This window comes from Adiantum capillus-veneris, chromosome 1, assembly GCF_014529385.1.
Source record: "Adiantum capillus-veneris isolate H3 chromosome 1, ASM1452938v2, whole genome shotgun sequence".
NCBI lineage: Eukaryota > Viridiplantae > Streptophyta > Polypodiopsida > Polypodiales > Pteridaceae > Adiantum > Adiantum capillus-veneris.
The window spans coordinates 43,101,048-43,173,136 of NC_140931.1; the positions used below are offsets into that span (position 1 = coordinate 43,101,048).

The 72,089-nt window shown below is 43.7% G+C and overlaps 5 pseudogenes; 4 read left to right on the forward strand and 1 right to left on the reverse strand.

The window, feature by feature from the left end:
* Positions 1 to 2,932: 2,932 nt before the first annotated feature.
* Positions 2,933 to 27,956, reverse strand: LOC147464612 (uncharacterized; annotated as a pseudogene).
* Positions 27,957 to 30,268: 2,312 nt separating this feature from the next.
* Positions 30,269 to 30,831, forward strand: LOC147464613 (uncharacterized; annotated as a pseudogene).
* A 1,230-nt stretch (positions 30,832 to 32,061) lies between these two features.
* LOC147464614 (uncharacterized) lies at positions 32,062 to 41,233 on the forward strand (annotated as a pseudogene).
* Positions 41,234 to 42,629: 1,396 nt separating this feature from the next.
* Positions 42,630 to 43,260, forward strand: LOC147464615 (uncharacterized; annotated as a pseudogene).
* A 4-nt stretch (positions 43,261 to 43,264) lies between these two features.
* On the forward strand, positions 43,265 to 49,339 carry LOC147464616 (uncharacterized; annotated as a pseudogene).
* Positions 49,340 to 72,089: the final 22,750 nt, after the last annotated feature.

Consider the following 72,089-nt stretch of genomic DNA (forward strand, 5'->3'; position numbering starts at 1 on the left):
GGGTGGAGACGCTCCTTAATGAGATTGGATGTCACCGGATCAAGGGTGAACATTGTAGCAGAGACTTGTAGGGAGAAGACATATGAGGTGGCACAGAAGGTTTCCATGAATGGAGCCAAGGCATGTCGATTTTTCAAGAAGATGTCAAAGTCTCTAATGCAGGTACACAAGGCAAGTGTCAATCTAGCAAGTGAGAAGCTTTGGGAGTTGTGGAAAGATTTGTGTTCATGCACGACGGACAAAGATCCCAATGTGGAGGTTGCTAACCAACACAAGCTAGTATGGTCATCCTTTCAAAAGGTTGTGCAATTGATTAATCTTTCAAGCACCATCATTGAGCAGCAAGAGGAGTTCAAGAAGGTGCTTTATGAGTTCACAAAGGCCGCTAAGGACGGATGGTCTGAAAGCAAGATTACACACTACATGGTTTGTTTTAACGGACTTAATAGATATACAATGTTTGAAAATGCAACTTTTCTATTGGCTTATGTCCTTTTTGGTTGTTTTAGCACGTTCTCTATGCGCATGGTGCATACTACATGGATCGCTATGGTTCGCTTGATATATGGAGTACACAAGGCATGGAGAAGTCCCACTATCGAGCAAAAGGAGTCTACTTCAAGAATACTCGGCATGGTGGTGGTGGGTCATACTCCAACTACCTCCAAGAGATGTTTAACTGGTCTTTTAGGCACACCTTTGGGAGAACTCTCACTATTGAGAAGGCAAGAGAGTCGATGTTAGCAAAGCAGTTACGCAAGGCCTCCCGTACTGCAGCATCCGAGAAGTGGAAACGCTCACGAGCGGCCCTGCGCCATGAGGCTTGGCGTACAACTAAGTATCGAAATGGCAGCGTTTGGGTGTCGCGTCAGCCGTCCGCATGATCCAGGTTTACTTGTTAAATTCAATTGGTTTATTTGAGTTTTTCACTTAATTGGCCGCATAGTGTGAAAGGGCCCAATCCCAAAAAACTCTATTTAAAGGTTCTCATTTTTTCATTTTCCATACTAGATGCTACCATGGCAAGAACAAAACAAACGGCAAGGATTGCATATCCAGAGGGCCCGAATGGCCAACGAATCCCACTTACAACAAAAGAAGCTGGAACTTCACAAGTTCAAGGTGAGCTCCACACAGAAGGAGCTTCAAATCAACATGGTCAGTCCTCTACAGCAGGAAAAGAGAGAAGGAAGCATCACCTTGTTGTCTATTCATCAGACTCCAACGATTCTGAGGGCCATACAACGGATGAGAGCAACCAAGGCAAAGAAAAAAATAACCAAAAATAGCGGGCGGTCAGAAGGCTCCAAAGAGACGCAAACAAATGAAGATCCCCCATGGGTTGGCATCAAAATACAAACTTATGCCGCTCACATGTCTACAGGGGGTAAGACACTCCCTAAAGTGAGTGGACCCACACCATCACATCCGCTCAATAGTGAAGAGCACGAATCAGATGAAGAGTGGGTGGAATCAAATTATGAGGTGCTGGAGTTGCCTGTGCGGTCGAAAAAGAGAAAGAGCATTGTCTACAACAAGAGGAAGCAAGCTGCCCCAACTCGTGCAACAAACGCACCTCCCTATCGACCTCAGAAGGTGCAAAAGTGCAGCCGTGCGCAGAGATTCGCCACTATCAGAAGAGCACCGAGCTCTTGATTCGGAGGGCCCCTTTTGCAAGGCTTTGCAGGGAGGTTTTGAAAATGTACAACACTGAGTTTCGGATGGACGCCGTGGCCATAGAGGCAATCCAAGAGGCAGCAGAGCAATGGCTAACTAGCATATTCAAGGATGCCAACCTATGTGCCATCCATGGAAAGCGTGTAACGATTATGCCCAAGGATATGCAGCTTGCTCGCCGTTTGCGCCATGAGCATTAGCTTGTAATTAGTCATCAAACCTTTTTTGTATTTACGGAACTTCCAAGATTGGGAAGAATTTGAATATAAGCGTATTTTGATTGTATACTCTACTCTTTGTGCATTGTATTGCTTTAATTGTGTACCATGCGATGTAGCAGTGGTCCATGTTTTGTCTACCTTGTTTTGTATGTAAGTAGCTTAAAGCTTGGCATTAGGAAAACTTGCCTACGTTAAGCACCTTGGCTAAGTCAAGCATGCAGTTCCTCATACATCCAAGCTATGTGAAGCACTGATGCAACCCAAATATCTTGAATGCATGGTAAAAGTTTCTGGAAAGTCTTGGAAAGGGCTTGGAATGCCCCCAAAATGGCTGCCACAAGGGCGCGCATTTGGTGCTTCCAAAGGCAGATGAAAGGACCAAATGTGCGCCCTTGTGGCAACCATTCTTAGGGCATTCCAAGACCTTTCCAAGGCTTTCTAGAAACTTTTACCATGCATTCAGGATATTTCCCTTGCTTCAATGCTTCACATAGCCTGGATGCATCAGGAAGTGCATGCCCCACTAAGTTAATGTAGCATAGATTTTTTGAAGCATACATGTAATTAGTTTTGGTTTTGCAACTGTAATTTATCTGGGCTTGTACAACATCTTGGTTATGAAAGGATCTATGGTTGGAGTGAATGTTGGTTAGACATTTTGTCTTAATTCATGGGGAAAGGTATTGATAAGCCTTTATAAGGGCTTGAGATGCTCCAAAATGGGCTGCCACAAGGGCGCGCATTTGCCCCTTCCATATGCTTTTGGAAGACCCAAATGTGCGCCCTTGTGGCAGCCCATTTTGGGGCCTTCCAAGCCCTTTTGTAGGCATATCAATAACTTTCCCCATGATTTAATGCAAGTTGGTTGGACAACATGCTTTCCAACCCAGCATGCATCAAAAACTGCATGATTCACTAAGCACGGGTGCTTCTCATAAACACATTGGAAGCCAAACATATAACAAATTCAAAAGCTTGCAAGTAAGAGAGAGTCATAGACACCAAAAAGTAGATTCATTAAGGAAATCAACGCTTTACATGATATCCGGCTTTTGCTTTAGGATCTTTCGAATTACAATTTTTTGGCGCTTGGCCTTTTGGGGTGGCTCCCTGTTAAGCAAAGTGGTTGTAATTTCTTGGGTGTCATTAACCCCTACAGCTTGGTTCATTCCGACATGGGCGATGAGACGCCCGCGGAAGTTGACGCCGAAAGTGGATATTGCAAAATCTTTCTTATCAAGCACTACAAGGTTGGCCGATTGGGCAAGGGTTGTTAAGCACAATGCCTTGGAGAGTGAACGGAGGGCAAAAATGTTGTGGCATTCATTGGGGGAGTAGTTGGCATGCACAAACACCACGTCACCAGTCGGAAGTGTGCTGAGGTAGTGAGAAAGTGTCGCTTGAGGTCCGAACGGCGTCCTCCCCCCTGATCGTTGCGCCCAGGCGTCAATCTCCAAAACATCCTGCAAAACATAGGATTTGTGAGAAATATGGAAAAAAATTAGTTATAACATTAACAAAATCAATTGTAACAATCAAATTTAAGTGAGCATCTATACCTCTTGTCTACGATCCTCCTCATCAGCATCCGGGTGCAAGTAAAGATCCACACTTGACTTCACCTTTGGATCAAGCAAAAAAGGTGTTGTAGCAAGTGATGGTGGATCCACTCTTGTGCGTTTAGCCAAACACATGGCTTGTACGGCCACAAAATCCTCCTCAGAGACCTTGGCCTGCTCGTCCGTTGCCACCTCGGCTTGTGCGATCGCCACTGTGTCCGCCATAGTATTCCCCATGGGCAATAGGAGATCATCGTCATGGGAGGTGGTGGTATCAATCTCAAACCTTCAATGAGCATTGAGGATGGCGAAACACTCATCCATGCGAAGCTCAAAGGATTTCTTCAGATCGTGTAAAAACACAAACTCCTCCCTACCCACCACAATGGAGGAGAAACGGGTAATCTCTATCTCAGGGATGACATCCCGAGTGCTGGTTCCTTCTCGCGGCCCCAAGGACGAACCGACCGATGGAGAGGCCTCCAAGAGGCCTTGAATCCCTACAGGGTAGGTCAAGGCAAGCGCCTTCTCCTCTGCGGATGTGTCAATGGGTGCGGGCTTGAGGTCCTTCACATCCGCCAGGACCCCGCTGATCTGCAAGTGTGGTAGCACTATGTCAAAGCCTACTGGGCACTCGTGAAGGAGAAAGATCATTATGGTCTGGACAGAGAAAAATGTGTTTCCGATCTTCCCCTTATGCATTGCTCGCACATCATCATCTTCAAGCCGCACATATTGTCCGGCGGGTTGTGCTATGGTGGCAAAGCGTGCAAGCCACCAATGAAATGGCCTGTCCCCTTTGTAGATGTGGTGCATAAGGCCCTCAGGGACCCATTGCCCTTGCCGGTTTGGTAACTCAAAAATGAATCTCCCCATGCACGTGGAAATGTATGAAGTGATGTGCTCAAGAGATTGAGAGTGGAGGGTCAAGGTGGTTTCCAAAAGGGGTTGGGTTGTGAAAAAGCATGAAGCTCAGGGCGATTTGCATGCCCAGCCTCACTAAGGAATGCATCTAAAGCACTAGTTGCAGCCATGCTTTCTCTTTGCGTAACTGGGTATGCTAGGTCTCTTTGCAATGCTGGGATGAAAATGGTAAAATGAGGAGGTGGTCCCCCTTTTATAGACATATTCCATCTCGAAAAAAATTAAAAATATGCGTTTTAAAAATAAAATTACACAACACCTTAAAACTCAAGTACAACACCCTAAAATTTTTCAAAATCTTTTATAAAATATCCAATATATAAAAGAGTAAATTTACAAGCCGATTCACTTAGACAAGATGACTTCGTCCGTAGCCCAATCTTTGTAAACAAGCATAGTGCCTCCATCCGCCTTCCAATCTACACAACCCAAAAATGGGCAATCAAGATACAAATACCCAAAAAAATTAAGAAAAGGTAGCTAATGAAGCACAAAGCAGACCTTGCGTTGTTCCAGTTTAAAACTTGCATTGCCGACATCCTCGAATCCCAGTATGACAAAATGTTCCCGAAGATTGGCAAGAGTCTAATGCGGGTTCACTGCAACCACCTCCACCTCATTATTGGGCATGCGGACATGAATTTCAAAGGATTGAACCTCTTCGGCCGTCAGCTGTAAAGGTATCCATTTGCCACGTTTGTGCATCCACCTTTTGTAGCTAAACCGTGCATATAAGGTGCACCTTGCCTTCAAATATCGAAGGCAAAGCTGTGTGGGAGACACATTGCACTTGTAACGGTCACCATCATGCAAACCGTCAACATAGCCCCAATTGACACCTAAAATAGTGTCCATTGCATCTACGCCAACTTCTTTGCAAACAAACATTGTCGGTGTTTCCACAATCGGCAAAGAGCGGAATGCATGCACAAACAAATGGATGGGACAATGCCAACTGAGACCCACCGATCCGGTTGCCTTACCAAACTTTAAGGACCCTTGGAAATCTTGCAGCACCTTGTGCTTGAAAGAAAGCAAGGCCCAATGGTCTGGAGTTGGCCATTCTGCACTCTGCAATGAGGGTGTCTCTACGGCTTGTAACCTACCATAGCCTTGGCTTGACTTCGGGACCACGTACTTGTGGGAGTACATGAATATTCGCTGCTCGATAAGTTTTTTCGACGAGACATTAGGAAACATAAGCTCCCCAATGTGAGCATGCACAACCATGAATGTGCCTGTCAGGCACTCAAGCGGCTGCTCCTCAACTAAGCTGGATGGAAAAACATCTTTACAAATGCCCTTAGTCAAACAAAACGATCACATGCATGTTAAACATGATATATGCATGGGATAGCTAAACCATGAGGACTTACAATGAGGTCCAAATTGAGTTGAAGCTCTTTGCAGGTGGATCTCAGCTGCACTGTACACGTGTTGCATGATGGCCACCATGCCGGACTTGGTTTCTTTGAATGCCAATAGTTTTCCCTTCCAATGGCGTTCCAATACGCCTCGACATCGTACGCGATGAGGTCCAGTTGGTGCAGGAGATGTCAGAATATTTTTGTCGAGTGGTGCATCATACGTGTTGCACAACGTGGTCCATGTGCCAGGTTTGACATAGAGCTTGATCTCTGTGAGTCAGTTACGAGACAATGGATGACAAGTAGTGCTGGATGAGCACAATTTCAGATTGCATCGTGGAGACAGTGATAGCCGAATTTTGAAACCAATCCCGTGAGAACCACACCCTAAGGAAGGGAGGGGTTTTGTTACCAAAGAAAGAAAAAACAAAGAAAAGGCCTTTGCCATTCACCATACCACCCCCCCCTCCCCAAGGTTAACCACCGGTGGGGCGCCGCCAGATTGGCCACACCCCTCCAATATAACCACAAGATGATCTCTCTCTCTCTCTCTCTCCCTACCCGGCCCTGCCCATATTCTCTCTCTCCTACACACCCGCTGCATCATCTGGCCGGTAGGCACCGTTGGTATCTCTGCCACACTTCAACCACGGCGGGCCGCCATAGATAATATCCTCTCTCTCTTCCAAATATTCTCTCTCTCCTCTTTGCTTGTCCATAGTCCAGCCACGGGAGGCCGTACCCCCATCTCTGCTCGTCCACACCCCCCCTTCGGCCTTAAGCACCCCCCCCCCCCCCCCCCCCCCCCCTTATCTACACCTAGCTCTCCCCCCCCCCCCCCCCCCCCCCCCCCCCCCTCTTGGAAGTAACCATGGCAGGCCTTAGGGCAAGTACCACCTCACCCTCCCAATCTCACTCACCCTCTCTTCTCTCTCTCCTCTAACCCCCATCATATCCTCCCTCTACCCTATCTCCTCCCAACCCCTCTCACTCTCTCTCCCTCTCCTCCCTTGGTGGGAACCCCCCCCCCCCCTTACCTACTCCCTCTCACTTCCTCTCGTTGACTAAAACACCCTCGCCCCCCCTCTCCTTGTCGCGCCCTCTGTCCACTACCCTCGCCCCCCGGGCCTTGCCCTCCTCCCCTCCTTCCGCGTGCGTTTCTGCCATACAACACACCCCAACCCTATCCCCTCATCCCCTCCCTCACCGTTTCCCCCCCCCACTCTCACTCTCTCTCTCGCCCTGTCTCGTCCGCTCACTGTCTGGCTTCACACCACCGCAAGCTCACACTCCCTATACATTGTCGCAACCGCACGCTATCCACACACACACACACACACACACACACACACACACACACACACACACACACACACACACACACACACACACACACACACACACACACACACACACACACACACACACACACACCTTTGTTTCACCATTCTCAGCCCCCATCTCTACGTCGTGTGCACTGCGAGAAACCAAAAAAAAAAAAGATATATATATATATATATATATATATATATATATATATTGCATACATTCCCCCGTTCCCACGCACGCTCGTGCACACACATTCGTTTACATATACACACACGCTCCCGTTCGTACGCATATGTATACACATCCATACGTACACACACACACACACATATGCACCACACACAAATACAAAAAAAAAACGAAGGAGGTTTACGATTATGACATCGACAAAAAACGAAGGAGGGCCCAAAGCACACGTCACCAACAACAAAAAGGAGAAATGCGCCGAAGGCATGCCCCGGCTGACCCCGAAACGAAGTACGCTCTACAACGACGCATCGACAACACACCATTCGCAGGCATCACGCAACCCCGATGCCATTTCCAGTAATTTATAGGTTATGTTCATCATTTCTTCAGTTTTGACCCAAGCCATTGTAAAATTCCCACTTTTGTAAATTCCCTCTCTCTAGGTGATGGTCACAAAGGCCCACCTAGAGATTCTCATCTTTTAATAACCTCCCAAAACAAAGCAAGGGTCAACCACACCGGGCCCACCACTTTCTTTGTCTCCCCGATTAGCCTACCCTAATCACGTCGGGATTACCATAATCCAAGCAGCCAACACCTATAAATTGGCACTGAGAGGTCACTATTGGGGGGGGGGGGGGGGGCAGCTCACAAGAGGTCAGCACTTGGTAGAGTGTGGTGGGAAGAGTTGACACTATTGGCATCACGGGGAAAAGGGGGGGGCTTGTGTGTTGGTTTGCCTTGGGATTTTCACCATGCGAAGGGAGCCACGTCCACCCCTCGACTCCAATGGTCGATGCACACCCGTATACACGCTCTTGGTAGCAAGCTTCAATCATTGAGTTGTCTTAGAGAACGCACCAAGTAGTTTTCACCATTCTCTCTCTCCCTACTTCTCTATCACCACGGTGTGCCGCCTCACCGGAAGGAAGGTCATTGTAAATACTGCAGAAATAATTCTCCCTCACGTCCCTGAGGGCTTTCATCATTTTCAAATCTCAATCTGTGTGTGTGTGTGTGTAAGTTTGCGGTGTTCATATCATCGTGGTCTACGTCCTATATGCTCAAAGCTAGGTGATGCCCCTTGTTCGCTTTACCGACAGGCTCGAGGCGCTCCATTCGGTCCTCGACGTTTTAGAGGCCGTAGGGGTTCGTGGTTCGCTTTGCTCCCGTCATTTGTTGCCCCCACGAAGGAGGGCTTCTAGGACCCTTCAATTTACAATGCTGAAAGTGAAGCCCTCTATCAATCATGGACGAATGGCTGAAGGAATTCTCTAATTGGAGGATGGAAGAAGAGGAGACGAAGGAGTCACTAGCCGTCTTCATTGAAGTACTACTGCCGGGCTGCAGTGTCGTCAGTATTCAAGAGGTAAATTCTCCATCTTGTGTTGCTCGTTCTAACCATAAATTGAGAGCATTAGGTAGGAGGTCGGTGAAATGCCATCACTGTTGTCAACCAAGGCACACTGTCAATGAGTGCCAGCAATGAAGGCAACGAAAGGGCTGAAATCGTCTACATCGACATTCATCGCGAAGAAGTCACTCACATCAAAGAAGGGAAGAAGACGATGAGGCCTCTTTCCCCTAAAGAAACTGCAGTCAAAGTTATAACCTTTAATCCAAAGTGGCCTAAAGGGGCTGCTCGGGCGAAAGGTAAGGAGAAGTTAAGCCACTCTGGAAACACGTGACCCCGAAGGGAGAAGCATCTGGCCAAGCAAGTGCTTCAAGCTCAGAAAGCCAGGTTGTACCCAGCTTGCCAAACAGGAAGTCATCCGAAGCTAAGCGGCGGAAGGCCGCCTACCGATTTGCACGACGCATGCGAGTGCTACCCATCCACTCCAACAATCCTGAAGAAGAAGTGGTAAGAAGATTCCCATGTCCTAGGGAAGAGTGGTTCGGCTACTGCTGTCGCTGTTTTGGAAGACGGGTAGAGGATATTCCTCCTCTCCCTGTGCAACTTATCGTGAAGAAGCTCTCTACCACGGGTAAAACCCAGTGGACTGGGGACGAATTGCAACTGAATGGAGTAGAATTCATGCAACACGCCGACTACGGAAATTATCTGCAATTGCTACTAGCTAAGAGGCTGGGAGTGGTCAGACACGTCGCCATCACCTCGTACGTGCTGAGCGACGAAGGAAACGTAGAGCCCATGAAAGGCGACGACCTCTTGTGGATGTGTCGACTCATCAACACTGGCACGGTAAGAGTATGAGTAAGTATTCCACCCTCTGTGCATGATGGAAAACGGGCCAACGGCATTCCCGTTCAGATTCTTGCAGCATATGCATGTGAATATCTATGTAGATAGGAAAGTCTTCTACCAACAGAAGATCGTATACCTATTCGGTGCGGCAGTACTAGAAGAAATCCTCAATTCCCCAAACCCTATCATTCTTCCCATATTTGATTACCATCATTCCTTTAATGTTTCTATCTTTATCCTGTTTTAATCTATCCACCCAACCCTGTAAAAAGCCATTATGAGTCGCTACTGTTGTTAATGTAATTTCATAAAAAGAAAAAAAAAAGGGTTTGTAATTTCCTGAGTCACTACCATGGCAAGTGTTTCTTTCCCCACGTTCAGTGGAAAGAAGGGAGAAGATCTCACTACCGACTTTTTGGATGATTTCGACATTGCTTGTGTCGTCTCCAACAAAGATGACGACGCTTCACGACTTATAATTTTTCCTCTATTGATGAAAGTAGAGGCCAAATCCTGGTATAATGCATTGCCCCAGGCTACCAAGAATGCATGGGATGTGTTAAGGGCTGCTTTTGTAAAGAGGTTTGGTGGAGGCACAACCTCGAAGAAGCTATGGCAGCTACTGACGGAATTAAAGCAGGGAGGTCTGCTAAAGTATGCCACCTACGAGTCCAAGTTTGTGGACTTATGGGAGAGATGGGTTGCCTCACTGGAGGAAGGCGAAGGAGCGCCTAATTTCCTAAAGAAGGACCGTTTCATTGTTGGTCTATGGGCGCCGCTTAGAGAGAAGGTGAAGGGAAGGTTTCCTGCAACATATGAGTTGGCACTTGAAGTAGCCCGCCTTAAAGACAAGAAGCTGTGCATGCAAGCAAGAGTAAACGAGTCAGAGAAAACAAGATTGGCCCGACCAACCCCAGTGACTGCAACAGCCAGTCATAGAGCCCAACCGCAAGAGGCATCAAAAGAGCAGCAAGACCTGCTGAGTCGCATCACCACCCAACTAGAGAGTTTATCTGTGCATCTGGTGCAGCAAGGACATGCACTTGTCAGGAATCCAGAACAAGGAAGAGGAAAACGAAGGCAGAACCAGGAGTACCACTGTTACAACTGCGGGGAAGACGACCATGGAATGTATTACTGCCCACACCCAATGAGACAGAATTTCAATAGAGGGGGGAGACAGAATGAGATCTCTCCGCCAAGAGCAAGACCACCACCACCTAGGCAACCAGGGCCGATCCCACCGGTCCAAATCCTTCGACCACCTATACCACAGCAACCACCACCCCAACCTCTCATTCCACCACTACCCCCACCACTTGCTGTGAACCAAGCGGTGAGTGTTATTAGCTTGGAGGCTAAAGGGAAGGCAAAGGTAGAAGAATCAGTTCGAGAGAAGCATAAGGGGAAAGCAAAGGTAGAAGAAGTGGATGCTATGGGAGTGAAGCGTGCCAGGCACGAGGAAGCCTCTCAAAGAGAAGAGAAGATGAAAGGGAAGGCCGAGTCTAGCAAGCAAGCAGCTAAACCGCGGCGAAAGATAGACATTGTGGACTTCTCACTAGGTGAGTATACAAAACCTTATGACTTAGTTCAGGATGTGTTAATGCAGGGCCCGAAGATAACTTGGCCCCAATTACTCCACCTTGCACTAAGGATGAGGAGGCAATGGACAAAAATGGTAAGTACCAAAAAATCAAGACCCAGGATAGCTGGGGCTATCTCTGGAAGGGATCTCGACGACATCCTACCAACCATGGATGCCCACATCAAGGGGCAACGAATCTCAAACGTCTACATAGATGGTGGCATGCAAATATGCGTCATGAGTGAAAAGATGATGCACTATCTAGGTCTAGAGGTAAGTAGGCCAACACCCTGCCGAGCCAAGATGGAAAAAAATGTAAGAGTAAAATGCGTGGGCATTGTAAATGCGGTCAAAGTAAAAGCATTCAATACAGAAGTGGAGGTAGACATCTTTGTCATGCCACACAAAGGGGAGGGCTACCGCATCATTCTTGGGAGGCCTTGGCTTATGGCTATGGAAGCTAAACAAGACTCAAGCACCGGAATGATTCAGATGAAGGACGCTAAAGGGAAGTCCATATTCTACGACATGAGGACTGGAAAGCAGTGCAACATGATCTTGGAGTCTTCAGAAGATGAGTCCACCAGCGACTATTCGTCTACCTCAGGAGAAGAGACAACCACCACCGACGGAAGTGACAGTAGCATCGAAGTGATGGGGGTCATTCTTAAAGACCCAAAAATATTGACACAATCTGAAACACTCTTGACAAACCAAGAGGGATCATAAGGTATGCAGTCCTTGGAGGATGCAGGTAAGTTACAAAAGATGCTCTCAAACGAGTTAACAAATGAAGAAAGGAGGGAGTATGTCTCCATGCTAGGTAACTTCACTACTTTGTTCATTGATGGCTATGATAAGATCACAGGAATTACAGTAGTGCAATACCACATAAAACTCAAGGAAGGTAGTAAACCCGTAGTACAAAAGCTCAGAGGACTTGGAGTAATCCAACAAGAGGCACTACTTAAAGAAGTGAGAAGTTTGCTACAAGCAAGTTTCATCTACCCTGTCGAAGACTCAGAATGGGTCTCCCCAGTAGTAGTCACAAAAAAAAAAGGTAAGTGGAGAGTCTGTGTGGATTATAAACCTCTCAATGCAGCCACGAAGAGGGGTCACTTTCCCCTCCCATTCTAGGATGAAATTCTCAATGAAGTGGCAGGTCACGAACGATAGACAGTGTGCGATGGCTACTCCGGATACTTCCAGATTAGCATTGCGGAGGAAGATCAGAAGAAGACATTCTTCATCACACCTTGGGGATGCTTTGCCTACAGAGTGATGCCGTTTGGCCTCACTAACGCCCCGACCACATTTCAGCACTATGTACCTTTGTTTTCCAACCCTACTTTGGAACATCAATACGGGTTTTCATAGATGATTTTTGCATCTATAGTTCACGAGCCCTTCATTTAAGCAAAGTCTATGATGGATTAACCAGGCTACAAACCTTGGGTGGCCAGCTCAATGTGGATAAGTGTCGCATTGGTGAAAGCAAGGTCACTCTCCTTGGCCATGTAATTTCAGCAAAAGGGATTGAGGCTGACCCTAGCAAGATCCAAGCCCTGGTATCTTTGTCGTCGCCCACTACCGCTGAGCAATTGGTTTCTTTCCTTCAGAAGGTAAGATACTTAAGCATGTTCATTCACTTGCTATCTCAAGTGGTCCTTCCCCTACAACAACTCACCCAGAGGGATGTCTTCTCATGGAGTGAAGAGAATGAGCAGCAGTTTATTGAGGTAAAGCAAATCCTAGCTAAGCTTCCCACTATTTCACCTCCTAAGTGGGACGAGCCATTTTAAGTGAACCCTAGTGTAGGAAGTGATACACTCGGAGCCGTGCTAATTCAAAAAGATCCCCAAACTTCTTTCATGCGTCCTATTTACTTCTCTAGTAGTGTCATGACCCCGTCAGAGAAGGGATTTACTGAGGAGAATGAGCAGCAGTTTACTGAGGTAAAGCAAATCCTAGCTAAGCTTCCCACTATTTCACCTCCTAAGTGGGACGAGCCATTTTATGTGAACCCTAGTGTAGGAAGTGATACACTCGGAGCCGTGCTAATGCAAAAAGATCCCCAAACTTCTTTCATGCGTCCTATTTACTTCTCTAGTCATGACCCCGTCAGAAAAGGGATTTACCGAAGCCTAGACCCTTTGTAATCGTGACAATGGAAGAGGTTTTCGCATATGTAATGCGACACATGGATGTCTCATCTAGGATCTCAAAGTGGTTAATTAGATTACAAGAGTTCGACTACACCATGCAAGTAGAAAACTCCACCAGAGCTAGTTTAGCGGGAATTCTCACTCATCACCATTACGAGAAGAAGCTAAAGGTCAACACGGAAGGGAAGGAAGAAACACCAATGGTAGAGAGTCCTAGGCTGGAAAGAGCTCACTCTCTTTTCTTTGACAGAGCATACAAGAGAATAATGGACCAGTCTGCAGCAAGCATAGTCATTTTCAACGAGCGACAAGAAAGAGTATTCTCCATTGGGCAGTTATTACACTCCCACTCCAACAATGAAGCAGAGTATGTAGCCCTAATTCTTGGGTTGGAACAATGTATCTCACAAGGAATTTAGCGCCTAAATGTGTTTGGCGATGCTTTGCTTTTGATAAGGCAGATAAATGGCACTTGGGTTTGTAAGAATCAGGTTTTACTTGGTCAACTACGCCAAGAAGTTTGAAGCAGTGAAACTATTTCATGTCCCCAGAGCTGAAAATCAGGAGGCAGATGCTCTAGCCAAAGAGAGAATACAAGAAGTTCCCATAGGGGCCATCAAACTGAAGCTACCCCTCTTTCAAGGTAGTGATGCTATGCCTGATGTCGTCAGTTTTTTAGATACAGGAGAATGTCCGGGAGGATACACCAAAGGCCAGAAACAGTGGCTGGTCAGGAAGGCTACTAGGTACCGCCTTGTAAACGACCACTTGTATTGTAAGGGCAAGGATCAGATTCTCAGGCGGGTGCCAACCTCTAGTGAGATCATAGAGGTAATTTCAAGTTGCCATGATGGCGTCTGCGGCGGTCATTTTGCTCTAGATATCACCAGTAGGAAGATTCTACAAGCAGGATACTGTTGGCCTAGCTTGAACAGGGATGCACACCATTTGTGTAAAACATGTAAGGCTCATCAAGTGTCTAGTGATCGCACATTAACCTACGAGCCGCAAACTCCTATCATCTCATATGGTCCATGTGAGAAATGGGGAATAGATGCAATCGGTCCCTTACCAAGGGCCCAATCAGGTAAACTTTATATCATAGTGGGTGTAGACTACATGACTCGATGGGCAGAAGCAACAGCCACCACCCGCATTACAACCCAAGAGGTAGCAAAGTTTATTTTTGAGCATATCTGTTGCCGTTTTGGCACTCCTCTTGAGATAATATCAGATAGAGGACCAGGATTCAGAGGTGATTTGGTGGGAGAATTGATGAAGAAGTTAGGCATCACACGAAGACATTCCACACCATACTATCCACAATGCAATGGTTTGGTAGAGAAGGTAAACGGAATGATTTGCAAAATCATCACAAAGCAGGTGAACAATCACACAGGGGACAACTCTTTGAGCCTAATGAACGACGTTCCGAACATCACTAGGTTTCACCCCTTTCCATCTAGTTTATGGAAAGGAGGCAATTCTACCCATTGAGGTGCAGATAGCCAGCTTACGGGTTTTGGCCAGCCAGATACATCATCCAATTGTAAATCTCAGAAACCACATCTTGGATCTGGAGAGGCTCCAACTAGATAGGGAAGAAGCAATCAATCACTATGCAGCGCAGGCAGAACAATGCCGCCTCACTTTCAATCAAAGGCTGAAAGAAAAGGGATTGGAAAAAGGTATGTTAGTGCTAAGATACGACAACAGATTCAACACCAGGAAAGACAAGAAATTTCAGCCCAGATGGGAAGGACCATTCATCATCAAGAAACTCTATGACAATGGCAGCTATAAGCTGATGGAAGCAGATGGGAGAATTCACATAACTAGGATCAATGGATGGAGACTGAAAAGGTATTTTCTTAGGTTTGATCCCGAATTCATGCTAGACATTCCAGAAGAGGGAGAACCCTCTAACTCCACAACTAAAGATGCAGAGGAAGGGCTAGAAGCATGAATGCCTCTAGCCATATGGGAGGGCTAATGATAGCCGGCTTTTGAAACCATGCCCGTCAGAACCATACCCTAAGGAAGGGAGGGGTTTTGTTACCAAAGAAAAAAAAAACAAAGAAAAGGCCTTTGTCATTCACCATACCCCCCCCTCCCCCCCCAAGGTTAACCACCGATGGGGCGCAAGATTGTTCACACCCCTCTAATATCACCACAAGACGATCTCTCTCTCTCTCTCTCTCTCTCTCTCTCTCTCTCTCCCTCTCTCTCTCTCTCTCTCTCTCTCTCTCTCTCTACCCCTCGACTCCAATGGTCGATGCACACCCGTATACACGCTCTTGGTAGCAAGCTTCACAATCATTGAGTTGTCTTAGAGAACGCAGCAAGTAATTTTCACCATTCTCTCTCTCCCTACTTCTCTATCACCACGGTGTGCCGCCCCGCCGGAAGGAAGGTCATTGTAAATACTGCAGAAATAATTCTCCCTCACACCCCTAAGGGCTTTCATCATTTGCAAATATCAATCTCTCTCTCTCTCTCTCTCTCTCTCATTCTGTGTGTGTGTGTGTGTGTGTGTGTGTGTGTGTGTGTGTGTGTAAGTTTGCGGTGTTCATATCATTGTGGTCTGCGTCCTAGCCGCTCAAAGCAAGGTGGTGCCCCCTGTTCGCTTTACCGTGAGATAGGCTCGAGGCACGCCATTTGGTCCCTGGCGTTTTAGAGACCGTCCGGGTTCCGGATTCACTTTGCTCCCGTCAGCAGCTAGTCATAGCTAGAGGTGCTAGTGTTGGCATGATTCATGCGATGCGAGTACGTCATGTGTGAGACGGCACAGTTTTCGTGAGTACGCAGCCATGCAAAGAGATGAGGCATGTCTCCTTTGTGGATAGGTTGCATAATGCTCCAGTTTGTGAGCATGTTGAGCCAGTTGTATAGACAGTTGTCTAGCAGGGCATGCCATTTGTGGATACGATGACGGATATGGATGACTTGAGTGTTGAGGATTCAGCCATGATTCAGTCATTCATGGATATGCTTAGGCCAGAGGCTGACGTGTGTGAGTTAGAGCTAGGCATTGCTCTTACCACACAGGGTTCAGGATAGATAGATGCTCTTGGTGTGCATGTGACATGCGATGGACACGAGGATGGATTCCAGGGATCGGAGTTCGGTGTCAGGGTGATTTCCATGAGTGGAGTTCTGAGACAGATTTGACTGAGATGGTCAAATTGGCAGATATTGCTAGGATTGCATCAGCATTTGGGAGTCTCATGTACGAGATACTGATCTCGAGACCCGAGATTGTATTTGCAGTGGGAGCAGTTAGTCGTGCAGTGATTGATATTGGCCTTGAGCATAGGGGTACTTTGGAGCGTATGGTGAGATACTTGCAAGATCTGTGCGGCTTTAATGAGGAGTATAGTGTCGAGCGCTCTATACTTCCTCTACAACTAGAGCTGGATGCACACAGATTGAGTGAGCCAGTGGGTGTTGGCTGAGGTCATACTTGTGATGGCCTTGTACAGGTTTTGTACAGTTTTCTTTTCTCTCTCACAGCCACATTGACCTTTACGTGGGAGGTTGTTGGGGGTAAAGCCCCATGTGGCCGGTTAGGCCAAGTGCTTAACCACTATACTTATTCATTATGTACATAATAGAATAAGGGGGCTCACATGTAGAGAGTGAGTTTTAGCCCCTGCAAACACAAGGTCTCCTCTCTTCTCCATTGTTGCATACACTCTCACACGTTCCGCTCGTGCACTTCAGAAATAACTTTTCCATCAAAGAACCAACCATTATAGTGCGATAGTTGTTCACATTGTTTACATCTCCTGCTTTGTGCAAAGGTTTGATCCAATTTGCACTCCAATCATGAGGCATGCCATGCTGAAGTGCAAGGTTAAACATATCGCGTATCCAACATCGTGTTTTCTTGCTTGTTCATTTAATCATTTCAGCCTTGACACCTTGAAGGTCCCCTGCCTTGCGAGTAGCTGTTTCTCAAGCGCACATCATACATCTTCAATGGTAAAAAAAAGAGGCATAAACAGAAGGGAGCTACAACACTCCATCTTATTAACATTGTGCTTCTCATAGAGGTTCTTGCAATGCGTATACATGTCCTCAAGAGTCAAGTCACCAAAGCTCTCAACACGCTTGCCTTTTAGATTTTGTCACATGCATGTGCTTTCTCTTGCGCTAAAAGAAGTTGCTTTTTGACTTTTCACCTTATCCTCTGTTTTTGAACAAGTGCTTTGTATGTGTGTGAACGTTCCAAGTAAACTTCCCTGTCTTTGCTTCCATCCAACCTTAGCAAGTGTTTTCAAGATTGACTGCATTCCATGTCAAACCATTGGTGCTACCCTTCTTAGACCTTTTGCAAGACATGTGTTTCACTGAAAAGCATTCCTTCGCATAAGAGAAAATTACTTCTTTGAAACTTTCCACTTGCATTTTAATGTTGGGCTCTCTTGATGCTCTGTCATGCTTAACATTTTCTCCACCATATCAGCATATATAAGTGCTCGTTTGAAGTCTAGACGTAGGTACGAATGATTCACATCAAGATTGGAGGCTACATGCTTGGGTCCTTTACCACACTTGAGGTCAATACAGAGCATCGTATGATCCTTGATTCCGGATTCCGTTCACCAAGTGTAAAGCTTTCTATGCATTCTAGAGAGAGAGAGAGAGAGAGAGAGAGAGAGAGAGAGAGAGAGAGAGAGAGAGAGAGAGAGAGAGAGAGGAATCCTCCGTTCAAAAAAATTTAATTTTGCAATCTATATTACTCTAAAGGGATAAACACTTTTAGGCACGCCAGGTGGCAGTGGAAGAGAACTCACCGTGGCGTGGCAAGAAATATTGGTGAGCCCGGCTAGAGGGGGAGAAGAAGAAGAAGAAGAAGAGAATTTTAGTGTCATAGGAAAGTAGAGAGAGTGTCGGGTAACGGATTGTTGTTTGCACAGACCATGATATATATAATCTCTCTCTCTCTCTCTCTCTCTCTCTCTCTCTCTCTCTCTCTCTCTCTCTCAGATTCACCGTAGGTCTGCATGAGATCACACAGAGCCTCACACATCTCAAAATAAGTTGGAGTGAGAAGCTGGAGAGAGTGGATCTCTCTGTAGCTTTGCTAGCTTCTTAAGCCTCACACATCTCAAAAAATTTTGGTGTGAAATCATTATGGAGGTCAAGCTTGGCTTGCCAGCTGTGCCCAACCTAAGCTCACACTATGAACTTTGGACATGTTACCATATAGCAACACCCATTGCGTTTTGTGTACTTCCTAGATAGAACTAGAAACTTTAGAGCTTTTTTCTAGATGGATCTAGCAAAATTATTATTTTACAGAATTTACTATATGGTGAGTTGTAGTTTGTTACATGGAACTAGCAAATTCAAAGTGCCTCTAGATTTTCTAAATGGCAAGTATGTGGAGTTGCTAGATCCAAGTTGGAAATTCCAATTTTTTTATATGGTAAATTCGTAATTGCTAGATGAAACTAGCAATTTATAAGCTCCGTTGGGTTTCCTACATAGTAAGTTTGTAGAGTTGCTAGCTACAAAGAGAAAAATTCTGAGTTTCTATATGGTAAGTTAAGAATTGCTCAATGGGACAAGCAATCTCAAGGTGCCTCTAGAGTTTTGTTATAGTAGCTATGTGGTTACTAGTTAGAGCCAACAAATCCTAGGTCCAACACAATTACTGAATAGCAAGTATACAAGTTCACACTTAGAACATGGTAACTATCTACTGCTAAGCATTTACAATGAAAATCTAAGATTAGAATTGGTTTCCTATACGTTTCTTATGATAGTCTGTTTGTTAACAAAAGCACAACATTTTGTACATTTTATCATGTAGGAAATTATATTCTTTCTCATTGTATTTGATAGAGTGCTTAACATCATGAGCTTCTAGTGAACATGCACAAATATCTAGTTAGGTGAAGTTACAGAAAGGGGAAAGATAGGCCCTTCAGGCATGTTTAGAGTAGTGTATTAAGGCAACTCAAATGTGGCTTGATAGTGTATGGCTCCATGTCTTGAAACTCTTGCTTAATGTACTGAAGAAAGCAAGTCAAGTGCAATGAGCGGGTTATGAAGCTTTAAGGCATCCATCTGCATGTGTTGTGATGCAAGGTTGCTTGCAAGCCATAATTTACATTACACTTGCCATATAGTCAAAATCGTTCATGATATTGCAAGCACTTTTTAACTATTTTTGGACTAGGCTCTAACACAAGCAATTCTAACTGCTTTATTTTTGCAGAGTTAATTCAACTTTTGACATCAGCTTTTATCTTCTTTTGTGTTTATTTGTGTTACACTATATTGCCTTTGCAGGACCAAAGTGTTGATAGAGGGATTGAGCGCTAGAATAAAATATAACAACTTGTCATGCCTTCCTTAGCTCTACATGCCATCACCCTCAACATAATCGCATGTGCCATATTATGCTACAAGAAATATTAGCACTCTTTGAGCAACACCGCTTGGTTGAAGCTACTTGCCAAAGTTTGGCAAGTATAATAACGAGCTCAAGGCCAACTTCTTCTTCTTTGAGTCTTGCATAAACTTCATCCAAGCCTAAGTAATAGCATGAGTGATTGTCAACAAAAAAACCCTTTTGGTTTCAAGTTTTACACTATTTTCAAATTTCTAGCAATTGTCCATGCAAGCTTCTTTTGATGGACTAGCTTTGTTACATGTTTCAATGCTTCACTATATTACAAACTCCACCATAGTACTCTTTCCACACAAGCTAGAGCTCAATGATGTAGCTTTTCTTGAACCAAATATTCTAGCTATTCCAATCAACTACCTCGATCTCCAATAGCATGTTCTCTCTTATAGAAGCTTTCAACAAAATTCCTTGGCATGTCATGCATAATGACTTTACCACAACATAGTGAGCTTCTAGAAGACACACCACATATCTAGTGATAGCCGTTTTTCGGCTCTCCATAATTGCCATACTAGATTACTCCACCCTACCAAATTCACCCAAACGCTATGGCTATCCCTACCATTTCACTGTACATAGGCGTGTGTGAGTTAGGGGGCTTTCCCCATATCTTCTTAAAAACCCTCAGCTAGCTAGTCACTGGGCTAGGTGAGCCAAAAAAAAAAAAAAAGTATATTATGGCCTCTTTGTGTGTAAATATTTCATTGTATATATGGCTTAAATATAGGGATTTTTTATAATTATTTTGGTATTTTATTTAAATATTTCTACTTAGGTGTGTGTTTTATTAAACCTATGTACACCTTCTTTCATCCTCTTACACCATAATTATATTTTTTGCCAATATGTACATACTCTAACCTCATATTTTTCCTTTATACAAATCACTCCCACATTTTCACCCTCACCCTCGTGAAAACAAAAAAATGATTTCTACTCATTGGTTACTTTTATTATATTATTTACTTGCATACCTTTTCCTCTTTCACCCAAAATAATTCAAGGAGGGACCATATCATATGATTCCAATATCTTTCCATATCCATAACTCCTCCATATTTTTATTATTATTTTTACTCATTATTCTAACACCATGTGCTCATTGAGCTAAAGTCCATGAATAGTCCATACACTAGTCCCACCATGTATATATTTCTTATTTCACCAATAATCCTCCTCCATGCATGGGTCAAGGGCAACTTGAATACTTTGTATTATAATATGACAAAGGAGGGGCTCACTCTTGGATGCATTGTACAAATTCAACAAAGGAGGGGGCCACTAAAAGACTTTTGCAGGCATAAAAAACAGGCTTTTTGGTGAGAATTTTGGCACCTATCTCCACTCCGAATTTGGAGCGGTGGTCAAAAGAGAAAATGTAGCCCACGCTTTGAATAATCACCTCAAATTTTTTCATGAATTTTGGAGCTACCAGCGGTGAGATATGATTTTTTGAGTGGACCCCAATCTGCCCACTTTTCTCACAAGTAGCCCTTAGTCTTCTCTCACCCTTCCACACACCTACTCACTCTTACACATCCCTCCCTCTCCTTCCCTCACTCAAACCTACAATTTCCATGGCTTCTCCCACCCTCTTCACCATTACCCTTCTCTCTCATCCCTATAGTTCTTTTATGAACCTCTACATACATACACCCTCTCCATGTCTCTCTCTATTGCTTCTATGTTACAATTTCATTTACCTCTCCTAAAAATATCTAAAATTTAGCATCTTAACCATGATAACTTCTGCAAATTGAGGATTTTTCATCAACAAATCCTCTTTTCATCGTGGTGGTCAACCGTGGCGGCGGCGTAAAGAAGTGAAGAAGAAGAAGAAGACCAGCGGTCATTTTTTCCACAATCTACACAAGGGTGAGTTCAAGCTTCTTCAAAGCTTCACCATCTCAATGATTCTCTTTTAATTCACCCCTCTTCCTTCATCAAATCAACTCACTCTACCCATTGTAAATGTAGCATTAACCTTCTAGTGATTACTAACGACTAACATACTAACACAAAATAGCATTGACCTAACCATAAAAGACACCTCACCTCAAGACATGTATAGTAACTTTCTCTCTCTCTCTCTCTCTCTCTCTCTCTCTCTCTCTCTCCCCTTCCTTAAAACTTACTTTCACCTTATCTACCATCAATAATGCTCTCTTTTGAGCCCACACCCATGACTCAAGCAGACAAAGAAGGCCCGCAATGTTTTGATATTCAAAAAAATCATAATCCTGATTTGTTAGCTTGTAAATTAGGATTTTCAATAATCTTAATGAGGGTCTCCAACCTATAAATAGGCCCCTCTCCTTCTTGTAAAACAACCTCCAACATCTCATATAGCACCCCAACACTCTATGCATGAGGAGAGACTTAGGTGTAGCAACCACTTGTGAGCTTCACTCTTGGTGTGAGAGAAGCTTTCAAGCTACACATTGCAAGTGAGAGAGCGTGAGTTCCACAAATCTCAAAACCACTATTGTATATGCTCTTTCATCATCAATAAATTGAGGTTTGGTGCATCAAAGGCGTGATTCGACGTTCAAATCTTCGGCCTTCCATTTGTGCAATACGGTTTGGTGAATTCAAGGTGACTTGTGTATTTGAGTTTTTATCGGTTGATCTTGATTTTAGAAAGTGTTTTAGTGTGTTTTCCATTGCCAGTTTTGTGTCCATTGTAAGAGGGTATTGTGGTGAGAGGTCTCCCACACCCTAAGACAGTGTGTGTGTGTTTTGGCAATGTTTAGCAATCACTAAGCATTGAGTGAGTTTTATACAAGTTCTACGATAGCATCATAACGAACCATCTCCATTTGCAAGTCACAAATAAGGTATTACGCAAGATCCTTTTCTCTCTCTCTTCCCTTTTCTCTAGCTCTCTCTGGTCCAGTTTGTGTGCGTCTTGGTGTGAGGTTATTTGTGTGTGTTGTGTGGTGCATTTTCTTCGTTGTGCCAAAATATCTCTTGCGTCCTAGTTCGCATACCATAACTAGGTGGTGCCCCTATCTTGTTTGGGTTTGGCTGTGGGTTTGTTGTTGTGTTGTGCTTGTGGTTGCCCCAGCCCCAATTGAGCAGCACGGGAGCCTTGAGGGGTGTTTAGAGGTCGCCTCTCTTGTTGCCCGCCCCGGACCGCCTCACTAGCTAAGTGTGGTTGATGTCCTGATTCCTCACACCATATACTTACATATGTGCATTTTGAGGGTAGGAAATTACACCGATCTTATGCAACAAAATCACCTATTTGCATACATCTTGACCAAAATAAGAATATATCCTTATGTAAGTTCACTTGTATTTTGATTGTTGGTTGCTATTTTTTTACTCTTTCACTTCTTCAAATTCCATCTCCTCTCTTCAACTATTTCACACTTAAAAGCTCAATTCTAGGACTGATGCATGAAGTATATGTCAAAAGCTTATGATGCCCAGGTTAACTTTTTCTATTCATGAAAATATCCTACAATGGGACTTACATGCTGATCGTTCTTCACCATTAAGTGGCACTCACCATGCTTATGTGTCATGCACCCTTAAAAGCCCACACAATTTGCAAAGTTTGAATTAAATTATGCAACTTAATGTTGTGGCTATAGATTTCAATGTATAATGAGTATTGTCACATACATGAGAGAGAGCAATGAGTGGTGTATGATCATTGTTCACATGTGTGTGTGTGTGTGATAGAGAGAGAGAGAGAGAGAGAGAGAGAGAGAGAGAAATGAAATGAAAATGAAATGTTATATTAACGTCTTCAAAAGGCCAAAGTGACCTATGAGACCAGAAAATTACAATGTGGTGGATCTGATACAAAGTCAGAGTAACAAGATGACAAAGATGAAATGACAAATGTCACAATAAAATACTATGGAATCCTAAACTACTAGGTGTGAACTAAAAAGCTAGCTGGGATAGCTAGATCACAAGAGATCCAGCATCGATCTCGCTGGCGGATCTCATCAATCTCCTCCATGGTCAGTAGTCTGACCGAGCGTGGTGCATGTCGAGCCAAAGTGATCCGAATCCTTTGATGCAGCCTCCGTCGATGCTATGTAGTCCTCCACAGTCATGGACGTCTGGATCTCCCGAGCTCAGTCGCTCGATCGAACAATGTGCCTCTGGTGTGAGACAACGAGCTTTGCTATGGTAGTAACTCCTACTGGTGTCCAGTGGCAGCTCTAAAGAAATCTGTGATCTGTCTCTGAGACTGGCTAGCCTCTCCTCTCATCAGGCTCTCTCTGTGTCTACGTAGCTAGAGCAAAAACAACCCAAGCATCTCTGATCCTCGTACTGCATGACTCTGGAGAATGGTCCAAAGCCCTCTCTGAACAAGCAATGGAAGCGGCCTCGTATCTAGTAGTCGACGGGGCAGTGGCATGTGTAGTGCAACTCTGAGGCTCGATGTCACATAGGGGGCATGTCCTGGCCTTTGCTGGTACTCCGCTGTATCTCCCAGTCTCGATCCGCAACTGGTGTGAAGATGTGCGTATCTGGCCGATAGCACATCGTATCCCATGAGACAAGTAGGTGTCCATGTATCTGGGTCTCCTCACAAAACCATCAACCGTAAGCTGGAGGAGATGCCCTTTGTAGAAAGCCATCTTCGTGCCCAGCTCCTGTGCTGGCTGTATCCATGTCCTCTTGGTGTCTAGCTGGGAGATTTGTCAAATCATGGTCCTCGTATTTCAACAGTTGTTGATGGGTGGTATCCTGAGAGAGAGAGAGCGCCATCGTCCTGTCTTGCGGTCTGCAGGAGAGAGAGAGAGAGAGAGAGAGAGAGAGAGAGAGAGAGAGAGAGAGAGAGAGAGAGAGAGAGAGAGAGAGAGAGAGAGAGAGATGGTAATCTTATTGATGTCTTTCCTCTGATAAAATCCATTAGACAGGGCTTCCATGTTGCCCCTTATTGTATGCTGTCTACTATGATGCATTGGGATGGCTGGTGCAGGCAGAATTGGAGGCAAGCAAGATAAAAGGTATCCCACATCCCTGGTGCAACAATTTGCTAATGATACAAATTCTCTGATGAGGTAGGAATATGAGCGATCTATTACCAGCTAATCAAGGATTAATAGAAGATGGTCAAGTTTTCAGTTGTATCTAAAACAATATGCATGAGTGCACCAATCCATTGTTGTTGGTCAAGTCAAGTCCATAGCAAAATCAGGGTATACCCAATAGTTGATTGCTACTGGGGTGTCCTTGGTAGCTTCTTCATCGACTTGGTCTCACTATTTCTCTACACTATGAGTTGCAAAGAGGGTGTTGGAGGTATGTCATCTCAAGTAAATTGCTCGATAAAAACCCATTATTTATTTTGGCTTTTAGGGATTTATTCTACTTATTTGTGGGTAGGGAAACCTATAGATGGGAAACAATAGAGGTATGTTGACTAAATTTGAAGGTGTTCTCACCTTCAAATTCAAATTTAGAGGTCAATCTCAAAATTTATAGGGAGATTACACTAATCCTAGGCCATGGAACTTCAACCTAGAGCGTAGGAGGACATTGGCCGGACACAGTTCAACTTCAACTTAGAGCTTGCGATAGTGGCCGGACACATTTATCCCAAGAGATCTTAAAGATCTATTTGACGAGGAGAGTTGAACTCAAGACTTGTTATGAGAGAGAGAGAGAGAGAGAGAGATGGGGGGAGATGAAAACCTCTTTAGGGAATTTTGAAACTAAGGCTTGGAGCGAAACGGGAAAGGCCAAGAAATTCAATCTGAGCCTCCCACCACCCAAAAAGAAAGAGAGTGCTTAGGTGCTGTGTGAGCCGCTTCCAGGCAGTCTCCGATTTCTGCACAAAGAGAGAGAGAGAGAGAGAGAGAGAGAGAGAGAGAGAGAGAGAGAGAGAGATCAACTGTGCAATATCGGCCCGAAGCTGCTGCTGCGCGCGTCAGATGCTTCCCAAAGGTTAATTGCTGTTGCACGTGTTATCTGCTGCCCGCCGTCGACGAATTTGTTGCCCAATTGCGCCTACTTAGCAGGTAACTTTCTTTTAATAAATCTGTAATTCTTTTAAACCCAAACAACCCCCCCCCCCCCCCCAAAACCCAAAATGTGAGCAATAACTTTGATGAACTATGCTTCGTGCAAAAAAAAGAAAAAACCAGAGTTCCTCATTCCGGCAAATTAAAATGTGTCTTAATTTGAGCCCCTGTCCCCCCACCCCAAAAAAATAAAAAATAAAACTTCTTTTAAGCATTCTTTGAAAGCTCTTAGGTTTGGTAAAAATGTGTCTTAGCTTAATATCGTGCCGTTTTTTGTTTGAATTTCCTCTTGGCAAATTCAAGGAAAGGAATTGTGTATGTTTGGAAAAATAATGTTTTCAAACACTACTTGGCTTTGTGTTAAGATGCTCGGCAATGACAATGTCAGCCGGTTTAGGGTTGGCAATTTAAAATGTAGAGATAAATCTCAAAATTTGTAAGTGGGATTACACTAAACGGCTTTTTTTAATCATGAAGAGAGAGAAATTACGCATCTTGTAGTCATGGACTCATTATGGAGAGAGAGAGAGAGAGAGAGAGAGAGAGAGAGAGAGAGAGAGAGAGAGAAACATTGGTGTGTGTGTGTGTGTGTGTGTGTGTGTGAGAGAGAGAGAGAGAGAGAGAGAGAGAGAGAGAGAGAGAGAGAGAGAGAAACTTTGGTCCCCATAAACGAACTAGGGATATTCTTTTGACTCTAGCACATAACATGAGGGCCTACACTTTGGCATATATGACTCAAAATATGTATACATGCATACATGCTCCAAGTAGGACCTCACATAAAGGTAACGATAATGGCCATAGACCATACCCTTCCCCTTGGGCTTTGGACTATGATCGAGATAATCGACAACTAAGGAAGACATACACCACCCCCATGACCAGGGGGGGGGGCGTTGGCCTTTAAAATGATAGGACAAGCTAGAGCCCAATTGTTGGTAGACATAGGTATTTGCTATGGATGCAAAAGAACCATGGAAGACATAGACCACATGTCTGTTAATTGTAAGACATAGACCACATATAAACCATCCACTATTTAAATGGGCGGGGGGAAGACTTATGGGCATTTGCTGTAGATTGAAAAGAACCGTAGAAGACATAGCCCAAGTTTTTGTTAATTTATTAGGACGGTGAGTGGGTTGCTTGTAATAAGCACACCATTTTGCATGAAGGGGCTCACCAAAACTCGGTTTTGAGAAGCTGATGTGTGTGTGTGTGTGTGTGTGTGTGTGTGTGTGAGAGAGAGAGAGAGAGAGAGAGAGATTCATGTGTGTGTGTATGTGTGTGAGACATATCGGGACATATCAAATCTGTTAAAGATGCTAATGTTTTGATTGTATAGATGCTAATATTCTAAATCCGTACTATTCTTTTCATTGTTCTTTGGTTGCTAGTTCAAAATGTCTCTTCAAAATCACTTGTCCACTGGGCTTCAAAATGATGGAGAACGAGCTTTCTTTTTACGAACATTTTCTCGTGAGCTACGAGAAGATCTAGCATCACAATATTGCCAAGTTCTTTTGCAACGCTCGGAGATAAAAGTGTTATGGCCAGAAATAAAATATAACTTATTTTCTAACGGGAAAAAGTTTGGAATATACAAAAGATTTTTCTTGACGATTTGGTTGATTGGGATGGAAATTTAAACTTAGTGTTGGCAAAAGAAAAGTTAGGCCTTATCAAATATTACAAAGTGACCCACTATGGAGGTGGAAACATGCCTTTGTCATTGATGCACTATAGAATGAGTATGATAATCCATCTCATTCCGGCTAAAAGACTTTGTACTTATGAAAAGCCTTGGTAGATTCAAAATAAGTTACATAGAAAGATCATTTACTTCTTGTGAAGTTAAAGTAATTTATGCATTTTCATGTTTGTTTATTTCTCTGAGCATTGAAGTGCTTAACTTTGTAATGGAGAGAGAACTTGTGTTGGATGAATGGGCTAGTACCTCTTGGAAAGCCATAGTTTATTTCTCTCAGAGCATGTTGTGTCGTAGCTTAATGAATATTACAAACATGGCTAGTTATTTTTCTTTGACAGTTATGGAGAGAACACAGTTTTGGAAGTGTGATTGCAATTATCTTTGCAAGCATTCCAACAATGGCTGGTGCCTTGTAACCAAGCGTACCTTTTATCACCACAAACAACAAGATGATCTAAGAAATCTCCATCCTTCCATTAGCAAAAAACAAAAAATGGATTCAGAACAAAGACTAGATCTTGCCAATGACCCGAGTGATAATAGAGCAATTAACCATCTAGCCGAACACATTGATGGACCCCATAATGCAACACCTACCCGAGCCATGGGACAAGGCAAGAAGCCCAAAAATTCTCAAATAAATACATGGTGCACATGTAACATGTATTGTGCAGGTGGTAGACAAGTTCATGCATCAACCTATTATCGCCATCAAGCTTTGGCACATAACTTTGCCAAAGCTTCAAAAATAGTTTTGGTTTATCTTCTCCACTAGATTCAGAAGGAAACATGGAAGAGAATGATGAACATCAAGCTCAAGTCTCTGAGTTTGATGGTGATGGCAATGACATCATTGATGAGCCAATGTCTATTAGTGAGAATGAAGAAAATCAATCTTCTCCTCTATACTTGGAGCTAGTTGAGAGGATACTAGAGCTCCAAAATTTATGGGATGAACATAAACTACCAATAGGTGTGCAAGATGGAATGCTTCGCATCCTATTTGGAGACTTGGGGGGGGGGGGGGCTAGAGTGATTAAAAATGCTTCCAAGAGAAGCATGGCTAGGCTATTAGTTCGACTTCCTCCTACATGGGAAGGTGACCTTGGAGGGATTCAAATTCCGGCTTGTTGGGATCAATTGCAAACCATGCTTAAAGGTCTTGGCATGGTTTCTTCCTTGCGCTATCGCATCTGCACAGGTAGTGATGTAGCAAAGCATCCACCAAAGCTTCTTCAACCAAGCAATGAGGACAACTTTACAGGAGATGCAATTAGCAACCAAAGAAGCATTGTTGATTTTTGGGATGGACAAAAATTCCAAGAAGTCAAGGACTTTTGGGATCCATCAACATCTTATGAGCTACCGGTTGTCTGCTCTAATCCTCTTTGCAAGAAGTCTTACACTACTTTTCCTACCAGTAGTAGACGTTGTAAAGCTCTTCAAAATGTTGTGGGAGAAGAGTACAACTTTGTCTGCATTGAGTGTAAAGAGGAAATTGTGTGTAAAAGGAGCCTACAAAAGGTACATAGAAGCATCACATTGTTTTTTTTTTTAAAGATCTCATGATTTCAAACCAAACTTATTTTTTGGGTTGCCATGTGAATAGGGTGATCCTCGAAATGTAGCATTGTTGCTACATTGGGATGGATTTCAAACATCACAAACAACCCAAAAGAGTTGTGGGGTAGTAGAGGTCATGGTGTTGATTCTTGAATCCAGGAATCAAGTCTTCCATTGATATCTTGCCAGTTTTGTTTATCCCTCAAAGTTGCAAGAAACTTATGAAGGTTTCTCGTGAAGTTTTTGGGGCATTTTTGGAACCTTTGCTAGATGAGATGGAAAACCTATATCTAAATGGTGTGGAGGTGTTGTATGACTATCCCATAGAGAAGATATTTGGTGCCAATCAACAAGGTCTTTCAAAGCTATGTACGCTACGTGCTATGGTCATGATGGTTACAGGTGACCATCTGGCACAATGCAAAATAGGCCTCTTCAAGAATGGAGGACAAGAGTTTTGCAGGCGTGATAAACCTCAAGAAACTCTAGTACGACCTGGTATAGGATCAAAAGAGGGGCGATACGTCTATAATGAAAATCGCCGACAAGCTAGATATCCACCTTCAAAGAGGACCATTGAGGAGATGACAAAAGCTCTTGATGAGGCTAAACGATGTTGCACAGAAAAAGAAAAGGAAGCATCATGGAAAGAAGCTGGTCTCTCAAGAGAGTCCATACTCTGGAGATTATATGATCTATATGGATTTGATCTCTCTCTAGATTTAGTCTACGACCCAATGCATATCTTATCATTGAATGTATTCAAGAAATATATCTCACATTTATTTGAAAGTGTTGAGGCTCCTTTGAAGAAAGAAATCGATGCTGCTGTGTGTGTTGTTAAAAAGGTAGCACCTACCTCCATTCGATATGGATGTTGGCCTAACTCCCCAAGCATCTACTTTGTAAGCTTCAAGGCAGAGGAGAACGAAAAGTTCATCCAGTGGTGTCTACCATATGTTTTGAGGGTTGTTAGTGGCATTCCTCCTGAAATGCATGTTTTGGGATTTTTGCTGATTGACATTGCACACAGCTTCTACAACCATAGTAGAGATCATGGATGGTCTGTTAAAGACATAGAAGTTGTGAAGACATTGCTACAATCATGGAGAGTTCGAAATGAAGAAATCTTTGGTGCGAACTCATCACCTCTAGAACATGTAGCTGGTATGTATATCTTGATTAGTTAACAATAAGTTTGATATATTTGTTCAGGAGAATAATCTCTTGATAACTTGTTTATAGGTAATGGTGAGATGCTTGATGATGTCTTGCGCCATGGGTTGCATGACCGCTTTTGGTAATACATATTTGAGCGTCTTGTAAAGGCATACAGCTCCATCAAAACAAATAACATGGAGGATGAAGCTTCATTTGAAAAGTTCTATTTGAGAAGGTTCTTCACAAGAGCTTTTCAGGCTATCCGTGGTGATAGTGACAATCTCTTACCTTCTGAAAGGTTTTTGAAAGACCTACATTGTGCATTGATTCTTTCTCAAAGCAGCTCGCTATTAGCAGATGCTCCATCACATGATTGCTCTCCGTCACATATGGATGGGCTATTGGTTGTGTCTTCAATTGAAAAGGCTAAATCTATGTGGAGTGATCTATTAAAATATGGAAGCAATTCACCATGCACTAGAAATCTTCTTCTCAAGGGGATTGCAATATCAAAGAAGAGATGCACTTATAGAAATCCTACTAGTGAAAAGAAAAATTATCTAAAGAAGTTTTGGAACATTCCAGAGCAGTACTTCCAATGTTTGGAAGTAAAGACATACCAAAAGGTCCTCTTTAAAGGGGATATATTTAATGTGGGTGCCAATGTCATAGTGAAGGTGGATACCGATGATGCAATGGTGGAACACAGAGGTCACTGGAAGGCTTGTATAACATCCTTATTCTCAACACAGTTTGATGGAAAGTGTATGATTTTCTTTGGTGGACGGTATTACAAGCATGCATTGTGGGAAATGGGGACTCATAACAATTGTTAATAGATCCAGTTACTCAAATGAGTGTGCTTGAGAAGGCCCCTTTGCCTTGCACATGGGATTGTCTTCGGCACATCTACTCTATACTTCACAAATTTATTCCATGGCCAATACCAAGGAGGCAAAGGCTCATTGCTTAAGAGGTGAAGGATTTGAGGCAGCGTGATAGCTTGTTAATGGACGGAGGTTGTGGAAATGTTCCATTATGGGCGGAGGTCCATGATATAGTTCAAGTGTGATTGAATAGCGAGAATGCAATACAGATTCAACATGCTGTTATTAGAGAGATTGATTACGAAAGGAAAGGGGTAAAGCTTGCTTTATTGGAGCATGATGCATATCAACAAAACACTTATAAAGTTTGCAGAGAGGAGCATCAATGGAGAAATTGGGATACATGTTCCATTCAAATTAAAGATTGGATAGTCACCAAAAAAAAAAGGGTTATAAAGCCTGGACAGACGGCTAGATGGATACCTATTGTTTGGCATTCTCCATAAACATATAATTGTGGTAGCCCCTTTTATTCAATCACTGCTAGTAATCTTGTGGAAATATTTTAGAAAGACTATTGCTTCATGGATGACAATTGTTGTATTCATTGTTATGGTGTTCTTTACATATCTTTTGTATAACTTCACTCATATGGTATGCAAGCATGGCTAGTACATTTGTGGAAGTAGTTTAGAATGCTAGTATACTTGTGGAAGTAGTTTAGAATGACTATAATTTCATGGATGACAATTTTTGTATTCATTGTTATGCAAGTAGTATACCTATGGAAGTAGTTTAGAATGACTATTGCTTTATGGATGACAATTGCTAACTTCATTGTTACGATGTTCTTTGCATATCTTTCTTAGAACCTCATCATAGAGTATGCTAGAACTTCTGGGAGACTTGCTTTATGGATGGAGATTATTGTACTTATTGTTAGTATGCAAGCATGGCTAGTATACTTGTAGAAGTAGTTTAAAATGCATATTATTTTATACATGACAATTGTTGTATTCATTGTCACAGTTTTCTTTACATGAATTTCTAAAACATTACTTATAAAGTAATGACAAGTGTGTGTATAATTTTTGAGATAAACTTTGTTACTTAAATGTCTTGCTGCTCATGTGTGTGTTCAATGCTTTGTCTTTTCAGATATGAGTTATCCATAGTCCTTTGTGGAGCAACTACTGTCTTTCTCTAATGAAGAGGCCCTCAAATTTTTAGATTCTTGGAGGGCCAGTCATCTTGGAAATAAGAGAGTTGTTTCTTCTCCATCTAGCATCTCTATAGGTGTTGACACTACTAGCAACGAGAAATATGACCCAATCATATATGCGCAGGTGTTTAGGCCTCCACCTCCTAAGCTTAGAGAACCCAATAAACTCTATGGTAGGGATTTACTCTTGGAAGAGGGTAATAACCAACATAGAGTTCTTTATTCAAACTATGGGTTTGTTAGAGGATGGTTTGCCAAACACAAGCCATTTGGAGACCTTAGAAATCATATGGAGAGAAAGAATACCGTGTTGGATGTAATAAGCAAAAATAAAGGTGAGCTTAAGCCTATAATAGTAGCTGGACAAAATCACTACAAGAGGCTATTCATATTAGCGATGCTCAAAAAAAAAATTCCCGGCGTCGCTATGAGCGTCGCAAATTTACTTGTAAATTTGCGACGCTCATAGCGACGCCGGCTGGGCTTTAAAAAAAAAACAGAGAGCGCCCAAAAACTCAGATCTCAGATCTGAGTTTTTCGACGCCCTCAAGCAAGGAGCAGGTAACGCTCTCCCTCTCTCTCTCTCTCTCTCTCTTTCTTCTCCACACACACACACACACACACACACACACACACACGAGGAGAGGAAGGAGAGCCAGGTATGCTCCTTCCCTCTCCTTGCTCTCATGTTCCCTTCCCCTCTTTCTCTCTCCCTCTCTCTCTCTCTCTCTCTCTCTCTCACACACACACACACACATACACATACTGTTTTTGAGAGAGAGAGAGAGAGAGAGAGAGAGAGAGAGAGAGAGAGAGAGAGTACAAACATAAACAAAAACGCACACACACATACATAAACAAAGAATGCACACACACATTGAGAGAGGAAAAGAGAGAGAGAGAGCATGCATAAACAAAAACCGCACACATTGAGAGAGGAAAAGAGAGAGAGAACATGCATAAACAAAAAACGCACACATTGAGAGAGAAAAAGAGAGAGAAAACATGCATAAACAAAAAAACGCACACACGTTGAGAGAGAAAGAGAGCGAAACTAATTTAACGTCGTAGGAAACTAATTAAAATTAAAAGACCTAAAGATCTAGCCGACGAGGAGTTGAACTCAAGACCTATTATTCAAGAGGGAAATGGCATAACCAATCTATCATACTTGGCATGGGTGATAGAAAGGTTATACCATTTATCTCTTTTTATTGGCACACACATCCACACATGCACACACACACAAGAAGAAGAGAGTTATAACGTCGTAGGAAACTATCCTAAAAGACGTTAAAGATTAGGTTAGATGTAGACTTACGTTAAATTAGATTTAGGTTTGTTTAAGTTAAATTAGATTAGATTTAGGTTTATTTTTAGTTAGATTTACGTTTATTTACGCTAGATTTAGATTTATGTTATATTAGATTAGATTTAGGTCTCCATAGACTGCGATGCCTGCATGAAGCGGGTGAAGAAAGCCCTCAATGGAATATAGGGTATTGCTGCCTTCACTCATGGTGGGCTCCGTCAATCCAAAAGTACTGGTGAAATGTCTTCAGAAGATAGGGAAGAAGGTGGATCTTCAGGGCGGCAAGAGTCACTACATCCCCGACAATGACCATCTAGACAACCTCTAGTCATTCAACAGCAACTTCAAAGTTAGTAACAAGAGCAAGAACGGTCCAAAGGGCCAATTGCTGTCGTCAGATGTGGATGGAGATGAGGCAGCGTCACCACTGGAAGTTAACTCTCACATCTTTAGTGATGAGAATGCCAACTCTTGCCGAGTTATGTGAAAAATTATGTGTTAAATCAGTTTTAAGGTTCTTATAATCCCTGTTAGTTTAGTTCTTTGTTTTTAATATAACATAATTTACGTTAGATTTAGATTTATGTTATATTAGATTAGACTTAGGTTTATTTAGGTTTATCCACACACACACACACACACAAGATGAAGAGAGTTTTAACGTCGTAGGAAACTATCCCAAAAGACGTTAAAGATTAGGTTAAATGTAAACTTACGTTAAATTAGATTTAGGTTTATTTTTAGTTAAATTTACCTTTATTTACGTTAGATCGAGTCCACGCAAGAATTACTTACGGTTTAGGGTTTAGAGTTAGACGAACAGTGAAAAGATCTACTGTGAAAAGATGTTAAGATGATGTGAAGTGCTACAGCTAGAGAAGAGGCAAAGGGGTTTTGTCCACTACATGCAGTATCATGTAGACATGGGTCTGTAGATTTCTTGTACCCATAAATATAGGTATTGACCAATAAAGACGAGATTATAACTCGGTGGTTCTGATCTCCGTGCACCTCTAGACCGAGGTGTGCCGGGATTGGACATGACTAGAGAATGTGAGGTAGAGAGAGAGAGAGAGAGAGAGAGAGAGAGAGAGAGAGAGAGAGAGAGAGAGAGAGAGAGAGAGAGAGAGAGAGAGATAAGACGAAGAATTCCAATAGAATATTAAATTTGTTGTCCAGGTTATAAGATTTTTATCCTCATTATGAGTAGTGACGAGGATGTGGGACCGTCCAACCGAAACACCTATCTCTCAACGAGGGTCTTATGTCCTTGTAATCAATGCAAGCATGTTGTGCGACGGACAAGACGTGTTTCTTTGCAGCACGTTCGCGAATTTGGCGAGTTTGATCCATCTATTATAGATCGAGTTGTTGCCAATTATAACTCATCGGTCTCTGACGCTGGCCAACAAGCAGCAATCTTGCAACCCAATAGATGTGTTCGCAGGCGCTTTGGTCAAGCAACATATGTGAGGCCACAAGATGTAGCCTCTGACAGCTCGGGGGATGATCATGCAGAGCACATTCTCAACGAGGCAATGTTTGAGCCCGAGATTGATGAAATGATCGAGACGATCATGGATTCAGAAACGCTTATCTATGATGACATGAAAAGTGAAGCCAATACGCCATTGTATAATGGAGCACGTATGTCTAGATTGAAAGCACTCCTGGTTCTTCTCAACATGCAGGCAAAGTTTGGATGGAGTGACACTAGCGTCACAACGCTTTTCAGGTGATCTATTACAATTAGTTTACTTTAATAAAACTCTAAATGTATAATGATCTGATAGATTTTTACACGACTGTATCGTATTTTTATGTTGTGTAGATTGCTTAAAGAGCACATACTACCAGCTGACAATGTGATGCCAGATTCCCGAGATGAAGCAAGAAAGATTTTGCGAAACTTGGGGATGGATTACAATTCTATCCACGCTTGTCCTAATGATTGCATTCTTTTTAGAGGGGAATACATAGACATGGAGAAGTGTCCGAAATGTGATTCTGAAAGATATTGAGTAGATCTCCACGGGACAAAAATTCCACAAAAGGTTTTGCGACATTTTCCTCTGCTTCCTCGCATCAAGCATTTCTTCGAATGTAAGTCCATGGCCGCCCTAGCATCATGGCATGAGGAGAATAAATCTTCGGATGGTGTGCTACGAATTCCTGCAGATTGCGCAGCCTGGAAACATATAGATGGAACATGGTCGGATTTTGCCAAGGAAGCTCGAAATTTGCGCTTAGGCCTGGCTATGGATGGCGTAAATCCATTTGGTCAAAGATCAACATCTTACAGTGTATGGCCCGTTGTCATCGTCAACTATAACATTCCCCCGTGGTTGACTACGAAGAAGGGGCACTTATGGCTAAGCTTGATTGTGCTAGGGCGATATAAAGTGGAGAATATGGATGTGTATCTTCGTCCACTATTGGAAGAGCTACAACAATTGTGGATTGGCATAGAGGTGGTGGATATGAGCCGACACACAGGACGACGGAATGCTTTGATCAGAGGCATTCTAATGTGGACCATGCATGACTATCCCGGGCTAACAGAATGCTCAGGTGATCTATTGACACTCCTCACTCAGACACTGTAAATCTTGTTTTTTCCCATAGTTGATCTATTATCATCTGTATACATGCAGGGCTTCAAACAAGCGGATACAGAGCATGTGTCACATGTGGACCTAGACTGAATGCACGTAGGGCGCCCTCACTAAAGAAGCAAATCTACGAAGGTCATCAAGCGTATCTTCCAGAGAATCATGTGTTACGCGAATGTTCCTAACAGCGTGTGATGGATCGATAAAACTCCCTAAAGCACCATGGATTTTCACAGGAGCCCAAGAACGCAAAGTAAAAGAGACCATTCGATCTTTGCGGACCCCCACTGGCGTAATGCACTCACTCCGAACGTGTTTTACTAAAGAAGGAAAGCTTACCGGTTTGAAGTCACACGATTGGCATAAAATGTGTCAGGTACGTTCATAGTGGACTTTAATATCATTGCATAAAATGTGGACTTTAATATCATTGCTGCACATACTTTACAGTTTATTTTACCGGTTGCCATTGAGGGATGTTTGTCTCTCGACATCCGTAACACAATCTACAAACTTGCAAAGCTGGTGCAATGGATCTCACAAAAGGAGATCAACGTAAACTCCATACCATTCGCCAAACTAAATGCTGCGGAGCTTGTGTGCATGTTTGAGAAACATTTTCCTACTACCATGCTAACCATTCAGGTGCATCTTCTTGTTCACATAGTTGATGAGGTGGAAATTGCTGACACAGTTCATTCCAGATGGATGTTCTTCTTAGAACGTTTCATGAAAACGCTTAAGGGATATGTGCATCAAAAGGCACGTCCGGAGGGTAGCATGGCAGAAGGTTGGTTGGTATCAGAGTCCCTAGTGTACATTGGAGAGTGGCTAGACGGATTTAATAAAGCCCGGGACACGCTATGGCGAACCATAGATGATGAGCGCATATCTAGGATTTTCATGTGCAATCTCGGTGTTGAGAAGAAGATGACGGAAGATCTAGAGGCTAAAATCAACCGATTTTGCATGCTTCACAATCCAGTGATGCAAAAGTGGATTTCACAATATGAGGATGCAAAGCAAGAGTGACAAAGGGCACGAATCTAGTGGAGACGGGGAAGACGACCACCGATGCACTATCCGACGGGTCTGGAGAGCCTACCAACATTCATGAGCTTAAGATGGTTGCACAACCAATTGAAAAGCGCACAACAATGCGGTGACAAAGTGACTGAGGAAGAGTGGGAGTACTCTCGGGGTTGCGCGACCAAGGTAAGTTTGCAATGTATGACTAGCTAGTGACTTTATTTCTAAACGTTTGAACGGCCACTCATAATCTTTGTTCGTTGTAGTATAAGTCATACACAGCAGCATGGTGTAAAGGTCGACATTTTAGGGTAGAACAGATCGACAAAAAGCGTTTTACTCAAGATTGTGGAATCATGGAAAAATTTGAACAGTCTAGTCGACGACGTTCCTCTGATGCAGATTCTGTGGTGGTGGAACTCACTTACTTTGGCATGCTACAAGAGATTTTGAGGATCAATTACAGAGGATTTTTTGTCGACTTGTTTGACGTGCAATGGTTCAAGATAATCATGGAGGGTCGCAACGCTACTGTGCGTAGAGGAGAGTCTGGTTTTCTTGAGGTGGATTCTACTAAGAAATGGACTGACCTAAGAGACACTTTCGTACTACCCGAGCATTGTGAACAAGTAAGTATGTAAATAGCTGTTAACATCCCCCTTTTACAAGTTTTGTGCTTGAAAGCTCTCATGTAAGTTATGTGGCTCTGGCAGGTAATATTTCATCCTACAAAGTCTACATCAAACAGGTGGTACGTCATAGAGGTAGCCCCTCGTAGTGCAAGGACGTATGAAGGCTACCATGTGCCAATCACAATGACATTAATAGAGGAGATCAGAGAAGATGCTCAATCAGAAGCTACTGCGGTGGTGCCAGACGAGCATCAAGATGCTACTACTCTATATGGGGTGCATGCAGAGGAGCTACAAAATGAAACAGAGGATATGTGTTTAAACGGAGAGCTCTATATAGATATAGGAAGTTATGCTGAGTTATGCGAGGATGAGAGAGAGATCTCTTAAAGCCACAAATACTGTATTTGAACAATTTTGCTCCGTGTTGTAAAAGCTCTGGCTCTCTAAGTACCTTCCATGGTGTATAACGCTCTTTTCTACTCGCGCTCACATCTTTTGATTGAAAATTCTGAGTTTTCGACTTGCCTCTTCTGTCACTCAATTCATTGGGTCATTGTATTTATATGCGTCATTACGTCATTGTATTTAATGGTCTTTGCGTCATTGTCTACTCTATTCATTCAATATTAAGTTTAAATATTCGTGTGTTTAATGCAAGTATGGATGATGAGGAGTTTCTTTCTTCTTTGTCACCGCAGCAGAGACAGTGGTACGTGGAGCGTCATCACTCTGGCGCATCATCGCGCGTTCCTACTCCATCCGCATCTCCCTCTCTTTCAGAGCATTCGGCGCGCTCTGAAGCTTCGGTGTCGATGAGACGATCTTCATACTCGTCTAGACACCGGCGCTCTAGTGGTGGCGGTGGCGGTTGTTGTGGGGATTCCGCCGCAGATGCCTCCACACCGCCTCGTGTTCGACGAGGCTCTTTACCCTCCCCTTCTTTGCCCGCCCCCACACCAGCCACAGCATCGCCATCTACGCCAAGTTTTGCACGGCTGACTGTTCCTAGAAGCTACACACCTCTACCTACTCCGCCAGGAGCCACCCCACTCGACACTCCTCGCTTCGGGGCCCAGACGCCGGTGGAAACACCTGACGTCCGTACCCCCATCGACACGCCGCTAGAGACCCCTGTCGGGACACACAGGTTCACGCGTCACCGGCCAGAGGGCTTGCCTTACTCCATCGACTTCAGCGGCGGCATCATCATGGATGATAACGGCAAGAAGGTGATCTCGCGCATGCGTGGTCTTTGCTCTCAGCTGTTTAGACTCTACATACTAAACAAATGGAGTGAAGTACCAAGTGATTTAAAAGCGAGAGTCATCAGCATACTTCATGATGAGTTTCCCGTTCCAACACGGGATCAGCGTTTCAATGAAGACCTGATGAAGATTCGAATGCGCGAATACTGCAAACACAAGCGTTCCGAAGTGCAAAAAGCAATCAAGCATGGGTGGAATAGGCCAGATTGGCTGGCCAAAGAAGATTGGAAGAATTCAAAGAAAGCAACGCACGAGAATCCCGACAAGTGGAAGCAACAAAAGGATGCAGCCAGAGCGCGAGTAGAGGCAGGGAGCTCGCACCACTTGGGGAGCGGTGGATGGGCATCATTTGAGGCCGATTTTGTAAGTGTTTTCGCATTGCTCTTTATGTTCGATAGTTTAGGGTTTATGAGTTTTTTAATTCTAACATAATGAAATCTTTGTATGTTTTGACAGTGGTCGATGACAGGACGTGATCCCACACCGTACGAGCGCGAGTACATAGGCAGGAAGGGCTTAAACGCCCTGATGGACATTCTCAGTTCTCGCGGCGGCAGGGTTAGTATTAGGGTTTACTCTTTTCTATTTTTTGTATTGTTTTATAAACGTCGTTATATGTTTATACTTACTGAAAGCTGTCTTATTGTCTTTTTTGCAGAATCCGATAGATACGCCGCTTGGACGCGATGAGACGTCTGACTAGACGACGTCAGTTTAGCCGTAGCTAGATAGCATTAGTTTAGGGTTTGTCATAGCTTATGTATCATGAGACGGATTTTATACGTCTTTTTGAACCATGTATATTATTACATTTGTCACCGCAGTTCATTTTGCCAATCAATTCTTTATGTCTATGATGTTGTACAATTGTCATTATTACATTTGCCAATCAATTCATTTTGCCTATGATGTGTACAATTGTCAATTTTACGCTTGTCAATTTTGCAAACAATGCGTCTTGTGGGTGACTATTTTGGGTCTATAATCTACCCTTGCACTTTTTTTAAAAAGTGAATCAAGTACAATATGGTTGATGGGTGGCAGGGCATTCAATGCCCTGTCACCAAAAAAAATTTCTCTCGGGCGTCGCTATAACCGTCGCTATTTATGGCTCTGGAGCGTCGCTATAGACTTCTGTGTAAACGTCGCTATAATCGTCGCTATGAGCGTCTCTATATAGCGACGCATATAGAGACGCCTATAGCGTCGCATATAGCGACGCTATTAGCGACGGTTTTAGCGACGCCGGGGGTTATAAAAACCCAGTGTATTTCTGTCGCTAATAGCGTCACAAGAGCACACAACCTCTTGTAGTGAATTATCATTGGAAAGAAGAGGACGTTTATACATGGGCCATCAAGTCTCTTGCGGAAAAACGAAAATGGAGAAAAAAGAAACCAAACAACGAATTATCTTCTAGCACCCCAATGGTATGTGTCATTTTGTAGGATTTTCTCTAAGTAATGACCTTCTATTATGTCAAAGTATAATCGAAATGTTTTCATGAGATTAGATAGAAAAAGAAAAAGATGATGATTATGATAACCAAGAATTTCATGAGAATGATGGAGGAGAAAGTGAGCTAGGAGAATATGGTTCACTCACAAAACTTGTGAGTAATCCTCTAAGGTATTGAAAATTTATATGAAAACTAATGATGAAGAAAGGAATGCTTTTGTTGTTATTGAATAGCTAAAGGATGCTTGTGCACAAGAAACCACTTGTATATCTATTGAAGAAGAAGAGGAGCAACCACAAGCTACTCATGTAAGCACTTCTATCTCAAAATAGCAATAATGTATGACCTATCATGATAAAATTTGTTATTATGTGTTTAAAGAGAGACGGAAGCATACGTTCCTAAGATGCAATGGGAAAATCATGATTTACAAAGTGATGCTTATGAGGTATGTGTCATGCTTATGAGGTATGTGTGGTTTACAACTCCTCTCTCTCTCTCTCTCTCTCTCTCTCTCTCTCTCTCTCTCTCACACACACACACACACACACACACACACACACACACACACACACACACAAAGATATCAATTGAAATAATTGAGGTAAATTTAGCTAGTTTTGTGTACATGTGTGTATGTGTGTGTGAGATATCCAAATTCAATTGCTTAATGCGCAGGCATATAGAAACTACATGCAAGATGAAGAGTTTGTCCAATGCTATCAAGAAAAGGATATGGAAGTAAACAATGAATTAGATGAGTGTGAATACCATATCACAAAACTGGTACAATTCTAATTCATGTATTTTTTTTCACTCTAAAACTTTTTGTTGATTGCACTCTTTTCTTGAATAATTTGTGAAGGAAAAATCAATGGAAGGACACAAATTATAAGTGGTATAAACCAAGAACAGAAAAGAAAAAGCACATGAAAGCGCAAGGTACTATTTACAGATGCTTCACATGGAATATTTATTTAATGAAATACTTACCCTACTTAATTTTAATGTTATAAAAAAGCCATGTTTTCCCACTTCTACTTCTAAGATCGAAGAGCTACTAAAGGAGAAAGATCAAGCTTCAAAGTTTTTGAAGCTTAAAAAGAAAAAGGTTTTTTTTTTCACAAGAATAAGATTCTTTAAATATTTTTGCATGTGGCTACAAAATAAAAGAGTGGACTTTAATTGTTTTAGGAGCAGAAATCTGATGGGGGATGTTCAATGAATCAAAATCAATGTGTGTTGGAATTTCAGGTATGCAATAAAAGCTAAAAACATTGCCTTACTTATGTTCACAAAAATAATACGTCACTTTTTAAACCATGTTATTTTGTTATGACAATTATGTAGGCACGAAATTTGTCCAGGGATGACAAAGAAACTATATTAATGAAGTGGCTAAATCTCAAGAAAGTACAAGACTTGGACCACTTGATCAAGCCAACGTATTTTGCTATGCAGAAATCAAATAGTTTCCTCAAGAAGAGAGCAAATGAGGATACTAATAAATCCACTATGTGTGAAGATTTAGTTACATGGCTTTTGTTAGAAGGCATGATAATTTTTTATTTTGATAAAGTTGGCTCTTTATCCATGAAGGATATCATTGTAACAAATGACAAGTAGTTTTATAATCCAACCACATGATTTAAGAACAGTAGCATGTAACACACGTTATGTAAGCTTTCATTTGTTATACTCATAACTATCTTTATGAATTAAGCCTACTTTAGTCTCCTAATGTTGAAGTAATCTCTCCTAAATTGTTTGCTCGCAGGAAAATTTTTAGATTAATTACTATTTTGTGTCTATATGTTCCTTAATAAAAAATTAGGTGAACTACTAGGTTTTTTATAGAAAAGTTACTAGATGAACTACTAGTTTGCAAGCAACCGTCCTTATATATTACTAGATGACTTGCTAGGTCGTAAACAAAAATTGCTAGTTGACTTACTCGTTTGAAAACACCGATATGTAAGGTCAAACTAGTAATTGAGTCAACTCCTACATTGAACTAGTGATCTTTTTACCATATTGAGACTTGAATTGCCATATGGCTATTCAACTCTCCATGTAGTAACAAAATTACTATATGTAGCATCTAGGAGTTGTCTCTTTTTTACTAGTTTGCACTCTTACTAGATGTGTGTATTGAAACTAGTGAATCATCTAGCAATCATATATTTTTTACTATATGGTAAGCTGTCCAAAGCCCCTTGTGCGCTCACTTGAGGTTGAAGGTTGCGTAGAGCCATGTGTTTTGAGAGGTGTTGAGGATTTGAAGCGACTAGAGCATATAAGAGTGAGTTGTTGTTCCACGGTGCAACAAAGCGGGCCTAAATGTCTCAATGGTGTGACCTCCTTGAGATAGCTTGACCTTAGGTAGTATGCTACTGTATGGAAGCAACAAAGAGCCTGGGACTACAAAAGTGCATCATGATTAGAGGAACTAAGGTCTTTGATACGTCTAACAATATGGTTAGCATGCAGAACTGCTCCTATCAACCTTGCAAACCTTACAAATCTAGAGGAGTTGGTGATGTAGGGAATGGTGTCAAGTACTGGATAATTTGAGAAGATTGAAAAGGCTTTTGATTCGTCATATAATATAGTGGAGTGTGCAGCACATGAGACAATGGAGGAATATGACAGACGTGGCCCCCTGCTTAGCTGAGGCCCGAGTGTTGAGTATTTTTCCACAGAATCACAGAGTTTTGCAGGTGTCCTGCCTTAAGCACCTCAGACACCTAGATGGCATTGATCGCCTTATCAATCTTCATACTCTTACGTTAAATGCATGTCCAATGCTGGAATAGCTACCTTCATTGCATGCCGATTGAGAGAAAATCCCTGGTCATACCTACTTTTGCATCGTGGCCCCGCAGATCTGTGAGCTATGATCATGCAACAAATGTTGCACTACCACAGACAAGAGCTTTTGTGTGCTCACAAGGTTCATACAAAATAGGGTTCACTAATTTGAGGAAGCAACCATCACTTTCCCTCGGGTTGAATCTTTCCAAGGAGGCAAATATGCAAGAAGGTGTTGGAAACAAGGCATTGCACATCGATCAATAGCTTCCTGATCTCTCATCATCGCAGGATGTTTGCAAGAAAGATTCGCGACCCCTGCAATATAGCACTGAGAGGGATGAATGTACTGGATGCTCATGACTAGCAACAAAATTTGGGCCTAATTCTGGCTTGGAAGGAGCGTCATAGTCCACCAACCTATCTCGAAGGCGCCCCCAATGCCCCCAATGGAGCAGGCTACGGGCGTGCTCAACCCCACGGCTGCATGCATTGGGGACATCAATGTACCTGCCTTGGTTATGGCCCTTCATTTTGAGTGGCCATAGTGTCATATGTTCTATTGGTTGGTGTCCCTCAAGTTGATCCAACTTTTGGTGTTGTAGCTATGGGTGCCATGGCTAGAATGTCCCCAAATAACCTAGCATTTGCAATAGCCATGGCGACTATGGCTGGTGGCAGGCTATTGCAGATTGACCTGAACGTTGCAGCAGGTAGTTACCGCAAGTTTCCACATGTTTGGAATCCATACACATGGGGCTTACCATCATCGTGGAATATGACAAATGCAGTAGTAAATGCACCAAATGCCGTCAATTAGCGCCCAACATCCTTGACCCAACAGGAGGACGGATCCTCATAATTAGCGAAAAAAGATAATCTCCAAGAAGAATCTCAATGCAGTGGAGTGTAGACCGCTCTAAGGTAGTGAATGCAGCGAACTTTCCATGTCTTTTAGTATATAGACTGATGCATCGCCGTGTAATCCCATTGCCATTGTGCAGACGGATGAGCACGTGGAGATGCTTGCTGATCTATCTGTGATCTATGGTGAGCAACGACGACAAATTGGAGTTTTTCAAAGGTAATCTTGCTTCCTACGACGTTAAAATTCTCATCTTCTTCTTCTTCTTCTCGGGTCGTCCTACCACCATCTATGGCGTGATGTTCGATTTGGCCTGTTGCTGCCCTCCAATACGGCAGTACAAACCCTTAACCTACTCTCAAACCAACCCAATAGTTTTGACGTCCAGCTTTGTTTTGCAAAATTGGTTAGCCTTTAATTAGATGTGAGAGAGAGAGAGAGAGAGAGAGAGAGAGAGCGCTAGAGAGTAGTGTAAATCTAATGGTTATAAACAAATACGACTGAAGTTAATTGCTTACAAATATTTGGTTAAATTTATTGGTGAAAACAAAAATGATAGCTACATTGTTTTTTTTTGCATAGTGAAATGTTCGTTTGCCCTACTTTTGAGCTCAAAAGTTAATATTACGAGTATAACTCTTGATAATTTCAGTGTGGATCTTGGTTGTTCAAGGTGTTTATTCTCAAAATAAAAGATACGACCACCTTTTACAGACAGAATGTCCGCTTTTTCATTGGTGATTCGGGTTGGAGTATGAAAGTCTCTATTAGTTTCCCTTTTCCTTCAACAGGGTGAAAAGTCACAATTGCCTGTATAAGTGTATGAGAAAGAGGGTGTGTAACCCACTTACTACTCTAGGCCCTTCTTTGTACAAATAAGAAAGCGGGTGCTGGCATAAACATGTCACAAGTCCGGACGGATTATTACCAGAAGATGAAATGAAATCTTGAAGAAGTATACGGAAGATGTACTGTGTAGACCTCGCGGAAGGCTAGGTCTGTGATAATGCCGTCCCCCATAATGGTTAATGATGCATATCACCTTTTGACTTGGTTTATGGCCCATTTTGTAAGTAGATCGTGAGACATCCGGCCCATTGTCGCAAACTACAACCCAGATCAGTGTGGCCTTCCTCGGGTCACCATCTTCATCCAATTTACATTGAGCTTTAGATGCCATGTTTCTGTTGCTCATGGCTCTTACATAGCTTTTGTTTACCCTTCTTGGATTTGTCCCAAACCACATACATTATCAAGCTCAAAATCAAAGTATAAAGCCTATATGTACAAGAAGCAAACCTCTTGAGTTTGAAAGGCATGAAGGAGCCTAATTTTGGAGGAATCCCAAACCTCTAGCAAGAATTTCCGAGCAATCCCTAAATCGAGCAAGACAAGGCAATGTACACTATTTAAAACCCAAAGTCAAACAATATTTTGAGATGATTTCAAGAAACAAAAACGTTACTCAATCCTAGATCTCTACCCAAGGGTTAAACCACGAGCCTTATCTAAAAAAAGTAACGTTCTTGCCACTAATACAAACCTCAAGACTAAGTAGAGAGGAGCGTGACCTTCTCTTCACTTCTTCTTCTTCTTAATTCTCCTTTGTGTCTCTCACTCTCCCTCTCTCTAACTCAAGTTATTGTGATCTGATGTACAATAAGTTGTTGTATAGATCATGGTGGGAACTTTGGAAGAATTCTATTGCAATGTTGGAATTCTTTTAAGAAAATCCACATCATGGTATATATTGAGGTTTGGATCAACCCATCATATATAACCAATCATCGACGAAGGGGAGGCGGGGGGGGGGGAGGGTTATAGATCATGGTGGGAACTTTGGAAGAATTCTATTGCAATGTGGGAATTCTTTTAAGAAAATCCACATCATGGTATATATTGAGGTTTGCATCAACCCATCATATATAACCAGTCATCGACAAAGGGGGGGGGGGGGGGGGGGGGGGTAGGGTTATTGCAGTGATTTGATAGAAGAGTCACCAAGGGTGATAGTCATGATTGATGTAATGAGGAAAACTTTGTGCTCACACATGGCCTCTCCCTTTCACCTATCTATGTGTTTTACTGATCATGGTTACAACCTCCCCCCTTCTGGGACACTCTCTTTGATCTCTTTCGGCTACGTTGATTCGTGACAGTGCTGAAACACCTACTGGTTCTTGAGAAATTTAGTGTGAAACCCTTGATATATTGGTATATATTCAATGTACCTCTTAGTGTTGTTTCTTTTGAGCACGAGTCTGGAATCTATAGAGCACTAAGCTCAGAGCCTAGTGCTCCATTGTCACTGCAACCCTCTCTACTTGCTAACGGAATTGTTGCTAACGATATTGTGATACTATCATCTTGAGGCAGCCACAAGAAGATCCTCCCACTTTTGTGAGAAGCCCACCCATGCAAACGCCTGCGCACTGCGTACAGCTGTTCGCAAAGAACCTAGCAATGGTCCTCTCGGCGGGCATGTAGTGAGCCCGCCCATTTCTTGCTGCTAACCTTGGCACCGTGGTTAAATCCATCCAAGCAACACCTGATGTAGGTGCACGCATCCTTGCATGCTTCCGCTCAGTTTCTTGGCACTGAAGCTTAGGACATTGCCACCTCCACTAAGGACCCTTTCTCAAATCACCCTGCTCTTGCGGTGAAATCCACCCAAGCCTACCCTGCCCCTACAAGTGATGCCAACCCGGACAACTTAGTGGAAGGCAAAGCCAACAATGTCATCATGGAAGCATTTGTTGTTTCGTTAGAACAACTTTACTCAGTAGCCTACGATGATGTTGTTTCCCATCAGGTCACACAGTGCTCGAAAAAACCTAGGTTTAGTGTAATCCCACCTACAAATTTTGAAATTTACTTCTAAATTTTATATTTAAAAATTAGTGTAATTTGGTGTAAAAACCTTCAAATTTTTTTGATTTACCTTTGTTGTTTTGCATACATAGGTTTGCCTAGTTTTGGGGGGAAATTTTTTTCGAGAATTGAGATTCAGGTGACGATGCGGCAAATTACCCTGCAGAAAACAGAGAAGTTGCGATGAACAGATCTTGCGCCACCCTCCCAGCCCCTTGTTGTGGATGATAATGCTCCTGCTCCAACCGGCGTCCCAGGCAACCATGACCTTGCTGCTCAAGTTACCGCACCAGTCCAAGCGACACAATCTACACGAATTGCTTGGGGTGCAATCTTGATCTCGGTGACACTTATCTTGTTGTTTGGTGTGGTCAGTTGTATTGATGATTTGCGCCCAATTTTTACCATATGCTTTCCAATGTTACCTTTTTTCGCTGTTCAGATTCTCCCTCAGGCTGTTTGCTCAAGGTACGACCTAGCAGTTGGAGCAACAATGACTCCTGTAGTTCGGGTCCTAGTCCTTTAAGATGGTACACACCTTCCAGCAAACTGCTTGATGGCAACAACAGAGCCTTTCCAGGCACAATCCAACAAAACCCTCACCATCCTGCTTATAGCTTGCGATACTTCCTGTAGGCTTGTAGCGAAAACAAAGACGCAAGCATATCTTGCACCGTGTGAGGTTGCCCATGGCTTATAGCCTGCGATACTTCCTGCAAGACGACAAGGCTGCACTATCCTAGCTGCACCCTGCGAGGTCACCCATGGTGAGGTTTTGCATAGCAATATCGTCATCCAGTTTCGCCCACCTTCTAGAATGCATCAGAAACCTACAAAACCTCTCTCTAGCTATCCACGCCGGCGTGGATGGCTAGAGGGAGATGGATTGCACCCTGTGAAGCTGCGTACCAATAATCCACCTTTTCTCACCCTCCAAAATGCAAGTTGAACGTGGAAAAACTCTCTCTAGCCATCCGTGCCGGCGCGGATGGCTAGAGGGAGTTACGGATTTATTAAAAGCTGACTCCTTCCTAGGGGGATTGGCAATAGTGGGGAAATGATCACCCTGCCATAATGGGGTCTTATTTTATTAGCAGAATCTTCGTCAACACCTAATTCCTATTGCGCACTCTAAAATCCCATCTGCATCACTTGGTATTGACCATCGTCTTTATTAATGATGTTTGCTATTACACTTTTCTGAGGTTGATACCAAGCGAATAAGGGAAGGAAAACTTTGTTCGATGCACCTGTTTTCTTGGTACTGACCTCAGAAAATATAAATGATGTTTGCTATCACACTTTTCTGAGGTCAGTACTAAGCGAATAAGGGAAAAAAACCCTGTTTGTTGCACTTTAATTTTTGAGGTCAGTATCAAGTGAATAAAGGAAGATAAACTCTGTTTTATGCAGTTGTTCGCTTGGTACTGACCTCAAAAAATATAAGTTTTGTTTGCTATTACACTTTTCTGAGGTCAGTACGAAGCGAATAAGGGAAGGTGAACTTTGTTTGTTGCACCTATTCGCTTGGTACTGACCTTTTCTGAGGTCAGTACCAAGCGAGTAGAGGCAATACAACCGTATTTGGTGCACTTCTTCGCTTCATGTTGACCCTAGAAATCTTAAGTCCCTTGTGCAATAAATGACATGTCGTTTTCTGTTATGCTATTTGTAGAGATGCCTCGTGCGAAGGCCCAGCCTAGAACGGCAACATGTGACTCTTTGAATGCTCAAGCAAGAAGACACCGATATGAGGTGCACAGAGGTGTACTGCAAGAGCTGCAAAGGATTGAACGACACGTGCAATCGGCCATTCCACGTTTTCCTTTCCAATGAGTAGTGTGAGAGATTTGTGAGGAGTGGAGAGTCGGCATGCGAGGGCCATCAGTGCACTTCTCTGCCTGCAAGAAATTGCAGAAGACTACCTCATTGAATTCTTCAGCAATGGATATATCATGGCTGCCCATGCACACCGTGTTACTTTCATGCCGTGGGATTTTGACACTCTTCGGAGGCTGCGTTTCCGCTACAACGGGCTGCTTCAGCCAGTACCTATCCGGGATAGTAGAACCATGGATATTCTTAACATCCCCCCTCTCCATCCTCGTGCATGACAGACAGAGCCTTCTAGGGGTGAATTAAACAATAGAAGGACACGATCACAGGTCGAGAGGAATGACACAAATGGACAGGCTGAGCCAGCCGATGAGCGGCATGAGCAGGTCAGGGTGGACCCTAAGGAGGTCATTGAAGAAACCAAGACAATTATGGAGGAATCGGAGCTTGTGCCTGTAAGGAAGCATCCGGACCTGTGTAAAATGAGCAAGGCATGGAGGATCCGGAGCTTGTGCTTGTAAGGGAGGAGCCTGTGCATGTTAGGGAGAAGCATGTGCCATTAAGGAAGGAGAATGAGGCAGCCACGGATGAAGCTCAAGAAAGGCAAGGGAAAGGCTTTGCTTCACAAGGGCCATCCAACTAGGATCCTTTATCAAAGGAGTTGATAATTTTAGAGCAAATCAACGAAGAGAACGAAGAGGAGTTGCAAGTTCTCATCAGCGCACCGCCTCTGTATTCCTGGAAGGTCAGAGGAGGCCTGCATTTTCAACAAGACTTTCAGTGCATGCACAGTTTCTCCAACTCCAACGCAACAGATGCGCGTCATCATTGCTTTGTGGTACTTCTCAAGATCTTTATAAATCATGATTGGTTCATTAAATGGCTCTCTTTCGCTAAGACATGGGTCAATACCAAGCGAGGCAGTGGCTTACGGAATTGGATAGTGATACCACTCGCTCGGTATTGACCCATGTCTTCGCAGCAGTCGTCAACGTTGCTATGTGTTACATCTCAAGTTTTTCTTTATAAGTCACGCTTGGTTCATTAGATGGCTCACTACCGCTAAGACATGGGTCAATACCAAGCGAGCCAGTGGATTATGGAATTTGATAGCTTCCCCAATTGCTCGGTATTGACTTATGGGTTTGTGGCAATGACAGCCCGCTGAAATATCTTAAGTCTAATCTCTGCCATTGATTCATGTTAGGCACTCTATCTCCCTTCTGCCCGCTGAGGTTCAGAACAAAATACACGTAATAGTTCCGCTGATCTCGCCTATTATGCAGAACAACGGAGTTTCCTTTATGGCTCTAATGGGCTGGTTTAGCAGAGTCAATTTTGATCTAGTGCGTTTTCTGGTCACTGCATACAATCAATCATGAGTTTCTTCTTGCCTTGTAAAAACAATGTTGGATTTAGGATCTTTCTCCTCATCTTTGATGGTTTTCGTGTAGTGATCATTGGAGTTTGTTGTTGTTTATTGAAGATAGGATTTTCTACTATGCAAACTCCAGGCAAAGCAGGTTGTTTCACGGTCGTGTAAAAACGTAAGGCACATTTGGGTACATTTGGAAGTAGCGTCTCTTTGTAATGTGTTACTGACTCAAGTGGTTACGTATGTAGTGCCGCGAGAAAATTTGTATGCTATGTACAGCATGTTTTGTTAGAACATGATCTAGGGAATACCATCCGGCATGAACGGGTAATCGTGCCCATGCAGGTTGATGACTATAGCTGTGGCTGACGAACTTGTTTGAATGCCTTGTTACTCCTCAGTCAAATTTTGGATGTACCAAACGTAAGTAATTGTGTGTTTTTGTTTTTTTTGTTGCAACGTTTGTACTAAAAGAAGCAACATCTTTACTTACTTTTCTATTATCACGCTTCTACACGAACTTGAATTACATAACTACACCCCCAACGATGTGGGACATTTTTCTGTGATAGCCATCCAGCATATTATAATCTCGGTAATTAGACGTACAAGAGAGAAAGGGGCGAGAGCTGAGGAGTTCGAACATGCTCGCATTAACGAAATGACGTAGCACTACAATCAGACTCAAGAAGAGGTACGAAATATGCAAGAAGCAATAAATCAATATTATGCGGACGCCGCAGAAGTAGGGGAATGGGCTACACGTCAACGGCAAGAGCAAGAACATAGGGAAGCTTCATAGGTGCAAGATGCATAGGAAGCCATGGACGAGGCCCATGATTTTGAACGACGAAAAAGGATGCTCGAGACCAGCGTCCCCAGAGACAGAAGTAGTAACAACCGGGGAAGAGGGCAGGGGAGCGGTGGCAGCAACCGGGGGAGAGGGCAGGGACCAGTGGAAGCAGCTGGAGGAGAGAGCAGGGGACCATTGGCAGCAACCGGAGGAGAGGACAGGGGACCAGTGGCACAAACCGGGGGAAGGGAAAGGGAGCAATAACTTGTATACATCTTGACAGAAACAACACAATTTGTAAAGTTTTGAGACAATGAAAAGTGTACATTTTTTAAACATTGTTTTGAGCGGCACAAAATGTCTCTGTATTAGTCATTTTGAAGAGTACATCATGGTTTGCATGGCATCAAAGCTCATTGCATGCATAAGGTATGTGACTTAGCTTCCGATGGAAGCAATTAAGTGAAGTGTATTTGAGAGTGACTCCTTGCACAAAGTTGTTTTCTCCTTGTGTCTTGGAATCTGAAAAGAAGAAAAAGTCAGATTCTATGTCTTATTGTATTAAAGACAATCAAAATTCATCCATTTAGTAAGCACCTTTCAGTTGTTGAGACTGAATGCATACAATTCCGGAAAAAGTGGAAGTTCTTCACATGTAAGATCTAGCCTGAGCTGTGCAAGAGTTGTGCTTGGCATTGTCTCCATCACAGTAAGTAGGCTATCTCGAAAGTAGAGCTCCATTGATAAAATTTTGTTCTCAAGGCTAGACTCTGTATCTTGGTCGAGTGGAATAAGCTGCCCACTAAGAAGATGATATCTAAAATAGTAAAACGACACTATGAAATTTTGAGAGCTTATATTGAACTTGCAAATTATGGACTTCTTTTGCAAAATACAGATTTTTCCTTGTGATTGTTTCCTATCCCAATTATCATCTAAAAAGTCCAAACAACTCTCAAACTTGCAAATGAACATTGTTGCGGTAGTTCTTATTTGTTCATCGAAGAAGAAATCTACAAACACTTCAAGAGGCATAAATAATGCAAGCCGAACTATTTTTGTGGCAATTAAATACTTGAGGGACTTTTGTACATCCTGAAACAACTTATTCCTAAAGCTTTCACTAGTTTGCAAAGCTGGCAAAGACCAATCCTTGCTGTCAAAGGATGGAAGTGACAAAGGGGCTACACAACCCCAACCAAAGGAAGTTCTCGGTTCCAAATATGACATATCATAAAAGAATATTCCATTATCTGTAAGTTCCTTATGTTGTCTTTCTCGGTATATTTGCTCACCATTAAATGCATGGAAAGCATCAAAATCCCAACTATGCTCTCAACTGGTTGCCAATCTGTCCTATTCGATAGATAAATATCTGAAACATGCCAAATATGATATCCACCTCTTAACCTTCGAACATAATCATGCACTAAGTGAGATGATCAAAATAACTTACAGTTGGGTCGATGCCGTGGAAAACTTGGAGGAGATGTTTGCAACCTTAAATCTGCATATTGGAAAGCATGTTGTATGAGGACCTCTTTCACCCGCTTGCTTTGTGCACACACTTTAAACTCTTTAACTTGTCCCTTGAAAGCCTCTACGAAATCATTGCGTTGCCTTGTCTTCCTCCTCCTAGTTTGCAGTAGAACCCAACTTCCGATAGTTATTCGAGATGGTATCCATGCTTGATCATCTGTAGTATACTGTTAAAAATGTTAACAGAGTGAATAGTAGTGTTAGGCCTTCGAGAAGTAGTCATGGTGTGCACTAGAATACACAAAATGGTTAGCTCAAATATGAAAAAGGGAAGAAGTTTTGAGAGGGAAGTAGAGCTACTCAAAGTCATATTTGGGCGGGAACATAGATACTAGATAGAGTCTTCAATGAAAGTTCTGAAATTTGTCGGTACAGAGTTAGTACGACTTATGACATTTATGCCTTGAAAGCGTGAAATTGTGCAATTTGATGAACAAAAATAATACTTTCTCCCTTTTTTCTAAAAGATCTTGGCTCCAAAATGTCGATTCTCAACGTAACATTAGCCTCTTCCTCATTGGTCGAGCGCCACTCTCTCTCTAGAACTGAAAGGCCCAAAAGTGAGTCCAACTTTCTCCTAATGAATCACCAAATCCTCACCACGGAGCCGCACGAGGGCAGAAGCCTCCCAAAAAGTAAAGACGTTGTCAAGGATACTCCGCTCCTTGACAAAACCTGCCCGAGTCCCATGTATAAGGCTATCTAGAAGTGGCTGAATCCTCAAACTCAGAGCCTTGGCAAGAATTTTGTAGGCTGAGTTGAGGAGGTGATGGGGTGCCATTGTCGAATCTCATCCAAGGAGCCACCCTCCTTGGGAATGAGGTAAATCAGGCCCTCACTCATGCTATCAGACATCTCGCCTATGTGCAGGATGTATTGAAAAGCACTACAAAGATCTTAGCCAAGCAAGTCCCAGTACTCCAAGAAAAAGTTGGGAGTCAAGCCATCCTTACCAAGATAGCTACCACAGGGGAGTGCACTAAGAGCGGTGTGCAGCTCCTTTAGCTGTAGAGGCAGCTTAAGCCTCTGACGCATCTCCTCAGTCACGAGACAAGGCATTTGTGCCCACACTTGCTCTTTGCATGAATCCTGACGCTTTGACTGGGGCTCTGCAGATAGTAACTCACGGTAAAAGTCAATAGCAACTGCACACATGTCCTTTGGCTCTAAAGCAACTGACCCGTCGGGCCTCCTCAACTGATTGATCTTGGCATGTGCATGCCGAGGTCCCACTGCCTCAAAGAAAGCGCCTGTCACTCTGTCACCCACCTGGGTCCATTGAGATGCTTGTCGATGGAAAGAAAACTCATTGCGCCTCTCCTCTGTGCTGACGAGCTCTTGGTGAGCCTGCTGTATAACTGCTCCTCCAACCAAGGACTGTCTGTATGCTGCTCTTTCATCCTCTGCAAGGAAGCAACGCACCGTCGGAGACACTGCTCCTCCTCTCTCGCTGCAGCCAGGCAAGCCGAAGACTCCTGAAGAAAGAAACAACTAAGTTGAGTAAGTCCTGAGGCCACTCTATTAGCAGGAGAATCTTGCATGTCTATGCTCTCTGTCCAAAGAGCCTCCACTCGCTCTCTGAGCGCTGAGTCCATCAAGACTCTTTCAGGGATGCGTAGCATCGTGCTCCCCCTCCTCTGCCTATCAGTCATTGTAAGGATCACTGGTGCATGGTCCAAGAAGGAAGTCCCTGCCAAAATGCCAATTGTCCCACCCAAGTCACAGAAGTGGTCACTAGTGTAGAAGCGATCTATCCGAGATAGATTCACGCCTCCCACTCTACGGTCCAAATGAGAGAAGGCCAGGCTGTCTGGGGGCCTCACAAAGCTAGAATGATGCCACACATCTGAAATCCGTAGAGTCATACAAAACCTCTCCCAAGCTGCCAGCTCAACTCTATGCACAGTAATATGGATGCCACCAATCCTGTCAGAGGGTTCCTCCAACATGTTGAAGTCACTCCCTATGCACCATTGCTCTGCCTGCGGGGCAGAGACTCAACAATCTGAGACCAAATCTCTGCACATGCACTCGCCACATTGGGCACATAGATGTAACCCTGAACCTGCATAGTGATCCACTGGGCCCTACTTGGAACAATAATCCCTCTGCCCACAATGGCCTGCTGCAAAGAACCAACAATAGTTATACATACCCCACCTTGGATGCCTCCAAGTCCAAATGCAGCTGACCAAAAAGTCTCATATTGTCCACGCAAAGCTGACCACAACGTCTACTGCAACTCTCACACAGATGGTGCTCTTGTAGCATAAGAAGGTCAATCTCTCCTCCCACAAGACATCGCTGGAGTCCTGACAAAGCCATCCCCTCTGATGTTGAAACTGGGGCCCACCTAATCCCTGTACATTCCATGAGACTATCCTCATGGGTAACGAGAGAGAACTGATGCTACCACAACAGCTAAACGTGCTATCTTCGAGGTAGGCTTGGATGGGGAGTAATCCACATACGAGCGTCCTCGAAATACACGTGATTTCATAGAGTGTTTAGCTCAAGCCCAAGTATACCGAGCCATTTATAAAGCAACCTCCTCTGTCCAGGAGTCCTCATGTATGTGTACATAGCATGGCGGGCTCTCCATGTCAACAAAAAAGTAAACCACAATGTGTCTACATGCTGTTGCGTCATGAGGTGTCACAACAAACTTGGCCAATGGCCAAAGAGTCTATAGCAAGTCTGTAACCCCTAGGTCTCCCATGTGATTAGAGAACTCTAGGGCCTGTGTCTGCAGCCACTCCAACACTGAGTCTGAGTCTATAGTCCATTCAGCCTAGTCCCGGCCGCATAGGGGAAAAGAGAAGCCAACTGCTGAGTCCAAGGCCTCTATCCCCCTAGCTGCAAGGTACAACACATGAACTCTGAAGCAGGCTACCTCAAGGTTTGGTGAGGGGTCACCGAGAAACCGTGTAAAGTCGTACGCAAAGAAATCCCAATGAGGATGAATGTCAAAGCTCGTCAGAACACGCGGAACTGCTGCAAAGGGAGATGTCTGTACCAGAAATGGGGTTGCAAGAAAGGCTCTCCCTCTCTCGCCAAGCGACTCGTGGAAAAGGTGTTGCCAAGAGATCTCCTAGAGTATCCGAGGAAGGCTGCGGGACTGGAGCGGGAGGAGGTGAGGGAGTAGGGGGAGAAGGGGGAGAGGGAGGGCGAGGGGGATTGGCAAAGTTAGGAGGGTGAGATGGAGAGGCAAAGGGAGAAGGAGGAGAGGCATTAGAGGGGGGGACTTGGGGGGGGGGGGGGGGGGGGGGGGGGGCTATCAAAAGTGAGACTGAGGTGGAGACTGGAGTAGGGACCTCGTCCTGCTGTAGAGGGTCAAAATGGTTTTCCCCGTGGGAACCCACTCCTGCTGGGCACGAGCCTCAGGCCCACTCTGAGTGCCAGGCTGGCGCGGTGGCCCCTACGGACGCCGACCAAGAACATGCTGCTAGCCCTCCTCCGCTTGAGTCCTAGGCTCGGAGGGTGGCTCTACCTGCGTACTCTGTGGATCTCCCTAGATCTGCTGGCTAGCCCTTGAGTGCTAGGGCTGGGCCTATGGAGTAGGTCGGGGTCTCCTCCGTGGATAGGCCTTTGCAAGATAGCCCATCTGTCTACAAATGAAACACTGATTCGGGAGGCCTGAATACTCCACGCTCTGTCTGAACCAACCCCCACTCACCCGAGGAAGTAATATGACCTTCGGGAGAGTGTGGGTGTCCCTAACCAGAACTTGAACTGAGGGAATGCCGGCCGCCTTGGCAACTACTGAGGCTGCCGTGCGAGGTGTCTCCAAGACAATCCCAATCTCTAAGCCTATCTTGAACAAAAGTGGTAGGTACTCCCTCCTCAAACCAGGAAAGTAGACGGAGATGGGAAGGTTTGCCTCCTCTACCAGAATATCCGAAGCTCGGTCAAAACCGTGTCTCTACTGTCAAAAGTGGGCTCGAACTACTCGGATGGTCAGGGGGCTCATCGCGATGACCTTGGATGCCATCTCGGAGGTCTCAAACTCTATCTGATAGTAGCCGCGTCTGAGGAACTGAACGTCCAAGATCTTGTCCACCTTTGCAAGAAGGCGGGCATGGAGAAGTTCACACAACTCTCCTCTTCTGGGTCTGGTGTCGAGAATCTTGCAGATGACGAAAGTTGCCTGCAGACGTTCCACCTCTATGGCTAGGCTTGCTTGCTCTGTCGGAGTGAGAGCAAGTCGAATGGTGGGATCAACGGGGTTGGGTGAGGGGACTTCATCAGAGTCCCTCTATGGCGGAGCTTGAGCCTCCAACTGTGTCTGCTCCTGTTTGCAGAGAAGGAGTGGATAAAGTAATTTCTCTGCAAAAAGACCCCGGCTAGCACTGTCAAGAAACCAACACTGCCAGAGCTAATCGAAAGAAACCTTTGGGGAGAGTACGACAGAGAACGAAATGAGCGGGGGGTTGGGGGGGACAACGCGGGGCAGGCTAGAAGCAGTAGCAAGTGAGGACAGCACGAGGTGGGCTGAAAAAGGCAGTGGGCAACGAGAGCTGTGAGCGGGGCGCAAATGGTGAGGCTGGTGACATGGGAGGGGCAGTGCAAGGGGAAGGCGGGGGGCCAGCATGCACGCAACAAGGAATGCTGGCAGCGCTAGGGTGGGGGGGGGCGCTAGCGATGGCAAGAGGGGGGGCGACAAGTGCAGGTGAGGGGTGTGTGCGGTAACAACAACGAGCAGTTTGAGTGGCCGAAGGCTATTTCATACTTGTCTTTTGAAGCAAGAATTACACAATTTAATGCATTCTTTGCTTCTCTAAGGTGATGTGTAGATTCATAAATGGGTGTGGAGGTTGTACAGAAATTAACATTAAACATTAAGGAGAAGAAAAGAGGAGAAATTGTGAGGGTATGTGGTCAAACAAAGAAACAATTTGGAAGCAACGACCATAACATCTATCTATGCTATACATGGAAAAAAAAGGCTACTATACTCCAAGGAAAATGCAACCACGATGGAGATTATCAATCGACCCGACCTAACATCTTTGAAATAATGCATCCCCGCAACTTGAGGAAAGAGGAAAGAGATGTTGTGCATCATTGCTTGGGCACAAATTGAAAGTTAATAGAAAGAGGATGCATCATGGTATTGTGCACCCTACAACTTCAAGGAAGAGGAGAGAAGACGTGGGACAGCGGGAGACGTGACTATCTATACTAATCTATTATGGCAAGCCTCTTTTAGGCGATGCCACGTGGCTCCAACTTGAGAAAAGTAGAGAGCGACGTGGTGAGCACTATCCGTTGGCAAGCCTCTTTCGGGTGATGCCACATGGCTCTCAAAACGAAGAAAAGCAAAGAGTGAGGTGGTGAGCATTGTGCATGGAAGCGAGTGACATGACCCGAGATACGACACAAGAAGGCAAGACATGAGTCAAGAAGGTGAACAAGCAGCTTTGTGAACCAGGATATAAACAAGCACCTTGATGGGGAGGCGAATAGGTAGTAGGCACAGAGAGAGAGAGAGAGAGAGAGAGAGAGAGAGAGAGAGAAAATAGTGCAAGTATGTAGAAATGTAATGTTTATTTCCTCTGGCTTGAACGAATTTGTGGATGTGATTTGTATGGTCACTACGCAAATGAAATAGGCCCAACTAAAACTATGGGAATGTAGCAAATGAGAGCTATGAGTCAAGGCCAAGTCCGGTGAGATCTCAAAAGAGGAAGTAAGGATACCATGCATCAAAGATTATTGGTAACACTAGTAAAACGGCGTCGCCTTTGGTGGCGGCATAGCCCCTCTTACTCTCAAGCCTCGTGCAGAACAACCCGTACCGTTGCACGACATCCACCATGCCAACCCTTGTGGGCGTGTACGCTTAGAGAACGCATGCACAGGTATAGGTAGAAAGAAATGCTCGATAGTAGATGGATATAGAAATCTACGTTTTGAGTCTGCTCGATAGTCGTCGCTGATTACCTCAACGTAGGAGGCAGTGCTGGCTATCCAATGTTGAGCACTGCTAAAAGACCTCTCTCCCTCTCTCTATAGTATCTCTCTCTCTAGCATGAGAGATGGAAGGCGACGTTCTCTCTCTCTCTCTCTCTCTCTCTCTCTCTCTCTCTCTCTCTCTCTCAGGCTCAGACAGTCTCTCTTTCTCCCTCTGTCTCGCTGTCCATTTGCTTCTAAGGCCTTGAGCCGGTTGAAAAACCAAATCAGCCGATTGAAGGGGGGAGAAGGAGAAAACCTGCTTAGAAAATTTAAAAAAATAGAGTAAAATTGCAATAATCATGGTTATTTTACCTTAAAGGGATTTTGTATGTTTGTGAAATTGATTTTTCGCGTACAGTCTGCTCCCCATTGGTAGTACTCTCTCTCTCTCTCTCAGCCGTTTTTTGACCTGGTAGATAGCAGTTCTCTCTTTTGACCATAACTTGCTCATCTGAACTCCAATTTAGGTGACCTATAGCCTCAATCGAAGAGCACGAAGCCCTCTACGCATTAATGTAAAGACAATTTTTTTTGTCTGTAATGGAAGGCTTTGCCATAACAGCATCTCAAAACTGAAAAAAACTGTCAAAACTTTTCGTTTTTGTTGCCGACTTGAAGGCAATGTCAGACAAAACTTGCAAGGATGGAAAATCCACACTCGCCATGGAGAATGATACAAAATCTTCAAGGAATTTGGATGCTAATCCAACCACATCGTCTACAACAACGGAAGCAATGATCATGGCTTACTTGATCTCATTACAAGAAATCGTCAACAAGCAAGGTGAAGAGTTGCGCACACTTGCAATGGAGAATGGCACTTTAAGAGTTCTCGTTGTGGAGAATGAGCACCTCAAGAAGGTTCTTGAAATGCAAACAACACGCTTGATGCATCTTGAGAATAAAGTTCAAGAATGTAAACGCTCTCTTGTTGACATGAATGTATTGAAAGAGCGCTTGAGTAAAGTTGAGAGTGATCATGTATTGAAAGAGGAAACGATAGATACAATACGACATGATGTATGTGAGATGAGAAATGCATCCAAATCATGGATTGATATATGTAAGGATAGTGTGGTTTCTACATCTCCTATCACGCAAGCCGTTGTCCAAGCAAAGAATGTAGAGAATGTGGACACTCAAGAATTGCAAGAATGACAAAAACGCTCAACGAACATCGTCATTCGTGGAATCAAGGAGGAAAGCATGGAAACACCCCAATCTCTTGCGGTCGCTATTGAAGAGTTTTTTGCTACACACTTTGGCATGTCAGGAATCATGGCTTATGGTGCACATCGAGTTGGAAAACAAGGAGTCCCTCGCTCGGGAGAAAGACCTATTGTATGTACCATGGCTGATGAGGTAAAGAGAAAGATCATCCTTGACAATGGTTGGATCTACCTCAAAGGAACGGGTTGTAATGTATATGAGGATCGCACTCTTATGCAACAAAATGTACGTCGCAAAGCATATGAGGAAAGAAGCAAGAAGATTAAGGTATCATCTCAAGAAGAAAAGCCACTTGAGGAGGATGCAAGTCCACCCAACAAATAGGGACATATGATCTATGAGACCAACTCACGCTTGCGAATAAGCTTTTGGAATTGTAACGGGTATCCATGGAATGCGGGAATTGGCATTGATGAGCTTACCAATGACTCCGATGTGGTACTTCTTGTCGAAACATGGGAGCATGATGTGCAACGAATTCTTGGATTTGACAAATACGATGTGCATTCTTTGATGTGGGCCAAAAATGCAAAGCAACAAAGAAGCCAAGGAGGCGTAGCATGTATGACCAAAAAGGGTTTGAAAGATGTTTCCATTGTCAAAGAAGATAAGTATAAACGCTACTTATGGCTGAAAATCAGCCCACCAAACGGTCAAGTCATGTTTGTGGCTGGTTGCTACATTCCTCACTATGACTCCAACTTTTATGCTCGCTTGAATATGGATAGAGATCAGCCCTTTGTTGAACTAGAGGAAGACATTGCTCATTACAAAGATCAAGGTGAACTCATTGTTTTTGGAGACATGAATGCTCGCACAAATATATTACAACACCACACACAACAAGTCGACATGCTGCATGTCTCAAGAAGAATGGATTACTCATACATGTATAATCGAAGTTCTAATGATGCAAAAGATCTGGATCACTATGGAAAGTCACTTCTACATATGTGCAATAGGACCGGAATGCTCATTGAAAATGGTGTATCTCTTTGGCAAGGCACCAATGACTTTACATGTAGAAAGCACAATGGTGATAGCGTGATTGACTATATGTTGTTCTCCTAAGCCACTCTAGAATGCATACAAAGCTTTACACTTGGTGAATGGAATCCGGAATCGGATCATAGGATGTTATGTATTGACCTCAAGTGTGGTAAACCGCCCGAGCATGTAGCCTCCAATCATGATGTGAATCATTTGTACCTATGTTTAGACCTTAAACGAGCACTTATATATGCTGATATGGTGGACCAAATGTTAAGCATGATAGAGCATCAAGAGAGCCCAACATTAGAATGCAAGTGGAAAATTTTCAAAGAAGTAATTTACTCTTGTGAGAAGGAATGCTTTTCGGTGAAACACATGTCTTGCAAAAGGTCTAAGAAGGGTAGAACCAAGAAGAAATGGTTTGATATGGAATGTAGTCAAGCCCTAAAACACTTGCTAAGATTGGATGCAATCCAAGACAAGGAAGTTTACTTGGAATGTTCACACACATACAAAGCACTTGTTCAAAAGAAGAGGAGAAGGTGGGAAGTCAAAAAATAACTTCTTTTAGCGCAAGAGAAAGCACATGCATGTGGCAAGTTTTGGCAAAATCGAAAAGGCAAGCGGGTTGAGAGCTTTGCTGACTTGACTCTTGAGGATATGTATATGCATTGCAAGAACCTCTATGAGCAACCCAATGTTGATAAGATGGAGTGTTGTAGCTCGCTTCCGTTTATGTCTCCCTTGTTTACCATTAAAGATGTATGCCGCGCGCTTGAGAAACTTGCTACTCGCAAGGCAGGTGACCTTCAAGGTGTCAAGGATGAAATGATTAAATGGACAAGAAAGAAAACACGATATTGGATATGCGATATGTTTAACTTTGCACTTCAGTATGGCATGCCTCATGATTGGAGTGCAAATTGGATCAAACCTTTGCACAAAGGAGGAGATGTAAACAATGTGAACAACTATCGCACTATAATGGTTGGTTCTTTGATGGAAAAGTTATTTGGATGTATCATGGAGATGAAGATAAGTGAATGGGCTGAAAAGAATGGCAAACGTGCGCTTGGCCAAGTAGGTTTTTGAAAGCATCATAGCACTATTGATCACCTTGTCACTCTTCGAGTTCTTATGGAAGTGTCTCGATTGAAAGGAAAAAAGTTGTATTGTTGCTTTGTGGATTTCAAGAAAGCTTTTGACATGGTACCGCGAGGAAATCTTTGGAGACGTATGCAAAACCTTCAAGTGCCGAGAGAATTTAATGCATGCAGTCTTTTGCATCTACCAAAAAGTGATATGTCGATTACGTATGGGAGATGGAATTTCAGAATTTTTTGCAAGCACTATTGGTGTCAAACAAGGATGCCTACTTTCCCCAACCCTCTTTGGGCTACTCATTGATGAATTGGAATGCATGGTTCTTGATTTTATGCAGCAAAAAGGCATAGAAGAGGTTAAGATTGGAAATGCGGTGATCATGCTTTTGCTTTATGCCGATGATGTAGTGCTCTTGGCACATACCTTAGAAGATGCACAAAAGCTTATGAGTGTCTTGAAACGCTTTTGCCTACATAGCGGGCTGATCGTGAATGGATCCAAAACCAAGGTTATGCTTGTAAAGACCCTCAATGACGAAAATCCATGCATTGTATACAACAATGAGAAACTTGAAGTGGTAGATCACTTCAAGTACCTTGGCCTTGAGGTTCCATCCAATCATAAATGGAAGGATTGTGCAATGCGTCGCTTGGAAGCCAGAAAGAGGGCTTATTATGCATTTGAGAACATGTGCAATGCAGGAGAGATCAAGTGTTGGGCTCTCAAAAAGTACCTCTTTAACACATTGGTGACACCGGTGCTTCTTTATGGAGTGGAGGTGTGGGGTGGAAGCATCGGGAAGTCTACTTGGAAAGAGTTTGAGAATGTCCAAAAGCGTTTTCTCACCAACTTTCTCCAAGTCAAGACACAAACATCCTACATGCTCTTACTTCTTGAGTCCGGATCGCTTCCCATTGAGGTCTTGGGCATGGAAAGGGTTGTGGAGTACATGCGTAAGACACAACGTAGCCCTTTCCATCGACTTCCTAGAATCGCATATGAAGCAAGTCAAAAGGTTCAAAGAGACATGCAAGAGCAAAATACTAAGTTCGGGGTGGATGCTTGACATTAAGAAATGGTTTGGAAGATGGGATGCATGTCACTTGGTCAAGGATGCGTCGATCGACTCCCAAGTTAATGAGGCCTTCTTACAACGCCAATGTATCACGGCTTGGGAGAAATTCAGAGGTTCTCGCTTCATCCATTACACCACACACGTTGCCCCAAACTACAAATCTCTCTTCTTCTCTGAACGAGGTAACCGAACGCATCCCTACATCCTTGAGCCCATCCCGTTGAGTGCGATATGCACCATTGTCTCCATTCATCTTAGCTCCCATTCTCTACGCTGCGAGACAGGACGTTAGGGCACTGGGGAGGAGTGTCATCGACTTTGCACCTTATGCCCTCGTCAAGTGCGAGAGAGTGAGTACCACACACTACTTGAGTGCTCAGCTTTTGACCACATTAGGTACTCTTTTCCCCATATATTCAGCCATGAGCTCTCCCTACATACCTTTCTCTCCCAACCACGATGTGGACTCTCTATTGCGACGCTCATTTCAGCCATTTTTGAGCATCGAGAGTCACTTATGACCACCACTCACACCACGTGATATGTTCATTTGGTCCCATAGGTCATATTTGACCTCCGAGGACGATAATAGAACTCTGTGTGTGTGTGTGTGTGTGTGTGCTCCAATAAGAACTTGGAGGATTTTGAGAGTGCACTCGCCGCTCAGGCTTCGCTCCCTGTTGGCTCAACTAATGCACTAATGGAGAGACTATAATCTCTCTCTCTCTCTCTCTCTCTCTCTCTCTCTCTCTCTCTCTCTCTCTCTCTCTCATGAATGCGTAGGAGTGCATACGGACACGCCATATACGAAGAGTGGTGTGATGATGCACGGACGCAGGTATGCTTGCATGGAGCCAAGCCAGCTTTGGGGCTCCCTGTCTCACGGTCACGGCTCACTGGTTTGAACTTTGTCCTCAGTGAGCGTGGCAATGAGTAGCGGAAAATACTCCTTGCATTCAAAGTGCGCACGCCGGCCCAGGCAGTGACCTCTCTCTCTCTCTCTCTCTCTCTCTCTCTCTCTCTCTCCGCGAGGAAATCTTTGGAGACGTATGCAAAGCCTTCAACTGCCGAGAGAATTTATGCATGCAGTCTTTCGCATCTACCAAAAAGTGATATGTCGATTACGTATGGGAGATGGAATTTCAGAATTTTTTGCAAGCACTATTGGTGTCAAACAAGGATGCCCACTTTCCCCAACCCTCTTTGGGCTACTCATTGATGAATTGGAATACATGGTTCTTGATTTTATGCAGGAAGAAGGCATAGAAGAGGTTAAGATTGGAAATGCGGTGATCATGCTTTTGCTTTATGCCGATGATGTAGTGCTCTTGGCACATACCTTAGAAGATGCACAAAAGCTAATGAGTGTCTTGGAACGCTTTTGCCTACATAGCGGGCTGATCGTGAATGGATCCAAAACCAAGGTTATGCTTGTAAAGACCCTCAATGACGAAAATCCATGCATTGTATACAACAATGAGAAACTTGAAGTGGTAGATCACTTCAAGTACCTTGGCCTTGAGGTTCCATCCAATCATAAATGGAAGGATTGTGCAATGCGTCGCTTGGAAGCCGGAAAGAGGGCTTATTATGCATTTGAGAACATGTGCAATGCAGGAGAGATCAAGTGTTGGGCTCTCAAAAAGTACCTCTTTGACACATTGGTGACACCGGTGCTTCTTTATGGAGTGGAGGTGTGGGGTGGAAGCATCGGGAAGTCTACTTGGAAAGAGTTTGAGAATGTCCAAAAGCGTTTTCTCACCAACTTTCTCCAAGTCAAGACACAAACACCCTACATGCTCTTACTTCTTGAGTCCGGATCGCTTCCCATTGAGGTCTTGGGCATGGAAAGGGTTGTGGAGTACATGCGTAAGACACAACGTAGCCCTTTGCATCGACTTCCTAGAATCGCATATGAAGCAAGTCAAAAGGTTCAAAAGACATGCAAGAGCAAAATACTAAGTTCGGGGTGGATGCTTGATATCAAGAAATGGTTTGGAAGATGGGATGCATGTCACTTGGTCAAGGATGCGTCGATCGACTCCCAAGTTAATGAGGCCTTCTTACAACGCCAATGTATCATGGCTTGGGAGAAATCCGGAGGTTCTCGCTTCAGCCATTACACCACACACGTTGCCCCAAACTACAAATCTCTCTTCTTCTCGGAACGAGGTAACCGAACCCATTCCTACATCCTTGAGCCCATCCCGTTGAGTGCGATCCGCACCATTGCCTCCATTCGTCTTAGCTCCCATTCTCTACGCTGTGAGACAGGACGTTGGGGCACTGGCGAGGAGTGTCATCGACTTTGCACCTTATGCCCTCGTCAAGTGCGAGAGAGTGAGTACCACACACTACTTGAGTGCTCAGCTTTTGACCACATTAGGTCCTCTTTTCCCCATATATTCAGCCATGAGCTCTCCCTACATACCTTCCTCTCCCAACCACGATGTGGACTCTCTATTGCGACGCTCATTTCAGCCATTTTTGAGCATCGAGAGTCACTTATGAACTCCACTCACACCACGTGACATGTTCATTTGGTCCCATAGGTCATATTTGACCTCCCAGGACGATAATAGAACTATCTAACTATCTCTCTCTCTCTCTCTCTCTCTCTCTCTCTCTCTCTCTCTCTCTCTCTCGGGCTCAGACAGTCTGTCTTTCTCCCTCTGTCTCGCTGTCCATTTGCGTCACCGCTGGGCTTCAAGGAACATTGCCAGAACTGAGTTGCTGTTGCCACGTGTAGGGGGAGGGGGGAGCTGGAATCCCTCTAATTTGTGGAAATTCCCAAAATACCCATCAAAATTTAAAAAAATTCTAATTTCTAATATATCTTTTTTGGTCGGATTGTTCAAGATTTTCTAATCTTTATTCCTTTTCGATAACTGAGATCCGTTTTTGAGTGCTAGCATCTCTCTGCAGCTCTGTTGCTCTGTGTGTCTCTCTCTCTCTCTGGTGTTCCTCTCTCTCTCTCTCTCTCTCTCTCTCTCTCTCTCTCTCTCTCTCTCTCTAGTCTTGAATTTGCCAAGAGTAAATTTAAAAAATTAAGGTTCTATTTTTCTCCTTTCGCGCTTGGTCTCAACCGGCATCTTTGAAATCCAAAACGGCACGATATTAAGCTGAGACACATTTTTCCCGAACACTGCGAGTCCAGTGCTATTAATCGCACGTGCGTCGCTGCGGTCTCGAGGACCTTAATGAGGCCAGCCTAGGTAGTGACCACTCTCTCTCTCTCTCTCTCTCTCTCTCTCTCTCTCTCTCTCTCTCTCTCTCAGGCACTGACAGTCTCTCTTTCTCCCTCTATCTCGCTGTCCATTTGCGTCACCACTGGGCTTAAAGAAACATTGCCAGCACTGAGTTGCTGTTGCCACGTGTAGGGGGAGGGGGGAGCCGGAATCCCTCTAATTTGTGGAAATTCCAAAAATACCCATCAAAATTTAGAAATTTTCTATTTCTAATTTATCTATTTCGGTCGGATTGTTCAAAATTTTCTAATCTTTATTCCTTTTCGATAACTGAGATCCGTTTTTGAGTGCTAGCATCTCTCTGCAGCTCTCTCTCTCTCTCTCTCTCTCTCTCTCTCTCTCTTAGGAGTCCCTCTCTCTCTCTCTCTAGTCTCTAGTCATGCAGTATTCGGAAAAAACCATTCTTGAATTTGCCAAGAGGAAATTTAAAAAATTAAGGTTCTATTTTTCTCCTTTCGCGCTTGGTCTCAACCGGCATTTTTGAAATCCAAAACGGCACGGTATTAAGCTGAGACACATTTTTCTCGAGTACTGCGAGTCCAGTGCTATTAATCGCCCGTCCACCGCTGCGCTCTCAAGGACCTTAATGAGGCTGTGAGGATTTTGAGGCTACCAATCTCTCTCTCTCTCTCTCTCTCTCTCTCTTTTAGCCATTTTTGAGCATCGAGAGTCACTTATGAACTCCACTCACACCACGTGACATGTTCATTTGGTCCCATAGGTCATATTTGACCTCCCAGGACGATAATAGAACTATCTATCTATCTATCTCTCTCTCTCTCTCTCTCTCTCTCACACACACACACACACACACACACACACACACACACACACATACTCTCTCCCCTGTGCAATGTTCGGGAAAAATCATTTTTTCAAACATACAAAATTCCTTTCCTTGAATTTGCCAAGAGGAAATTTTAGAAAATTAAGCTACTTTTTGAGGGTTTTACACTATTTTTCTTTATTTTGGGGCGGAATTTCTCCTTTTCCCCTTGAGGTAGTTTGGAAATTGAAAACGGCGTGCTATTAAGCTGACACATTTTTCCCGAACACTGCGCGGCCCTGTGTTTCCTGTCAGTCTCTCTCTCTCTCTCTCTCTCTCTCTCTCTCTCTCTCTCTCTCTCACACACACACACACACACACACAGACTCTCTCCCCTGTCACAGCCCTGTGTTGCCTTTGGAAATTGAAAACGGCGTGATATTAATCTGACGCATTTTTCCCAAACACTGCGCGGCCCTGTGTTGCCTGTCAATCTCTCTCTCTCTCTCTCTCTCTCTCTCTCTCTCTCTCTCTCTCTCTCTCTCTCTCACACACACGCACACACACACACACACACACACACACACACACACACACACAGACTCTCTCCCCTGTCACAGCCCTGTGTTGCCTGTTTCACCGGGTGCAGGGCTCCCCCGTACACACACCACACCACCCTTGGTCAGTCTCAGCACACCAGTGTCGCATCGCGCGTGTTAGATTACTCACGACATGAAGACTCAGCCGTTTGTCTCGCAGTGCGCACTGGCTCGGTCTTCTCTCTCTCTCTCTCTCTCTCTCTCTCACACACACACACACACACACACACAGAGCACGCTGGGCTGCAAGGCATAATCCCGCCGGATGAAGCATTTGTCCACACGTGTCCGGAATCCCTTCCCCCATTATCTATTAGTATAGATAAGCATCTCTACATCAGAATTTCAGGTTTCCCCTTATTTTCTTCGGTTAGGAATAATGTTTTTTTCTAGCCCTGCTACGCATACGCAAGCTATATGCCTCTAGCCTGCCCTTTGTCCTAGAGCTCTCAGATGAAAGGCCGAATTTGATGATTCGGAGCCGAGCATGCATAGAGTTGAGATTGTGTGCAAGGACAAGAGACCAAAAGATAGCTAATGATTCAAGTGAGGGACGAATTGACGTTTCCTTATTTCCCTCAATTTTCCACTCAAAGTAAACGCGCCCAAGTAATAGAATTACATAACCAGACTCCAGAGAGCGCGAGAGACATTGTTTCAACGCACAATGTTGTACCTAAAGTTGAACGTTTCTCTGTGCTCATGAATGAGCTTGAGAAATTATATAGGATTGGTCCATTGCTAAGAACGAGCAAGACCCGCAGTAGCAGTGCAAGACCCGCAGTAGCAGTGTTCGGGAAAAGTGTGCCTCAGCTTAGCCTTGAGCCAGTTGCAAAATCAAAGTAGCCAGTTGAGGGGAGGGCAAGAAGGAGAAAATTCCGCTTAAAATACATGGAAAATAGTGTAATTTTGCAAACATACTGGCTAGTATTGTAAACTTTCCGGTTCAGATTTGTCTTGGAGGGATTTTGTATGTTTGTGAAAATGATTTTTCCCGAACAGTGCGCCGTAGACGGGTCACATGAGCTCGTCATACAAAATGCCCTAAGGATGGAAATTTTCCTGAATAACTAGCATTTTTATAATTTAACCCAAGTGGATTTTTTCCTTCTCCCTCTCCCTTCAATAGTGGGTTTTTTTATTTTCCAACCGGCTCAAGCTAAGCTAAGGCACACTTTTTCCAACCATTGGACTATGAGTGCGTGAACGTGGAGAGAGAGAGAGAGAGAGAGAGAGAGAGAGAGAGAGTTGAAGCCCCTCCTCATCTATACTATTATAATGGGGGAACGGATTCCGGCCCCTCTCCCCAGACACGTGGCGCTACAAGCTTCATCCCGTAGGTTTCGACTCAAATAGCCCTGCACTAAGTGCCAGTGGACATGCGACACTCATTCTTCACACACAGTGTGCGGGCGTGAGCGAGAGAGAGAGGGGTGCACGGTGCACCATGCCAACTCCACATTTGACGACACTGAAGAGAAAGGCTCAACCCACCGCTCGAATCGAGTGGGGTCCTTTTAGTGTAGACAATAATCGCGCACGAAAACCATGGAGGGTAGTTCACGCACGAGAGAGAGAGAAATTGACTGGCAATCCGCCCCAGTAGTGTTCGGGAAAAATCCCTTTAGCATAGATTTAAAGAGGAAATTCTCCAAATTCTTCAATCGACGATTTTGATTCCTCAACCGGCTCAAGGGTAAGTCGAGGCACACTTTTCCCAAACACTAGGGCCCCCATGTGAGGCTCATGAAGGCAAGGGACCCGGTAGCTCAAGAGTAGAGGCAGTTTGAGAGAGAGAGAGAGAGAGAGAGAGAGAGAGAGAACGTGGAGGGGAAGGGATTATAATCTTTCTTTTGTGAGCTCACTTAAAGACTGCACTAAAAAGAAGGATTTGTACCAATGCAGGAGGGGATTTGTGAGCTCACTTAAAGATTGCGCTAAGAAGAAGGATTTGTGCCAAGAGAGTAGATACATAATAATATTAGTGATAGTGGGTTACTTGAAAATAACACATACTTAGGCAATACGTTAATCAGTATGTATGTATGGCTTGCTAGAGTGGCTACACTCGAAGGCGAATTGAGGGATAGAGACAAGCTTTTGTCAGAGAGAGATAGAAGAGAGAGGGAATCGTAAGACAAAACGCCTCGTGTGTATGCCAAGGAGGCAATGTAAACAATGTCGTAAGTGCAAGTGCTATTGTCGGAAGTACACAAACAAGGATAGGACAAGGAGACATGGTCAAAGCATGTGGTTGTAGGATAGGAGGAAGATTGCATGGGCTTGAATATGGCTATAGTCTCTGAGTTATTGCAGTGTGTCGTCAGCTTATGTCAATGCGACCTCAGCTTCTTATTGCCATATCAGAGTTAGTAGGGGGGACCAACTCCTGCCTCAGGTGAGTGTTCCCTGCTGCCTGGCAAGTTGGAGAGAGAGAGAAAGAGAGAGAGAGAGAGGTCCCACACAGGAAGAGAGATAAATGACATTGAGCTGCAAGGGCAGGGAAATGGGGCCCTACCCCAAACGCACAGTCTCATCTTGCTAGAGTGGCTACACCTGAAGTCAAATCAAGGAAAGAGACAAGGTTTTACAATGGATGTGAGAGAGAGAGAGAGAGAGAGAGAGAGAGAGAGAGAGAGAGAGAGAGAGAGAGAGTTGTAGGACAAAACACCTCGCATGTATGCTAGTTGTTATTGGGGCACACCTGTTCAATGACCTGCTATTTATAATTCTTACCAAGAAAGATTTGAACAAACTCAATAAAGATGTTAATCTTGAAAAACCTAAAGCTTGGGAACTCTTTGCTCAGGCTTTGCTCGAAGTGTTCAAAAAGAAATCAAAAGCTCAGGTCCCCAGATGAAAAAGGCTCGGGAAGAGCGTTGGAAGTAGCTTGAAGAGGAGGTTACTAGTTTGACCTCTAAAAAAGCTTCTGGACTGGCCTCCGAAGAAGAACACAAAAGGTGGGTGGAAGCGAAAGCCAACCTGGCTGAGCAGCAACTCGAGGAAGTCAAAAGGGTGAGACTGATTTCCCGAGAGACCTTTCTCCAGCCAGAGGCCACTAATCAAGCACATTTCTTTAGGGCCGTGAAAGTCAAGAAGAGCCGCATCTCCGTCCACACGCTCACAAGTGATAATGGTGATGCTACACAAGGCCAATACAATGTGGCTAGGATGATGCTTGATCACCTTAACCAAACCATTGGCCCACCAGAGACTCGCTCTCAAGAAGTTGATGAAGCTAGAGCGTACTCGAGAGTGTCAACAGGAAAATTTCCCAGCCTGAAGCCAATCGTCTTGAGATGGTCTTCTCTAAGGATGAATGCTCGCTTACCTTGCAAGCTCTTGGCAAGGAGGATATGAGAGGTCCGGTCACAGTATGGCTAACCAGGCTCTGGTCAAGGGGTCCTTGGATCCCAATGTAAAAAGAGGGCTTATCAAGCCTATCCTGAAACAAGTTTTCTACTCCCAGCTAAAGCAATGGCGTCCCATAACTATGATGTCTGTGGCATAAAAAATCATTTCCAAGGCAGTCTCTCTTAGAGTAGCCCCCCTCCTTGACAGAGTCATTTTCCCTCATCAGCACATGTTTATCAAAGGAATGTTAATATATGACAACATCTTGACAACAATGGTTGGCATTGAGCATGCAGCATGCACGAAGCAAGAGTGCATTCCGATTTAGTTGGATTTAGACAAGGGTTATGATAGGATTGTGTGGTCCTTTATTGAAGATGTCATGAGAACCCCGGGCTTTGGGATGCGCCTTTGTCAGCTTATACACACTCTTGGGACGGGTAGCCAATCTGAGATACTATTACCGTCTTTGACATTGAAAAGGAAAGTTGAATGAAATGCAGATTTGGACACGTGGTGTAATAGCTCAAATTCACACAAGAACCAAGAAGCCACATGACGCGTGGTGTGTCAACACTGCCTCGTAGGCCAGTTCGGAGAAGAAAAGATATTCAAGATAGTCGCTGGAAGATTGACTTTAAAAGAATTTGTGTATGTTTTTTAGACACTTTTAATGATACAAGTGCAAGGTTAATATTATGCACTTTGCTTTTCCTTAATGATACAAGTGCAAGGTTAATGTAGCAAACGAATACCAATAAGTTGAACCAATTTATTTTGAAAATTTGCAAATTCTACAAGCAAGTAATGAAAAGCAGGATGCGATCAACAATTTTTTCCACATTTTTGTATCCAAATTTTATACTCACAATAATCTTGGAGGATCATGGAAGGACTCTAAAAAGGATTTAAAAGAGAAGTTTTTCCTCTTGAAGACAAAGATCAAGTCACCAAGCAAAATGTCTCAAAGTGGATGCAAAAATACCATAAGGGGATGATGGCTCTTGAATTACTACCGGAGTTTGAAAAGCGGTGTCATACCATAAGGGGATGATGGCTCTTGAATTACTAGATTTTGAAAAGCGGTGTCATATCTCTTTGTGGACTTGGCGTGAAAGACCAAGATCTAGATATATTTAAGGCTTTTTAAATTAATTTAAGGTTTATGTTGGGATTCTGTCATGAAATCAAATTGTCAGAATGTATGCCAAATTTGGCTTTTGGGGGCACTAATTGTGCT